The following is a 72,089-nucleotide window of genomic DNA, read 5'->3' as shown; positions in this document are numbered from 1 at the left end:
GAATGCGTGTCGCACTTGAGGAGGCTCCCACCCAAAGAGCCATAGAGGAAGAAGAGAAGCATTTGGAGATGTTCTACCCCGCTCAACCCGATCCGAGTATCGATGCCGAGGTTGGTGAGGTGAACTCTCTGCGTTGGCCGAGCAGCTCTGGGGGTGATCTTTGGAATATCCCGGATGATCGCCGACGGAGCTCGGGGAGCTATGGCGGCCGAGGATATGCTGGTGCGTGCACGAAATGAGTGGTCGAGCGGAGGAGGTACAGAGGTGGAGGTCATTAATGTGACCGATAATTAAGTTTTTATGTTTTGATAAACTTTTTGCGTCCCCGCCCGAGGTGGCGGAGACTTTGTAAGTTTAAAACTTGTTCTTGTGTTTGCTCCGCCAGGGTGGCGGTTAAACTTGGAGCTGTATTTTGGCCATATTTTGAATGCCCCTTGTCATAGTTTGGCAAGGCTTTTACATATCGTGTGCTTGTTTGTTTATTCTCCCTGTTTTAGGAAGTTTATGACGTGTCAGCCTGTTTGACTGATTTAGGCGAGTCCTGTCATCCTGAAAAGGATAATGTTCGACTCACTAGGCTGCCGTGTCACCGATGGCGATTTAGGCGTATCCGCAATGTAAGGAGGAGTGGCCGTGTCAACCAGTGGGGTGATTTAGACCACCTGGTCACTAAAAAGACTGATCCACACCAAGCTAGCTGCCGTGTCAGCCGGATGGCTGATTTAGGCGTGTGCCGCAGTTTTTGGACTACTTAACCTTGTTCATGACGCAAGGTGTGTTCGTCTCGTTTTATGCCAGCAGGTGGCGTCATTGAGGCAAGTTTATCGTCATTCTAGGACCAAATGGAGACGCTGCAAGATTCTGGTAGCGCAGATATCCCGCTCCACGTTCCATGTTCGTTTTGCATGCGTCTTTGGGGCCCCGATTAAGTGCGATTAGTGCGAGCTACGTCCAGGGGGTGGTATCGGGGGTAGCTGGATATGCGTATTCAGTTGTCGTCGAGGCTCCCTTTCGTATGTTCCACAGTCACTTTGGTGAGGGTGCTCCTTGTGGAGAAAATAGGTTAGGCATGTTGGAGTGCCATGTGCCTTGTCACCCGCGTTGGCGGTTGATGATCTGCTAGACATCCTTTCAAAGTACCATAGATACCGAGAATTCAAAGTGATGTACCTAGAGAAGCACGAAAATAAGAAAATCTATCGAGAATGATGTGAAGTACTGTCGCCATCTCATGGGGTACCGGAGCAATTGTGGTCCCAGGATCTTGCCAGACCACACCATCCAATAGTAGTTTAAAGTTTTAAAACAACTAAAGACACCAGAAATAAGAGTGGCGGCAAGTATGCCTACTACCGGATTTTTATTTTATCTTTAAAAATGATTTGGCTTCTCATAGTACATTATTCTGAAAGCTAGAGTCTACTTATTATCAAAAGTAATATCTCTTCAGGTGAAGTATGTTCCATGGGCGTTGTATGATTTGACCGTCCATAGTCATCAGTCTGTATGCACCATGGCCAACAACTCCTTCTACCTGGTATGGTCCTTCCCATTTGTAGGCGAATTTGCCTGCTTTTCGATTCTTGGTGTTTTGGAACACCTCTCGGAGAACCAGGTCTCCTACCTCCAGGAGCCCGACTTTTACATTCTTGTTGTAACTCCGGCCACAGATGTTTGTAGGCGCCGGACGGATTTTTGCGCTTGCTCGCAGCTCGTCAGTTGTGTCCAGGCTTCTGGTCATCTCTGAATTGTTCAGTTCCCTCGTCATATTTTCATATTTGTGAATGGGAACTAGAACTTCTGATGGAATGACCGCTTCTGTGCCAAACACCAGGCTGAAGGGTGTTTGACCTGTTGCTATCTTTGGTGTCGTTCTGTCTGACCATAGCACTAGTGGCAATTCATCTGCCCACTTTCCTCCTAACTCCTGTAGCCTCCTTCTTAGATTGTCCATGATGATTTCAATGCTGGATTCAGCTTGTCCATTGGACTTTGGAGTCCTAGGTGCTGATTTTTTTAAGGTGATGTTCCACCTGGCACAGTATCCTTCGGTATCGTTTGAGATGAATTGTGAGCCATTGTCACATATGATTTCTGATGGGATACCAAATCTGTAGACGATGTTTCGTTTTATGAAGGAGATGACCTGTTTGTCCTTTACTTCCGTGAATGCTTCTGCCTCTATCCACTTGGAGAAGTAATCTGTCATTGCTACCATCCAGGTTCTGTTTCCCGTGGCCCTTGGTAGGGGGCCTACTATGTCCATGCCCCATGCCATGAATGGCCAGGGAGAAATAATAGGGTGCAAAGGCTCTGCTGGTTGATGAATCATTGGTGCTGAGCGCTAGCAGGCGTCACATTTTCGTGCGTACTCTGCTGCATCTGCTTTCATTGAAGGCCAATAATATCCCTGTCTGAGTGCTTTATTTGCCAGACTCCTGCCCCCTGCATGGTTTCCACATTCGCCACTGTGGAGGGCATGCAACACAGTCTATGCTTCTTCCTTGTCCAGGCACCGTAGGTAGGGACCTGCTAGCGATTTTCTGAACAATATATCATCAATGAGTATGAATCTGGAAGCCTTTATTCTGAAAGCTCTCACTTCCTTCTTATCGTCGGTAGCTTGTTGTGGGCGCCGATCTAGGTAAGGTGTGCGCCGATCGTCTGTTTGGATCGGCTTCACGGTCGGGGCGTCACTGTGTGACCGAGAGCTCTCACCTTCCTCTGTAGCTGCTTGGATGTCCTTTTCGCCTTGCGGATCTTCCAGTTCACCCCTGTCTATTTCGTCTGCCTTCTGGATAGAAGGCTCTAGCATATGTGCTATTGGTATGCTGGATAGCTCTGTTGGCTTGAATGTTGCCCCTAGGGTTGCTAGGGCGTCTGCCTCCACGTTCTGATCTCTGGGGACCTGTTTAAGCTTGCAAGTTTCGAATTTTTGTTTTAATTCCTTTACTACTTTCAGGTATGCAATCATCTTGAATCTCGGCTATAAACTCATCATTCACGTGGTTAACTATTACAGAGAGTCACCGGATATGAGCGGTGTCGACTCGATTCCGAGCTAGCTTCATTCCAGTATCAAGGCCTCGTATTCTGTTTCATTGTTGGTTGCCTTGAATTCGCATCTTACTGACTTGTGCTATCGGGTCTCCTTGTGGTGATCGCAGGATTAATCCTACACCCGCCCCCTTTGGTTGGAGGCTCCGTCGATATGCATCCGCCACGACGTCGTCGCTTGCTTCTTTTAGAGTGAGGACTTACGTATCGCCGGATTCTGGATGGCCGGATCAAGTCGACACAAAATCGGCTTGATGCTTGCGATTTGATTCTTTGTCCTAGGGTCGTCTTGGATGTCGTATCCACTGAGGTGTACGGACCATTTAGACATTTTTCCTGATAGTTCAGGCTTCCTCATGATAGCTTTTAGCGGGTAGTTTGTCACAACATGTATGATGTGTGACTCAAAATAGGGACGCAGTTTGCGGGATGCTACTACCAATGCTAGTACTAATTTTTCAAGGGATGTGTACCTGGTCTCTGCCGGCAGCAGAGACTTGCTCACGTAGTATACTGGCTTCTGCTCCTTTTCTTGCTCTCTAACCAGGACAGCGCTTACTGCCACCTTTGTGACGGCTAGGTATAGGAATAATGGTTCTCCTGGGTTCGGCTTTGATAACGATGGCGGGTCTTTGAGATAATGCTTGACTCTACGAAGGCTTGCTCGTGCTCAGGGGTCCACTCAAACTTCTGGCTTTTCCTTAGCACGTCGTAAAATAGCCTGCATTTGTCTGAAGATCTTGAAATGAAGCTGTTCAGGGCTGCTATCTTTCCAGCTAGTCTTTGAACATCCTTAGGTTTCTCTGGTGATTTCAGCTGTAAGACAGCTTTGATCTGCTCGATGCTGGCTTCTATCCCTCTTTGAGTCACGATATAGCCCAAGAACTTGCCAGAAGATACCCCGAAGGTGCATTTAGATGGGTTTAGTTTCATCTTGTATTCCCTGAGGGTGCTGAATGTTTCTGCTAGATGCCGCATATGATCTTTAGCTTTTTCTGACTTCACCACCATGTCATCAATGTACACCTTCATGGTTTTTCCTATTTGCTCTTTGAACATGCGGTTAACCAGCCTTTGATATGTGGAGCCTGCGTTCTTTAGGCCGAATGGCATGACGTTGTAGCAATATATTCCTCTCTCGGACATAAATGCGGTCTTCTCTTGATCTGCAGGATCCATCTTGATCTGATTGTATCCACTCCATGCATCCAGAAATGTTAGCATCTCGTGTCCAGCTGTTGCATCTACCATTGCATCAATATGAGGCAGCGGGAATGGATCTTTGGGACACGCTTTGTTGAGATCAGTGAAGTCCACACATACTCTCCACTTCCAATTATTTTTAGGCACCACCACTACATTAGACAACCATTCTAGGTATTTCACTTCTCTTATCTTCTTTCTTTGCCAAGTGAGTGTCTACTTCCTGGTTGATTACCTTATTTCTTTTCTCACGCAAACTTTCTCCTTCTCTGCTGGATGGGTTTACACTTTGGGTCCATGCTAAGCTTGTGTGTTATGATGGATGGATCTATTCCTATCATATCATTGTGTGACCATGCAAAGCAATCCATGTTATCTTGCAAGAACTTGACTAGATGCTGTCGTAAGCTTCCTGTACATCCTGCTCCAATGAGCACGGTTCTTTCCGGGTGCAGCCTGTCCAGGTTGATCTGATCCAGTTCTTCTGCAGGGGGTTCTACGTATTCGTCCTGGATAGACTGCTTCTGTAATTGCTATGCGGGGGGGCTGGTAGTGCACTTGAGTGCCTTCTTATAGCAACCTCTAGCTTCCTCCTGATCTCCTCTTATCGTTTCTACTCCCCACGGGGTGGGGAATTTTATGCACTGGTGGTACGTTGAGGGGACTGCCTTCATTTGGTGCAACCATGGTCTTCCTAAGATGACATTATAAGTAGAAGGGCCATCTATAACCAGGTACCTGACTTGCTTGTTGACTCCCCCCACATAGGTTGGGATGATTATCTCACCTAGTGAGTCGGTCATTTCTCCCCTTTGAAGCCTACTAGCGGAATAGACTTCTTCTACAAATCCTTCTCATTTGAATCCCATGTTCTCTATAGTTTTCAGCATGATTAAGTTGACCGAGCTTCCTGTATCTACCAAGACCTTTCTGACTGTGCAATTGGCCATTGATAAGGTGATAATTAGTGCGTCATGATGCTCTCGCGCATCGTATGCATCTCCTTCATCAAAGCTGACCATTTGGAAGGTCACCGTGAGAAATTCTCGCACGAATTGGTGGCCTGTCTCCTTTGGTCTCTCGTAGCGTGTCTCTTGGCTGCTGAATATGTCAATCCGCTTAAGTCCGAGCCACTTTGTTATCACGTTTATGATTTTGGTGCATGTGGGTGGGTCTACAGGCTTGGCGGAGCCTACCTTATCCTGCCGCTTGCCCCCACGTGGTAATAGGTGGCTCAGCTTTCCTTGTTCGTACAGGCGCTTGATCTCTCTTCTTAATGTGTAGCAATCCTCAGTGTTGTGCCCAATATCAAGGTGAAATTCACACTTCTTCTTGCTATCCTTTCTCCAGGCTTGCTCTCCTTGCGGTGGATTGGGCCACCCGACTCCATCTCCCATCTCCTTAGTGCCTTCAAGATTCCTCTCGACACCGTAGTGAATCCATTATTACGCCAGGGTGGGGAGTATCCGGTTTTCCTCGATTCTCGTTGACTCCCCTCCCATATGGTCCGTATCTCTCGTCCTTCTTCTTTGGTGGTTTGCTTTCTTCCGATTTCTCCACGGCTGAAGTACTAGAAATATTGGGTGTGCTCTGTAAGCTGGCTCTGGCTAGAATATCTTCCTCCAGTCTGATCGCGGTAGCTGCCTTTTCCTGTACTGCTTCGAAACTATGACAGGGATGCATAGTCAGCTGCTTGTATAGGTCGAAGTCGTGGTGGAGGCCTCTTCTGAAGGCTTCTACTGCCGTTGAGACATCACACTCTCGTACTGCTACCTTCTCATTGTTAAATCTCGTATTGTATTCTCCAATGCTCTCTCCTGCCCCCTGGACGATTCTGTATAAGTCTCCTGCGTGCTTCTGTGGCTTTATGCTGCTTGCGAACTGTTGAGTAAATACGTTCACTAACTCAGCAAATGTAGATATCGACCTGTTAGGCAGGCTCACAAACCATCGAAGTGCTGGTCCCGTTAAGGTGGACCCGAACCCTTTGCCCATGCAAGCCTCCTTGACCTGCCCTATAGCTGTTACCGTCATCATTTTTTGCTTGTATTGGCTGACATGATCAAAGGGATCTGTTGTGCCGTCAAAGAGAGGCATGTTTGGATTTGTGAATCCCTTTGGCATGGCTGTGATGGATATGGTGTCCACGAATGGTGAGTCGGCATAGCTGTCTAGAGCTGCCTTCTCGAGTGGGGGTGGTAGCCCTGGAACTCTGCTCAGCATCTCCTTTTGCTCCAATCGCGATTAGTTATATTGGTGAACTGGGGTCCGCCTTTGTCGCCTATCGCATATGTCCTCCCGATCGGGTTCTTGAAGATTCGATAAGTTCCAACAGCCGGGGGGTTATGGTAACGATTGTCCCCTCCGCCGTTCACTTTTTGGTTTGACTCGGATCCGCTACAGTGTCGATCGATTCTTTGCAGGATGGCGTGGGGAGGCCACTGTTTGTATCTCTACGTGACTAGGCCGCTGCCACTATCGGTGTGAGGTATCCTAATCCTCGTGGGGTTATTCTTCCATCTGACGGTATCGTAGCTAAATCCAATCTTGTAATTATTTCAGCTGGTATCTGCCTGATGCTCCTTGTGTCAGATCTACTAAGGGAGATCTTCCTTCACTGTCTGTTCATTTGGGGTGTTGACTCTTTGCTTTAGGAGATCAATTTGTGCCCAGAGCTCTCTGTCTCTCCTCCATACCTCAGCATCCGCTCTCCTTTGGTCTTCTCTCATGTTTTCCATAGCTTTCTGAAGATTTTCCACGCCGGCGAGCAGGATCTGTGTGGGACTGGGTGGCGGAGTGACGCCTGAGCTTGATGTTCCTTTGTCTGATCTGGACTGCGCTGAGACAGCAGGGGTCTTAGGAGGTAAGGTAGCTTTTGTTGTTGGTATGACTCTTGAGGTATGTCCGGGAGCCTACGTGGCCACTGTTGATGTTGGATTTTGAGTAGATGGTGGTGGTGGCGATGGATACCTGCTCCCTGACATGGCTTCAGATGCTTGCTTTTCCATTGTATATCTAGGATATCAACGATTGACAACCACAATGCCCCACGGTGGGCGTCAAACTGTTTAGGTCTTTTTTACCTAAGTCGATTTAGGGTCAATGTAGTCTATATTCGTTGGTTGGTTGTATGGTGATTCGTATGTTGATAAGTAAACGGAAAATAAAGTGCGTAATGTAAATTGACACGTGAGATTTTGGTGACGCGGAAAACCCAATGTGGGAACAACCGCGGGAGGGACGGTACCCTGCCAAGTATTGCACTATATGAATAGGAGGATGATTACAATTATGGTACGAAGCTAATCCTGCTGGCCCTGGGTGTCAGGCCTACAAGATCAAGAATGAACGTGTATTATTTGCCGAGATGTGATCTTGAATGTTGATGTACGAATGCGGGTGTTTTATGTCTTGAATATGATGTTGAATGAACGGATGAGTGAATGAATGTCCTTCTTGATTTTCTTCCTTTGCTATTTATAGGGTAAGAACCCTAGATATACTCTACCTCGAATATGGAAAGAGAATATTATTTCCATAAAGACATCTTTCCAAACCCGGACTCTTTCGCCAATTCTCCCCGATCTCCCTAACTTCTCCCTAACTTCTCCCTGACACTTCTTTCCTTAACACGGGCACTTTCTATGATGGGCTCTTGATCCTTCTCAAGCCCATTCCCCCTCCTCCTGACCGCGGGCTCCCTTCCTCCTCACCTCTTCTTTATAATCTTTATTTTATTAAGTGGGCTTTCTTTATTACGCTATTTTTAGCCCAAACAACAGGTTCCGGTAGGGATTCCGGGGTCCCGGAATAAAATTCTCCGGAAATCACATAGAAAGTTACTCTGGTCAGATAAAGCGGCCACGCAAAGTTTAAGCACCAACGGAAGACATTTGGGGGTGCCGGTGTGCCACAAACCAGCATTCGCCGAAATTCGGATTATCGTGAAAAATATGTTAAAGCTCGTTATTTGAGGCTGAAATCGAACAGGTTGATTCCTGAAATCGAACAGGTTGATTCCTGAAATGAGCTCGGACGCGTGATTGAAAAATAGGGAGAAAAAGAAACAGGTTCCGGTACGACCTTCCGAACTGCTGAAATTGAAGTGTATAATACACGGTTTTTCGGGATTCCGGGGTCTTGGAATAAAATTCCCCGAAAATCACATAGAAAGTTTCTCGGGTCAGATAAAGCGGCCACGCAAAGATTGAGCACCAACGGAAAACATTTGGGGGTGCCGGTGTGCCACAAACCAGCATTCGCCGAAACTCGGATTATCGTGAAAAATGTGTTAAAGCTCGTTATTTGAGGCTGAAATCGAACAAGTTGAATCCTGAAATCGAAAAAGTTGATTCCTAAAATGAGCTCGGACGCGTGATTGAAAAACAGGGAGAAAAAGAAACGGGTTCTGGTACGACCTTCCGAACTGCTGAAATTGAAGTGTATAATACACGGTTTTTCGGAATTCCGGGATCCCGGAATAAAATTCTTCAGAAATCACATAGAAAGTTCTTCTGGTCAGATAAAGCGGCCACGCAAAGTTTGATCACCAACGGAATACATTTGGGGGTGCCGGTGTGCCACAAACCAGCATTCACCGAAACTCGGATTATCGTGAAAAATATGTTAAAGCTCGTTATTTGAGGCTGAAATCGAACAGGTTGATTCCTGAAATCGAACAGGTTGATTCCTGAAATCAGCTCGAAAGCGTGATTGAAAAACAGGGAGAAAAAGAAACAGGTTCCGGTACGACCTACCGAACGGCTGAAATTGAAGTGTATAATACACGGTTTTTCGGGATTCCGGGGTCCCAGAATAAAATTCTCCGGAAATGACATAGAAAGTTCCTCGGGTCATATGAAGCAGACACGCAAAGTTTAAGCACCAACGGAAGACATTTGGGGGTGCCGGTGTGCCAGAAACCAGCATTCGCCGAAACCCGTATTATCGTGAAAAATGTGTTAAAACCTCGTTATTTGGGGCTGAAATCGAACAAGTTGATTCCTGAAATCGAACAGGTTTTTTCCTGAAATGAGCTCGAACGCGTGATTGAAAAAAGGGAGAAAAAGAAACATGTTCCAGTACGACCTTCCGAACGGCTGAAATTGTAGTGTATAATACACGGTTTTTCGGGATTCCGGGGTCCTGGAATAAAATTCTCCGGAAATCACATAGAAAGTTCCTCGGGTCAGATAAAGCGGCCACGAAAAGTTTGAGCACCAACGGAAGACATTTAGGGGTGCCGGTGTGCCAGAAACCAGCATTCACCGAAACTCGGATTATCGTGAAAAATGTGTTAAAGCTCGTTATTTGAGGCTGAAATCGAACAGGTTGATTCCTGAAATCGAAAAGTTCGATTCCTGAAATGAGCTCGGACGCGTGATTGAAAAACAGGGAGAAAAAGAAACAGGTTCCGGTACGACCTACCGAACGGCTGAAATTGAAGTGTATATAATACACGGTTTTTCGGGATTCCGGGGTCCCAGAATAAAATTCTCCGGAAATGACATAGAAAGTTCCTCGGGTCAGATGAAGCAGACACGCAAAGTTTAAGCACCAACGGAAGACATTTGGGGGTGCCGGTGTGCCAGAAACCAGCATTCGTCGAAACTCGGATTATCGTGAAAAATGTGTTAAAACCTCGTTAATTGAGGCTGAAATCGAACAGGTTGATTCCTGAAATCGAACAGGTTTTTTCCTGAAATGAGCTCGGAAGCGTGATTGAAAAACACGGAGAAAAAGAAACAGCTTCCGGTACGACCTTCCGAACGGTTGAAATTGAAGTGTATAATACACGGTTTTTCGGGATCCGGGATACCGGAATAAAATTCTCCGGAAATCACATAGAAAGTTCCTCGGGTCAGATAAAGCGGCCACGCAAAGTTTGAGCACCAACGGAAGACATTTGGGGGTGCCGGTGTGCCACAAACCAGCATTCGCCGAAACTCGGATTATCGTGAAAAATATGTTAAAGCTCGTTATTTGAGGCTGAAATCGAACAGGTTGAGTCCTGAAATCGAACAGGTTGATTCCTGAAATGAGCTCGGACGCGTGATTGAAAAATAGGAAGAAAAAGAAACAGGGTCCGGTACGACCTTCCGAACGGCTGAAATTGAAGTGTATAATACACAGTTTTTCGGGATTCCGGGGTCCCGGAAATAAATTCTCCGGAAATCACATAGAAAGTTCCTCGGGTCAGATGAAGCAGACACGCAAAGTTTAAGCACCAACGGAAGACATTTTGGGGTGCCGGTGTGCCAGAAACCAGCATTCGCCGAAACCCGGATTATCGTGAAAAATGTGTTAAAACCTCGTTATTTGGGGCTGAAATCGAACAGGTTGATTCCTGAAATCGAGTAGGTTTTTTCCTGAAATGAGCTCGAACGCGTGATTGAAAAAAGGGAGAAAAAGAAACAGGTTCCAGTACGACCTTCCGAACGGCTGAAATTGTAGTGTATAATACACGGTTTTTCGGGATTCCGGGGTCCTGGAATAAAATTCTCCGGAAATCACATAGAAAGTTCTTCGGGTCAGATAAAGCGGCCACAAAAAGTTTGAGCACCAACGGAAGACATTTAGGGGTGCCGGTGTGCCAGAAACCAGCATTCGCCGAAACTCGGATTATCGTGAAAAATGTGTTAAAGCTCGTTATTTGAGGCTGAAATCGAACAGGTTGATTCCTGAAATCGAAAAGTTCGATTCCTGAAATGAGCTCGGACGCGTGATTGAAAAACAGGGAGAAAAAGAAACAGGTTCCGGTACGACCTTCCGAACGGCTGAAATTGAAGTGTATAATACACGGTTTTTCGGGATTCCGGGGTCCCAGAATAAAATTCTCCGGAAATGACATATAAAGTTCCTCGAGTCAGATGAAGCAGCCACGCAAAGTTTAAGCACCAACGGAAGACATTTGGGGGTGCCGGTGTGCCACAAACCAGCATTCGCCGAAACTCGGATTATCGTGAAAAATATGTTAAAGCTCGTTATTTGAGGCTAAAATCGAACAGGTTGATTCCTGAAATCGAACAGGTTTTCTCCTGAAATGAGCTCGAACGTGTGATTGAAAAACAGGGAGAAAAAGAAACAGGTTCCGGTACGACCTTCCGAACGGCTGAAATTGTAGTGTATAATAAACGGTTTTTCTGGATTCCGGGGTCCCGGAATAAAATTCTCCGGAAATCACATAGAAAGTTCCTCGGGTCAGATAAAGCGGCCACGCAAAGTTTGAGCACCAACGGAAGACATTTGGGGGTGCAGGTGTGCCACAAACCAGCATTCGCCGAAACTCGGATTATCGTGAAAAATGTGTTAAAGCTCGTTATTTGAGGCTGAAATCGAATAGGTTGATTCCTGAAATCGAACAGGTTGATTCCTGAAATGAGCTCGAAAGCATGATTGAAAAACAGGGACAAAAAGAAACAGGTTCCGGTACGACCTTTCGAACTGCTGAAATTGAAGTGTATAATACACGGTTTTTCGGGATTCCGGGGTCCCGGAATAAAATTCTCCGGAAATCACTTAGAAAGTTCCTCTGGTCAGATAAAGCGGCCACGCAAAGTTTGAGCACCAACGGAAGACATTTTGGGGTGCAGGTGTGCCACAAACCAGGATTCGCCGAAACTCGGATTATCGTGAAAAATGTGTTAAAGCTCGTTAATTGAGGCTGAAATCGAATAGGTTGATTCCTGAAATCAAACAGGTTGATTCCTGAAATGAGCTCGGAAGCGTGATTGAAAAACACGGAGAAAAAGAAACAGCTTCTGGTACGACCTTCCGAACGGTTGAAATTGAAGTGTATAATACACGGTTTTTCGGGATCCGGGGTACCGGAATAAAATTCTCCGGAAATCATATAGAAAGTTCCTCGGGTCAGATAAAGCGGCCACGCAAAGTTTGAGCACCAACGGAAGACATTTGGGGGTGCCGGTGTGCCACAAACCAGCATTCGCCGAAACTCAGATTATCGTGAAAAATATGTTAAAGCTCGTTATTTGAGGCTGAAATCGAACAGGTTGAGTCCTGAAATCGAACAGGTTGATTCTTGAAATGAGCTCGGACGCGTGATTGAAAAATAGGAAGAAAAAGAAACAGGGTCCGGTACGACCTTCCGAACAGCTGAAATTGAAGTGTATAATACACAGTTTTTCGGGATTCCGGGGTCCCGGAAATAAATTCTCCGGAAATCACATAGAAAGTTCCTCAGGTCAGATAAACCGGCCACGCAAAGTTTGAGCACCAACGGAAGACATTTGGGGGTCTCGGTGTGCCACAAACCAGCATTCGCCGATACTCGGATTATTGTGAAAAATGTGTTAAAGCTCGTTATTTGAGGCAGAAATCGAACAGGTTGATTCCTGAAATCGAACAGGTTGATTTCTGAAATGAGCTCGGACGTGTGATTGAAAAACAGGTAGAAAAAGAAACAGGGTCCGGTACGACCTTCCAAACGGCTGAAATTGAAGTGTATAATACACGGTTTTTCGGGATTCCGGGGTCACGGAACAAAATTCTCCGGAAATCACATAGAAAGTTCCTCGGGTCAGATAAAGCGGCCACGCAAAGTTTGAGCACCAACGGAAGACATTTGGGGCTGACGGTGTGCCACAAACCAGCATTCGCCGAAACTCGGATTATCGTGAAAAATGTGTTAAAGCTCGTTATTTGAGGCTGAAATCGAACAGGTTGATTCCTGAAATCGAACAGGTTTTTTCCTGAAATGAGCTCGGACGCGTGATTGAAAAACAGGGAGAAAAAGAAACAGTTCCGCACGACCTTCCGAATTTGAAATTGAAGTGTATAATACACGGTTTTTCGGGATTCCGGGGTCCCGGAATAAAATTCTCCGGAAATCACATAGAAAGTTCCTCGGGTCAGATAAAGCAGCCACGCAAAGTTTAAGCGCCAACGGAAGACATTTGGGGGTGCAGGTGTGCCACAAACCAGCATTCGCCGAAACTCGGATTATCGTGAAAAATGTGTTAAAGCTCGTTATTTGAGGCTGAAATCGAATAGGTTGATTCCTGAAATCGAACAGGTTGATTCCTGAAATGAGCTCGAAAGCGTGATTGAAAAACACGGAGAAAAAGAAACAGCTTCCGGTACGACCTTCCGTACGGTTGAAATTGAAGTGTATAATATACGGTTTTTAGGGATCCGGGGTACCGGAATAAAATTCTCCGGAAATCACATAGAAAGTTCCTCGGGTCAGATAAAGCGGCCACGCAAAGTTTGAGCACCAACGGAAGACATTTGGGGGTGCCGGTGTGCCACAAACCACTATTCGTCGAAACTCGGATTATCGTGAAAAATGTGTTAAAGCTCGTTACTTTAGGCTGAAATCGAACAGCTTGATTCCTGAAATCGAACAGGTTATCGAACAGGTTGATTCCTGAAATGAACTCGGACGCGTGATTGAAAAACAGGGAGAAAAAGAAACAGGGTCCGGTACGACCTTCCGAACGGCTGAAATTGAAGTGTATAATACACGGTTTTTCGGGATTCCGGGGTCACGGAACAAAATTCTCCGGAAATCACATAGAAAGTTTCTCGGGTCAGATAAAGCGGCCACGCAAAGTTTGAGAACCAACGGAAGACATTTGGGGGTGACGGTGTGCCACAAACCAGCATTCGTCGAAACTCGGATTATCGTGAAAAATGTATTAAAGCTCGTTATTTGAGGCTGAAATCGAACAGATTAATTCCTGAAATCGAACAGGTTGATATATGGAATCAGCTCAGACACGTGTTTTAAAATCAGGTAGAAAAAGAAACAGGGTCCGGTACGACCATCCGAACGGCTGAAATTGAAGTGTATAATACACGGTTTTTCGGGATTCCGGGATCCCGGAATAAAATTCTCCGGAAATCACATAGAAAGTTCCTCGGGTCAGATAAAGCAGCCACGCAAAGTTTAAGCGCCAACGGAAGACATTTGGGGGTGCAGGTGTGCCAAACCAAAGATTCGCCGAAACTCGGATTATCGTGAAAAATGTGTTAAAGCTCGTTATTTGAGGTGAAATCGAACAGGTTGATTCCTGAAATCGAACAGGTTGATTCTGAAATGAGCTCGGACGCGTGATTGAAAAACAGGGAAAAAAGAAACAGGTTAAAGTCTGACAACCATCCGAACAATTTGAAATTGAAGTGTATAATACACGGTTTTTCGGGATTCCGGGGTCCGAAATAAAATTCTCCGCAAATCACATAGAAAGTTCCTCGGGTCAGATAAAGCGGCCACGCAAAGTTTGAGCACCAACGGAAGACATTTGGGGGTGCCGGTGTGCCATAAACCAGCATTCGCCGAAACTCGGATTATCGTGAAAAATGTGTTAAAGCTCGTTATTTGAGGCTGAAATCGAACAGGTTGATTCCTGAAATCGAACAGGTTGATTCCTGGAATGAGCTCGGACGCGTGTTTGAAAATCAGGTAGAAAAAGAAACAGCGTCTGGTACGACCTTCCGAACGGCTGAAATTGAAGTCTATAATACACGGTTTTTTGGGATTCCGGGGTCCCGGAACAAAATACTCCGGAAATCACATAGAAAGTTCCTCGGGTCAGATAAAGCGGCCACGCAAAGTTTAAGCACCAACGGAAGACATTTGGGGGTGCCGGTGTGCCACAAACCAGCATTCGTCGAAACTCGGATTATCGTGAAAATGTGTTAAAGCTCGTTACTTGAGGTGAAATCGAAACGCCTTGATTCTGGAAATCGAACAGGTTATCAAACAGGTTGATTCCTGAAATGAACTCGGACGCGTGATTGAAAAACAGGGAGAAAAAGAAACAGGGTACGGTACGACCTTTCGAACGGCTGAAATTGAAGTGTATAATACACGGTTTTTCGGGATTCCGGGGTCACGGAACAAAATTCTCCGGAAATCACATAGAAAGTTCCTCGGGTCAGATAAAGCGACCACCCAAAGTTTTAGCACCAACGGAAGACATTTTGGGGTGCAGGTGTGCCACAAACCAGGATTCGCCGAAACTCGGATTATCGTGAAAAATGTGTTAAAGCTCGTTAATTGAGGCTGAAATCGAATAGGTTGATTCCTGAAATCGAACAGGTTGATTCCTGAAATGAGCTCGGAAGCGTGATTGAAAAACACAGAGAAAAAGAAACAGCTTCCAGTACGACCTTCCGAACGGTTGAAATTGAAGTGTATAATACACGGTTTTTCGGGATCCGGGGTACCGGAATAAAATTCTCCGGAAATCACATAGAAAGTTCCTCGGGTAAGATAAAGCGGCCACGCAAAGTTTGAGCACCAACGGAAGACATTTGGGGGTGCAGGTGTGCCACAAACCACTATTCGTCGAAACTCGGATTATCGTGAAAAATGTGTTAAAGCTCGTTACTTCAGGCTGAAATCGAACAGGTTGATTCCTGAAATCGAACAGGTTGATATATGGAATCAGCTCAGACACGTGTTTGAAAATCAGGTAGAAAAAGAAACAGGGTCCGGTACGACCATCCGAACGGCTGAAATTGAAGTGTATAATACACGGTTTTTCGGGATTCCGTGGTCCCGGAACAAAATACTCCGGAAATCACATAGAAAGTTCCTCGGGTCAGATAAAGCGGCCACGCAAAGTTTAAGCACCAACGGAAGACATTTGGGGGTGCAGGTGTGCCACAAACCAGCATTCGTCGAAACTCGGATTATCGTGAAAATGTGTTAAAGCTCGTTACTTGAGGCTGAAATCGAACAGCTTGATTCCTGAAATCGAACAGGTTATCGAACAGGTTGATTCCTGAAATGAACTCGGACGCGTGATTGAAAAACAAGGAGAAAAAGAAACAGGGTACGGTACGACCTTTCGAACGGCTGAAATTGAAGTGTATAATACACGGTTTTTCGGGATTCCGGGGTCACGGAACAAAATTCTCCGGAAATCACATAGAAAGTTCCTCGGGTCAGATAAAGCGGCCACGCAAAGTTTGAGCACCAACGGAAGACATTTGGGGGTGACGGTGTGCCACAAACCAGCATTCGCCGAAACTCGAATTATCGTGAAAAATGTGTTAAAAGCTCGTTATTTGAGGTTGAAATCGAACAGGTTGATTCCTGAAATTGAACAGGTTTTTTCCTGAAATGAGCTCGGACGCGTGATTGAAAAACAGGGCGAAAAAGAAACAGGTTCCGGTACGACCTTCCGAACGGCTGAAATTGAAGTGTAATAAACGGTTTTTTGTGATTCCGGGGTCCCGGAATAAAATTCTCCGGAAATCACATAGAAAGTTCCTCGGGTCAGATAAAGCAGCCACGCAAAGTTTGAGCGCCAACGGAAGACATTTGGGGGTGCAGGTGTGCCACAAACCAAAGATTCGCCGAAACTCGGATTATCGTGAAAAATGTGTTAAAGCTCGTTATTTGAGGCTGAAATCGAACAGGTTGATTCCTGAAATCGAACAGGTTTTTTCCTGAAATGAGCTCGGACGCGTGATTGAAAAACGGGGAGAAAAAGAAACAGGTTCCGGTACGACCTTCCGAACGGCTGAAATTGAAATGTATAATACACGGTTTTTCGGGATTCCGGGGTCCCGGAATTAAATTCTCCGGAAATCACATAGAAAGTTCCTCGGGTCAGATAAAGCGGCCACGCAGAGTTTGAGCGCCAACGGAAGACATTTGGGGGTGCAGGTGTGCCACAAACCAGCATTCTCGGATTATCGTGAAAAATGTGTTAAAGCTCGTTATTTGAGGCTGAAATCAAATAGGTTGATTCCTGGAATCGAACAGGTTGATTCCTGAAATGAGCTCGGAAGCGTGATTGAAAAACAGAGAGAAAAAGAAACTGGTTCCGGTACGACCTTCCGAACGGCTGAAATTGAAGTGTATAATACACGGTTTTTCGTGATTCCAGGGTCCGAAATAAAATTCTCCAGAAATCACATAGAAAGTTCCTCTGGTCAGATAAAGCAGTCACGCAAAGTTTAAGCACCAACGGAAGACATTTGGGGGTGCCGTTGTGCCACAAACCAGCATTCGCCGAAACTAGGATTATCGTGAAAAATGTGTTAAAGCTCGTTATTTGAGGCTGAAATAGAACAGGTTGATTCCTGAAATAGAACAGGTTGATTCCTGAAATGAGCTCGGACGCGTGATTGAAAAACACGGAGAAAAAGAAAACGACTTCCGCATTACGACCTTCCGAACTATTTGAAATTGAAGTATATAATACACGGTTTTTCGGGATCTGGGGTACCGGAATAAAATTCTCCGGAAATCACATAGAAAGTTACTCGGGTCTGATAAAGCGGCAACGCAAAATTTGAGCCCCAACGAAAGACATTTGGGGGTGCCGGTGTGCCACAAACCAGCATTCGCCGAAACTCGGATTATCGTGAAAAATATGTTAAAGCTCGTTATTTGAGGCTGAAATCGAACAGGTTGATTCCTGAAATGAGCTCGGACGCGTGATTGAAAAACAGGGAGAAAAAGAAACAGGGTCCGGTACGACCTTCCGAACGGCTGAAATTGAAGTGTATAATACACGGTTTTTCAGGATTCCGGGGTCCCGGAACAAAATTCTTCGGAAATCACATAGAAAGTTCCTCGGGTCAGATAAAGCGGCCACGCAAAGTTTGAGCACCAACGAAAGACATTTGGGGGTGCCGGTGTGCCACAAACCAGCATTCGCCGAAACTCGGATTATCGTGAAAAATATGTTAAAGCTCGTTATTTGAGGCTGAAATCGAACAGGTTGATTCCTGAAATCGAACAGGTTGATTCCTGAAATGAGCTCGGACGCGTGATTGAAAAACAGGGAGAAAAAGAATCGTGGTCCGCACGACCTTCCGAACTATTTGAAATTGAAGTGTATAATACACGGTTTTTCGGGATTCCGGGGTCCCGGAACAAAATTCTTCGGAAATCACATAGAAAGTTCCTCGGGTCAGATAAAGCGGCCATGCAAAGTTTGAGCACCAACGGAAGACATTTGGGGGTGTCAGTGTTGCACAAACCAGCATTCGCCGAAACTCGGATTATCGTGAAAAATGTGTTAAAGCTCGTTATTTGAGGCTGAAATCGAACAGGTTGATTCCTGAAATCGAACAGGTTGATTCTTAAAATGAGCTTGGACGCGTGATTGAAAAATAAGGAGAAAATGAAATAGGTTCCGGTACGACCTTCCGAATGGCTGAAATTGTAGTGTATAATACACGGTTTTTCGGGATTCCGGGGTCACGGAACAAAATTCTCCGGAAATCACATTGAAAGTTCCTCGGGTCAGATTAAGCGGCCACGCAAAGTTTGAGCACCAACGGAAGACATTTGGGGGTGCCGGTGTGCCACAAACCAGCATTCTCCGAAACTCGGATTATCGTGAAAATGTGTTGAAGCTCGTTATTTGAGGCTGAAATCGAACAGGTTGATTCCTGAAATAGAACAGGTTGATTCCTGAAATGAGCTCGGACACGTGATTGAAAAACACGGAGAAAAAGAAACAGCTTCCGGTACGACCTTCCGAACGGCTGAAATTGAAGTGTATAATACACGGTTTTTCGGGATCCGGGGTACCGGAATAAAATTCTCCGGAAATCACATAGAAAGTTCCTCCGGTCAGATAAAGCGGCCACGCAATGTTTGAGCACCGACGGAAGACATTTGGGGGTGACGGTGTCTCACAAACCAGCATTCGCCGAAACTCGTATTATCGTGAAAAATGTGTTAAAGCTCGTTATTTGAGGCTGAAATCGAACAGGTTGATTCCTGAAATCGAACAGGTTGATTCCTGAAATGAGCTCGGACGCGTGATTGCAAAATAGGGAGAAAAAGAAACAAGGTCCGGTACGACCTTCCGAACGGCTGAAATTGAAGTGTATAATACACGGGTTTTCGGGATTCCGGGGTCCCGGAACAAAATTCTCCGGAAATCACATAAAAAGTTCCTCGGGTCAGATAAAACGGCCACGCAAAGTTTGAGCACCATTGGAAGACATTTGGGGGTGTCGGTGTGCCACAAACCAACATTCGCCGAAACTCGGATTATCGTGAAAAATGTGTTAAAACTCGTTATTTGAGGCTGAAATCGAACAGGTTGATTCCTGAAATCGAACAGGTTGATTTCTGAAATGAGCTCGGACGCGTGATTGAAAAACAGGTAGAAAAAGAAACAGGTCCAGACGACCTTCCGAACTATTTGAAATTGAAGTGTATAATACACGGTTTTTTGGGATTCCGGGGTCCCGGAACAAAATTCTCCGGAAATCACACAGAAAGTTCCTCGGGTCAGATAAAGCGGTCACGCAAAGTTTGAGCACCAACGGAAGACATTTGGGGGTGCCGGTGTGCCACAAACCAGCATTCGCCGAAACTCGAATTATCGTGAAAAATATGTTAAAGCTCGTTATTTGAGGCTGAAATCGAACAGGTTGATTCCTGAAATAGAACAGGTTGATTCCAGAAATGAGCTCGGACGCGTGATTGAAAAACACGGAGAAAAAGAAACAGCTTCCGGTACGACCTTCCGAACGGCTGAAATTGAAGTGTATAATACACGGTTTTTCGGGATCCGGAGTACCGGAATAAAATTCTCCGGAAATCACATAGAAAGTTCCTCCGGTCAGATAAAGCGGCCACGCAAAGTTTGAGCACCGACGAAAGACATTTGGGGGTGACGGTGTCTCACAAACCAGCATTCGCCGAAACTCGGATTATCGTGAAAAATGTGTTAAAGCTCGTTATTTGAGGCTGAAATCGAACAGGTTGATTCCTGAAATCGAACAGGTTGATTCCTGAAATGAGCTCGGACGCGTGATTGCAAAATAGGGAGAAAAAGAAACAGGGTCCGGTACGACCTTTCGAACGGCTGAAATTGAAGTCTATAATACACGGTTTTTCGGGATTCCGGGGTCCCGGAACAAAATTCTCCGGAAATCACATAGAAAGTTCCTCGGGTCAGATAAAGCGGCCACGCAAAGTTTGAGCACCAACGGAAGACATTTGGGGGTGCCGGTGAGCCACAAACCAGCATTTGTCGAAACTCGGATTATCGTGAAAAATGTGTTAAAGCTCGTTACTTGAGGCTGAAATCGAACAGCTTGATTCCTGAAATCGAACAGGTTATCGAACAGGTTGATTCCTGAAATGAACTCGGACGCGTGATTGAAAAACAGGGAGAAAAAGAACAGGTCCATTTACGACCTTCCAAACTAAATTGAAATTGAAGTGTATAATACACGGTTTTTCGGGATTCCGGGGTACCGGAACAAAATTCTCCGAAAATCACATAGAAAGTTCCTCGGGTTAGATAAAGCGGCCACGCAAAGTTTGAGCACCAACGGAAGATATTTGGGGGTGACGGTGTGCCACAAACCAGCATTCGCCGAAACTCGGATTATCGTGAAAAATGTGTTAAAGCTCGTTATTTGAGGCTGAAATCGAACAGGATGATTCCTGAAATCGAACAGGTTGATTCCTGGAATGAGCTCGGACGCGTGTTTGAAAATCAGGTAGAAAAAGAAGCAGGGTCCTGTACGACCTTCCGAACGGCTGAAATTGAAGTCTATAATACACGGTTTTTTCGGGATTCCGGGGTCCCAGAATAAAATTCTCCGGAAATGACATAGAAAGTTCCTCGGGTCAGATAAAGCGGCCATGCAAAGTTTGAGCACCAACGGAAGATATTTGGAGGTGACGGTGTGCCACAAACCAGCATTCGCCGAAACTCGGATTATCGTGAAAAATGTGTTAAAGCTCGTTATTTGAGGCTGAAATCGAACAGGTTGATTCCTGAAATCGAACAGGTTGATTCCTGGAATGAGCTCGGACGCGTGTTTGAAAATCAGGTAGAAAAAGAAGCAGGGTCCGGTACGACCTTCCGAACGGCTGAAATTGAAGTGTATAATACACGGTTTTTCGGAATTCCGGGGTCCCGGAATAAAATTCTCCGGAAATCACATAGAAAGTTGCTCGGGTCAAATAAAGCGGCCACGCAAAGTTTGAGCGCCAACGGAAGACATTTGGGGGTGCAGGTGTGCCACAAACCAGCATTCGCCGAAACTCGGATTATCGTGAAAAATGTGTTAAAGCTCGTTATTTGAGGTTGAAATCGAATAGGTTGATTCCTAAAATGAGCTCGGAAGCGTGATTGAAAAACAGGGAGAAAAAGAAACAGGTTCCGGTACGACCTTCCGAACGGCTGAAATTGAAGTGTATACACGGTTTTTCGGGATTCCGAGGTCCCGGAATAAAATTTTCCGGAAATCACATAGAAAGTTCCTCTGGTCAGATAAAGTGGCCACGCAAAGTTTGAGCACCAACGGAAGACATTTGGGGGTGCCGGTGTGCCACAAACCAGCATTCGCCGAAACTCGGATTATCGTGAAAAATGTGTTAAAGCTCGTTATTTGAGGCTGAAATCGAACAGGTTGATTCCTGAAATCGAACAGGTTGATTCCTGGAATGAGCTCGGACGCGTGTTTGAAAATCAGGTAGAAAAAGAAGCAGAGTCCGGTACGACCTTCAGAACGGTTGAAATTGAAGTCTATAATACACGGTTTTTTCGGGATTCCGGGGTCCCAGAATAAAATTCTCCGGAAATGACAGAGAAAGTTCCTCGGGTCAGATGTAGCGGCCACGCAAAGTTTGAGCACCAACGGAAGATATTTGGGGGTGATGGTGTGCCACAAACCAGCATTCGCCGAAACTCGGATTATCGTGAAAAATGTGTTAAAGCTCGTTATTTGAGGCTGAAATCGAACAGGTTGATTCCTGAAATCGAACTGGTTGATTCCTGGAATGAGCTCGGACGCGTGTTTGAAAATCAGGTAGAAAAAGAAGCAGGGTCCGGTACGACCTTCCGAACGGCTGAAATTGAAGTGTAATACACGGTTTTTCGGGATTCCGGGGTCCCGGAATAAAATACTCCGGAAATCACATAGAAAGTTCCTCGGGTCAGATAAAGCGGCCACGCAAAGTTTGCGCGCCAACGGAAGACATTTGGGGGTGCAGGTGTGCCACAAACGAGCATTCGCCGAAACTCGGATTATCGTGAAAAATGTGTTAAAGCTCGTTATTTGAGGCTGAAATCGAATAGGTTGATTCCTGAAATCGAACAGATTGATTCCTGAAATGAGCTCGGAAGAGTGATTGAAAAATAGGGAGAAAAAGAAACAGGTTCCGGTACGACCTTTCGAACGGCTGAAATTGAAGTGTATAATACACGGTTTTCCGGGATTCCGGGGTCCCGGAATAAAATTCTCCGGAAATCACAGAGAAAGTTCCTCTGGTCAGATAAAGCGGCCACGCAAAGTTTGAGCACCAATGGAAGACATTTGGGGGTGCCGGTGTGCCACAAACCAGCATTCGCCAAAACTCGGATTATCGTGAAAATATGTTAAAGCTCGTTATTTGAGGCTGAAATCGAACAGGTTGATTCCTGAAATAGAACAGGTTGATTCCTGAAATAGAATAGGTTGATTCCTGAAATGAGCTCGGACCCGTGATTGAAAAACACGGAGAAAAAGAAACAGCTTCCGGTACGACCTTCCGAACGGCTGAAATTGAAGTGTATAATACACGGTTTTTCGGGATCCGTGGTACCGGAATAAAATTCTCCGGAAATCACATGGAAAGTTCTTCCGGTCAGATAAAGCGGCCACGCAAAGTTTGAGCACCGACGGAAGATATTTGGGGGTGACGGTGTCTCACAAACCAGCATTCGCCGAAACTCGGATTATCGTGAAAAATATGTTAAAGCTCGTTATTTGAGGCTGAAATCGAACAGGTTGATTCCTAAAATCGAACAGGTTGATTCCTGAAATGAGCTCGGACGCGTGATTGCAAAATAGGGAGAAAAAGAAACAGAGTCCGGTACGACCTTCCGAACGGCTGAAATTGAAGTGTATAATACACGGTTTTTCGGGATTCCGGGGTCACGGAACAAAATTTTCCGAAAATCACATAAAAAGTTCCTCGGGTCAGATAAAGCGGCCACGCAAAGTTTGAGCACCAACGGAAAACATTTAGGGGTGTCGGTGTGCCACAAACCAGCATTCGCCGAAACTCGGATTATCGTGAAAAATGTGTTAAAACTCGTTATTTGAGGCTGAAATCGAACAGGTTGATTCCTGAAATCGAACAGGTTGATTTCTGAAATGAGCTCGGACGCGTGATTGAAAAACAGGTAGAAAAAGAAACAGGGTCCGGTACGACCTTCCGAACGGCTGAAATTGAAGTGTATAATACACGGTTTTTCGGGATTCCGGGGTGTCCCAGAACAAAATTCTCCGGAAATCACACAGAAAGTTCCTCGGGTCAGATAAAGCGGTCACGCAAAGTTTGAGCACCAACGGAAGACATTTGGGGGTGCCGGTGTGCCACAAACCAGCATTCGCCGAAACTCGGATTCTCGTGAAAAATGTGTTAAAGCTCGTTATTTGAGGCTGAAATCGAACAGGTTGATTCCTGAAATCGAACAGGTTGATTCCTGGAATGAGCTCGGACGCGTGTTTGAAAATCAGGTAGAAAAAGAAACAGGGTCCGGTACGACCTTCCGAACGGCTGAAATTGAATTCTATAATACACGGTTTTTCGGGATTCCGAGGTCCCGGAACAAAATTCTCCGGAAATCACATAGAAAGTTCCTCAGGTCCGATAAAGCGGCCACGCAAAGTTTGAGCACCAACAGAAGACATTTGGGGGTGCCGGTGTGCCACAAACCAGCATTCGTCGAAACTCGGATTATCGTGAAAAATGTGTTAAAGCTCGTTACTTGAGGCTGAAATCGAACACCTTGATTCCTGAAATCGAACAGGTTATCGAACAGGTTGATTCCTGAAATGAGCTCGGACGCGTGATTGAAAAACAGGGAGAAAAAGAAACAGGGTCCGGTACGACCTTCCGAACGGCTGAAATTGAAGTGTAATACACGGTTTTTCGGGATTCCGCGGTCACGGAATAAAATTCTCCGGAAATCACATATAAAGTTCCTCGGGTCAGATAAAGGGGCCACGCAAAGTTTGAGCACCAACGGAAGACATTTGGGGGTGACGGTGTGCCACAAACCAGCATTCGCCGAAACTCGGATTATCGTGAAAAATGTATTAAAGCTCGTTATTTAAGGCTGAAATCAAATAGGTTGATTCCTGAAATCGAACAGGTTGATTCCTGAAATGAGCTCGGAAGCGTGATTAAAAAACAGGGAGAAAAAGAAACAGGGTCCGGTACGACCTTCCGAACGGCTGAAATTGAAGTGTAATACACGGTTTTTCGGGATTCCGCGGTCACGGAATAAAATTCTCCGGAAATCGCATATAAAGTTCCTCGGTCAGATAAAGGGGCCACGCAAAGTTTGACCACCAACGGAAGACATTTGCGGGTGACGGTGTGCCACAAACCAGCATTCGCCGAAACTCGGATTATCGTAAAAAATGTGTTAAAGCTCGTTATTTGAGGCTGAAATCGAAAAGGTTGATTCCTGAAATCGAACAGGTTGATTTCTGAAATGAGCTCGGACGCGTGATTGAAAAACAGGTAGAAAAAGAAACAGGGTCCAGTACGACCTTCCGAACGGCTGAAATTGAAGTTCCTCGGGTCAGATAAAGCGGTCACGCAAAGTTTGAGCACCAACGGAAGATAATTGGGGGTGCCGGTGTGCCACAAACCAGCATTCGCTGAAACTCGGATTATCGTGAAAAATGTGTTAAAGCTCGTTATTTGAGGCTGAAATCGAACAGGTTGATTCCTGAAATCGAACAGGTTGATTCCTGAAATGAGCTCAGACGCGTGATTGAAAAACAGGTAGAAAAAGAAACAGGGTCCGGTACGACCTTCCGAACGGCTAAAATTGAAGTGTATAATACACGGTTTTTCGAGATTCCGGGGTGTCCCAGAACAAAATTCTCCGGAAATCACATAGAAAGTTCCTCGGGTCAGATAAAGCGGTCACGCAAAGTTTGAGCACCAACGGAAGACATTTGGGGGTGCCGGTGTGCCACAAACCAGCATTCGTCGAAACTCGGATTATCGTGAAAAATGTGTTAAAGCTTGTTACTTGAGGCTGAAATCGAACAGCTTGATTCCTGAAAGCGAACAGGTTATCGAACAGGTTGATTCCTGAAATGAGCTCGGACGCGTGATTGAAAAACAGGGAGAAAAAGAAACAGGGTCCGGTACGACCTTCCGAACGGCTGAAATTGAAGTGTATAATACACGTTTTTTCGGGATTCCGGAGTCACGGAACAAAATTCTCCGGAAATCACATTGAAACTTCCTCGGGTCAGATAAAGCGGCCACGCAAAGTTTGAGCACCAACGGAAAACATTTGGGGGTGACGGTGTGCCACAAACCAGCATTCGCCGAAACTCGGATTATCGTGAAAAATGTGTTAAAGCTCGTTATTTGAGGCTGAAATCGAACAGGTTGATTCCTGAAATCGAACAGATTAATTCCTGAAATGTGCTCGGACGCATGATTGAGAAACAGGGAGAAAAAGAAACAGGGTCCGGTACGACCTTCCGAACGGCTGAAATTGAAGTGTATAATACACGGTTTTTCGGGATTCCGGGGTCCCGGAACAAAATTCTTCGGAAATCGCATAGAAAGTTTCTCGGGTCAGATAAAGCGGCCACGCAAAGTTTGAGCACCAACAGAAGACATTTGGGGGTGCCGGTGTGCCACAAACCAGCATTCGCCGAAATTCAGATTATCGTGAAAAATGTGTTAAATCTCGTTATTTGATGCTGAAATCGAAAAGGTTGATTCCTGAAATCGAACAGGTTGATTTCTGAAATAACCTCGGACGCGTAATTGAAAAACAGGTAGAAAAAAAACAGGGTCCGGTACGACCTTCCGAACGGCTGAAATTGAAGTGTGTATATAATACACGGTTTTTGGGGATTCCGGGGTCACGGAAAAAAATTCTCCGGAAATCACATAGAAAGTTCCTCGGGTCGGATAAAGCGGCCACGCAAAGTTTGAGCACCAACGGAAGACATTTGGGGGTGCTGGTGTGCCACAAACCAGCATTCTTCGAAACTCGGATTATCGTGAAAAATGTGTTAAAGCTCGTTACTTGAGGCTGAAATCGAACAGCTTGATTCCTGAAATCGAACAGGTTGTCGAACAGTTTGATTCCTGAAATGAGATCGGACGCGTGATTGAAAAACAGGGATAAAAAGAAACAGGGTCCGGTACGACCTTCCGAACGGCTGAAATTGAAGTGTATAATACACGGTTTTTCGGGATTCCGGAGTCACGGAACAAAATTCTCCGGAAATCACATAGAAAGTTCCCCGGGTCAGATAAAGCGGCCACGCAAAGTTTGAGCACCAACGGAAGACATTTGGGGGTGACGGTGTGCCACAAACCAGCATTCGCCGAAACTCGGATTATCGTGAAAAATGTGTTAAAACTCGTTATTTGAGGCAGAAATCGAACAGGTTGATTCCTGGAATGAGCTCGGACGCGTGTTTGAAAAATTTTGCGTGGCCGCTTTATCTGACCAGAAGAACTTTCTATGTGATTTTTGGAGAATTTTGTTCCGGGACCCTGGAATCCCGAAAAACCGTGTATTATACACTTCAATTTGAGCCGTTCGGGAGGTCGTACCGGACCCTGTTTCCTTTTCTCCCGATTTTTCAATCACGCGTCCAAAGTCATTTCAGGAGTTAACCTATTCGATTCAGTCTCAAATAACGAGCATTAAACGGGCATTAATCCATTTTTCACGATTATCCGAGGTTCGACGAATGCTGGTTTATGGCATACCAGCACCCCAAATGTCTTCCGTTGCTACTCAAATTTTGCGTGGTTGCTTTATCTGACCCGAGGAACTTTCTATGTGATTTCCGGAGAATTTTGTTCCGGGACCCTGGAATTCCGAAAAAGCGTGTATTATACACTTCAATTTGAGCCGTTCGGGAGGTCGTATCGGACCCTGTTTCTTTTTCTCCCGGTTTTTCAATCACGTGTCCGAGATCATTTCATGAGTTAACCTATTTGATTCAGCCTCAAATAACGAGCATTAATCCATTTTTCACGATTATCCGAGGTTCGACGAATGCTGGTTTATGGCATACCGGCACCCCCAAATGTTTTTCGTTGCCACTCAAAGTTTGCATGGCCGCTTTATCTGACCCGAGGAACTTTCTATGTGATTTCCGAAGAATTTTGTTCCGGGACCCTGGAATCCCGAATTTGAGCCGTTCGGGAGGTCGTACCGGACCCTGTTTCTTTTTCGCTCGGTTTTTCAATCACGCGTCCGAGGTCATTTGAGGAGTTAACCTATTCGATTCAGCCTCAAATAACGAGCATTAATCCATTTTTTACGATTATCCCAGAATCGAAGAATGCTGGTTTATGGCATACCAGCACCCCCCAAATGTTTTTCTTTGCTACACAAATTTTGCGTGGCCGCTTTATCTGACCCGAGGAACTTTCTATGTGATTTCTGGACAATTTTGTTCCGGGACCCTTGAATCCCGAAAAACCGTGTATTAAACACTTCAATTTGAGCCGTTCGGGAGGTCGTAAGAGAACCTGTTTCTTTTTCTTTCGGTTTTTCAATCACGCGCCCGAGGTCATTTCAGGAGTTAACCTATTCAATTCAGCGTCAAATAACGAGCATTAATCCATTTTTCACGATTATCCGAGGTTCGACGAATGCTGGTTTATAGCATATCGACACCCACAAATGTATTTCGTTGCTACTCAAATTTTGTGTGGCCGCTTTATCTGACCCGAGGACTTTCTATGTGATTTCCGGAGAATTTTGTTCCGGGACCCTAGAATCCCGAAAAACAGTGTATTATATACACTTCTATTTGAGCCGTTCGGGAGGTCGTACCGGACCCTGTTTCTTTTTCTCCCGGTTTTTCAATCACGCGTCCGAGGTCATTTCAGAAGTTAACCTATTCGATTCAGCCTCAAATAACGAGCATTAAAAGAGAATTAAACGAGCATTAATCCATTTTTCAGGATTATCCGAGGTTCGACGAATGCTGGTTTATGGCATATCGGCACCCCCAAATGTGTTCCGTTGCTACTGAAATTTTGCGTGGCCGCTTTATCTGACCCGAGGACTTTCTATGTGATTTCCGGAGAATTTTGATCCGGGACCCTGGAATCCCGAAAAACCGTGTATTATACACTTCAATTTGAGCTGTTCGGGAGGTCGTACCGGACCCTGTTTATTTTTCTCCCGGTTTTTCAATCACGCGTCCGAGGTCATTTCAGAAGATAACCTATTCGATTCAGCCTCAAATAACGAGCATTAAACGAGCATTAATCCATTTTTCACGATTATCCGAGGTTCGATGAATGCTGGTTTATGGCATATCGGCACCCCCAAATGTCTTCCGTTGCTACTCAAATTTTGCGTGGCCACTTTATCTGACCCGAGGACTTTCTATGTGATTTCCGGAGAATTTCGTTCCGGGACTCTGGAATCCCGAAAAACCGTGTATTATACACTTCAATTTGAGCCGTTCAGGAGGTCGTACCGGACTCTGGTTCTTTTTCTCCATGTTTTTCAATCACGCGTCCGAGGTCATTACAGGAGTTAACCTATTCGATTCAGCCTCAATTAACGAGCATTAAACGAGCATTAAGTCATTTTCACGATTATCCGAGGTTCGACCAATGCTGGTTTATGGCATACCAGCACTCCCAAATGTCTTCCGTTGCTACTCAAATTTTGCGTGGCCGATTTATCTGACCCGAGGAACTTTCTATCTGATTTCCGAAGAATTTTGTTCCGGGACCCTGGAATCCCTTGTATTACACTTCAATTTGAACCGTTCGGGAGGTCGTACCGGACCCTGTTTCTTTTTGCCCGGGTTTTTCAATCACGCGTCCGAGGTTATTTCAAGAGTTAACCTATTCGATTCAGCCTCAAATAACGAGCATTAAACGAGCATTAATCCATTTTTCACGATTATCCGATGTTCGAAAAATGCTTGTTTATGGCATACTGACACCCCCAAATGTCTTTCGTTGCTACTCAAATTTTGCGTGGCCGCTTTATTTGACCCGATGAACTTTCTATGTGATTTCCGAACAATTTTGTTTCGGGACTCTGGAATCCTGAAAAACCGTGTATTATACACTTCAATTTGAGCCGTTCGGGAGGTCGTACCGGACTCTGTTTCTTTTTCTCACGATTCCCAAGGTTCGACGAGTGCTGGTTAATCGCATATTAGCATCCCGAAATGTCTTATGTTGCTCCTAAAATTTTGTGTGTCCGTTTTATCCAACCCGAGAAACCTTCTATGTGATTTCCGGAGAATTTTGATCCGGGACCCATGAATCTCGAAAACCGTGTATAATATACACTTCATTTTGAGCCGTTCAGAAGGTCATAACTACGACGTTTATTTTTATCCCGGTTTTCCATCCAAGTGTCTGAGGTCATTGCAGGAGTAAACCTATATGATTTCAGCTTCAAATAACGAGTATTAATCCATTTTTCACTATTATCCAAGGTTAGATAAATGCTGGTTTATCGCATACGGAACCCCCAAATGTCCTCCGTTAATCCTCAAATTTTGTCTGACCGCTTTGCCTGATCCGAGAAACCTTCTGTGTGATTTCCAGAGAATTTTTTTGCGAGACCCTTTAATCTCGAAAACCGTGTATTATACACTTCATTTTGAACCGTTTGGGAGGTCGTACCGAACCGCGTTTCTTTTTCTCAACGTTTTTCAACCACGTGTCCGAGGCCATTGCAGGAGTAAACTTATTCGATTTCAGGCCCAAATAACGAGTATTAATTTATTTTCAAGATTATTTGAGGTTCGACGAATGCTGGTTTATCGCATACCAGCACCCCAAATGTCTTTCGTTGCTTCTCAAACTTCGTATGACCATTTTTCTGAACCGAGAAACCTTTTTTTTGATTTCTAGAGAATTTTGTTACGGGACCCTTAAATCTCAAAAACCGTGTATTATACACTTCATTTTGAACCGTTCGGAAATCGTATCGGACCACGTTTCTTCTCCTCCCGGTTTCTCAACCACGTGTCTGGGGTCATTGCAGGAGTAAACCTATTCGATTTCAGCCTCAAATAACGAGTATTAATTTATTTTTCACGATTATCCGAGGTTCGACGAATGCTGGTTTATTGCATACCAGCACACCAAATGTCCTATGTAGCTTTTCAAATTTTGTATGGCCACTTTATCTGAACCACGAAACCTTTTGTGTGATTTCCAGGGAATTTTGTTCCGGGACCCCGGAATCTCGAAAACCGTGTATTATACACTTCATTTTGAGCCGTTCGGAAGGTTGTAACGAACCACGTTTCTTTTTCTCCCGGTTTTCCAACCAAGTGTCTGAGATCATTGCAGGAGTAAACCTATTCGATTTCAGCCTCAGATAACGAGTATTAATCCAATTTTCACTATTATCCGAGGTTCGACAAATGTTGGTTTATCGCATACGGAACCCCCAAATGTCTTCCGTTGATCCTCAAATTTTGTGTGGCGGCTTTGCCCAATCAAGAAACTTCTGTGGGATTTTCTGAGATTTTTTTCCAACATCCTATATCCTCGAAAACCGTGCCTTTATAAAACTTTTACCCAACATACCACTTACACACCACTCATTCATCTCTCAGTAAAAACACCCTAACTACCAAATTTCCCCCAAATTACCTTCGACTACTTAAAAATAAAAACCATGATTAATTGAAGTGATCATCAACAATAAAAATCAAGTTTTTGTCCATTGTTAAATAAATTCCTTCACTCTTTTCCATTTCTATTGAACTTAATTATTTTCGTGGAACATGAGAAGAAGACCTTGAGGAAGAATCTAACCAACTCATCGACATTTCCTCAAAAAGTCAATTTATACACCCAATTTTATGAACAATATTATATATTAACACCAACATTTAATATTACCAAAAACTAAATTAAAAACTGAAACAAAATATATAGAAATTGAAAGACTAGAATGAAGGAAACATAATTACATTAAGGAGAAGAAGATATAAAGGAAGAGGCTTGTAGTTGAAATGGCGAGAGATTGAGAATAAAATGAAGTTCGCAAATTCTCATTATAGATGGGAGATATCCGTCTATAGTTTATAGACGGGTCAAATATCCACCCACTTTAAGCATAATGCAAGCAACAAGTTGCATGGTGGGGCCCAAAAATGTCACCATTTTGAGCATATTTGACTCGTCTTTCACTTTAGACGGATATATCCGTCTATAGTGAAACTAATTGAATGAAGTTATAAGAGGTTTGTAGCTACAAGAGGGAGGGGAAGAGGTTGGAAATAACATAAGGGTATAATAGTGATAAAATATGGATTTTGGAGGGAAATTTAAAAAATGGTTGGAGTATTCCCTTTTTTTTTGCCAGAATGTGAAAGAAGTGCACACTAAGGTATTAAGTTTGGAATTTTTTTTGATAAGGTATTAATTAAACAGTGCTACATTAAATGGTGTTTTCCTCAATTGATCCTTATAAAAATGCCATTACATGTGGATTCTAAAAGGACATAACCAAGATCCATGGCTCACAGACGGTATTTTGTTAAAGCATAGGGCTTGGGGCCCCCAAGGAACATCGAACCCCGAACTTAAGGCTGCCAGACCGAACCTGTAACACCCCGGTTTATAAAAGAAGTCCTCGTCAAGACATTCTCTAATAAAACGGACTGTTACCATCTCGGTTTCCCGAGGTAGTGAATAACAAATTAAACTCCAAGGCAATTTATGTAATATTTTAGCTTAAGTATTACAAACCTCTTTTCAACTCGATTACAAGAACTGTCATAAATAAAAGTGAAAGTCTTCTATATGATGATCTAGCCACTAAGTCGTCTGATCCAATGTCTCTCGCCCATCAAGCTCCCGTCCTATCTCTTAAACCTGTCAAGTCTGCTCCCCATAAAACGGATCATCACAGGTGTTCACGAATACACAGGGTCAACCACGAGGTTGAGTAGGGAAAACAAAATAAGTACGACAACAAAATACATAACTCCATTTTCAATTCGTCACATACTCCACCTCTCCGTATCACAAACCCTGAATAACTCCCACACCATATCAGTAACTTCCACACCATATCAATAACTTCCACACCATATCAATAACTTCCACACCATGTCACAGACCCTGAATATCACAGACCCTGAATATCACAGACCCTGAATATCACAGCCCCTGAATATCACAGACCCTGAATAATCTCTGTTCCATATCACAGACCCTGAATAACCTCCACACCATCTCATATCACCACATGATAGGATATGCATAACATAACAAAATTAATGAACATTATAAATAATATCACATGCCGTTTACGAAGTGAAATATAAACCAGATCTCCTTATTCCCCGTCTCCAATGCATATGAACGCCCAAGAGATTTAATGCAATGCAATATGTAAATAAGTCACTGAACTGATAAATCATAAAGTCATGCCAGTTACCCGATGTTGTGAAATCTTACTCAATACGATCAAATCAGTCAATCACCTTTCCCAATATAAATGATAATATAAATCAACCACCACGAATTCAGCCAACACAATTCAACAATAACGATAATAGGACAAGTGTATTTCCCTACCTCAAGTGCCAGCAATTCCAATTAAGCAGTTAAGCAGTCCAGAAGGTAAAGCAATGAATTGATTATCGCTCCTTCACGAATCCGTCACCTAGCACCATTATAATATGTATAATTACTAACTACTAAATATAGACATCTCCCAAAATAGAGGTTTTCCCGAAATACATTCCCGACACCAACTTATGCCCAATTGATGGCCAAAATAACCCGATTAGCATTTGACTCAACTTCCCAAAATAGAAGTTATTAAAGTATAATTTCTTAAAATGGAAACCTTCCCGATATAGTAACTTTTCTCTTTTAACAAACCCGACTCAAAAATCCGACTTGAATTATTTAACCGGCTCGGGAATTAAATTGGATAACTAATATGATAATTAAATGAATTATATGATTTATAAATACCCGAATCAATTCCTTAAACAACTTAAACAATCCCGTCTCAAAACCCGTCTCCAATCATTTAACTATTATTAATTATTATTTTATTTTAGATACTCAGAAATTAAATCAATTGATAATTAAAGGATTAAACGGATTATTCGATTAAGAGAAACCCGAATTAATTATTTGAATAACTCAACAATACCAACTCAACCCGTCTTTAATTATTTAAGTACTCGGAAGTAATTAATTAAGAATAAGATCAAATAACGAATTTAACTTATGAAAACCCGTTTCAAGCAATTCGAATAACCCATCTCCACCTCTCACACTTCACTCACGACCACACCCATCACCTGCCGCCTAAACCACCGCGACAACCACCAGGCCCCACACCCACTTCAACCTGACCACCGACAAACACCCCCACGGGTCGCTGCCGCCGGCGAGGTGAACCACGGCCGTCATTTGGCCTGGTTCACCACCACGCATCACCAACACCCGCGTTTCTCCTCCTGCAACCACCGCGATTAATACCTAGACTCTGCCCAACAACCACCGCTGTATTCTCCGTCAAACAGTGCACCCCAGACACGTGGCACCACCGTCTCGACCTCCCCCTAGTCCACGGTGGCGCCACCTCAAGTTACCCCACTTAACTCGCCTGAAAACCCATAAACAAACTCGTTTGAAACCCCATATTCCTGCCGCGTTTTACTGTTACAAACACCACTAAGAACCACCCTAACCACCACCACGACACTCTTCACATACCCCCCATTACCACTACCCCGACACTAACCACTGTTAACACCTCTATAAGACACGAACAACCAACAATAACTCGACAACAAGATAAAAACAGTGAAGGGAGTTTAACTCCTTACCTTGCCGCCACCCTAACAGCCACCACGGCCACCCACAGCCGTCGACACCAGTCCCTTGCTCGTCCTTGCTGCACCGTCAACCCATAGCTCACTCTCTCTCTCTCTCTAATTTCGTGAAGGTTGAGTTTGGAGCTGCTGAAGAAGGGAGGCGTGAGGGAGGCGGGTTGAGTGATAGGATTAGGGTAGTGTTTAAGTTATAATTAGGTTTAGGGTTAGGGTTAATTAGGTTTAATGGGCTTAGGGTTAATTGGGCTGAAACGTTAATGGGCCAGCTCAATTGATCAGCTCACACTTCGAATTCTAAATAAAACCGTCTTCATTAACTTACAATAACTCAACGTCATTATCGACTCAATCAAATAACCCGATATAATTAGTAATATGAATTGTATATTAATTAATAATTAATAATATCTATTTAATTTATTATATAAAAATACGGGGTATTACAGTCTTCCCCCCTTAAAATGAACTTCGTCCCGAAGTTCGCTCCCATACTCAAACAACAGAAAGTATTGTATATCGTCCCTACGGACGTCACGCATTTCTAACACGGTTAACACACGCTTTTGACACCTTAATCAAACATAACAAATACGGAATGTTACATTCTGCCCTCCTAAAAATAAACTTCGTCCCGAAGTTTAACTCATCATTACTTAACCAACTAATTAAAATTAATAACTACCTGAGAACACAATTATATAACAACTAAATAATCATCTGAGAACACCGTCATCTTCCATCTAAATTCCGATCTCAAACTCAACATAAACTCATTAACCATGGTCGCACTGGACCGTAAACATAACTCCCGTCATCATCACTCGGCTCATAGGCCAACTCATAACTCATTACCAGTAGTTTAATCACACTCTCCTTTTTCACATCAACCAACTAACCGAAGTAGGAACAAAGCATATAGAACTCATTTGCATAGGTACCCCACAACTAAACATCAACTTGGTCAACTATAATCTACAAACAAGTGCAAATTAAGCATCAAGATTTTACAATCCTACCCAACTAAAAGCATGGTTACGTCCCCGTAACCTTCATTATTATAACAAAAGTTCTCAAGCTACTGTTATCGACTGCAAGAGAATAAAAGATTCACAACTCACGTTCAAGTTAACTAATCCTTACCCAAGACAACCAATATACCAACTCTCTCGAGGAAGCTACCGTTACCAGTACAATCATTAGTAATTATTTATCTCACCAATCATTGTAATCTCTTACTTTAGAAGCACAGGGAATCCATCAACATGCGAAAAGAATTATGGTCAACACTTTGATAACTCGATTATGAAAATTTATAACCTAATAGGTCCACTCTGACTTTCCTTTGCTTAATTGTACGGATTTAGGTCAAGACACAGAATCACCAATAGAAATGAAAACAACCAGCTTCGCAGCACTCACCATCCCAGAAATATTTTCAATCCTTATAACAATTAGGTTTGGTATTTTACAACTTATTGGTCGAGTCAAGCAGCGACTAAACAACGATATTGGAGAGTTATCATGCAAGACTATCACACATAAATTTCGTTCTTGGTATTAAGGGTATTTAAACTGCACACAACGCCATGACATAAAAGATTAAATATATTTAACTATACCAACTTTACAATTATCCCTTGCATATCCTGCTAATATCAACATACCTTGCTAACACATAACTCACTTAATCACCACATTACCTTTCCCGTTTTGACATTCGTAATTAACCACACCCACCAATTCGCTATACGAACGAACACGACTAAATTAACCCACTACTTGCGACTCCGTTCTAGTTTTATTCCTCCAGACTAGCAAAGATCATGTACCAAATAATCAGACACTGGCTGGAAATCTCATTCCGAATTTAGACTCATCCGATATAGTTTAACTTCGTTTTCAAACTTTTACTTTCATACTGGACAGTGATTAAATTTCTTAATACAATTCCTACAACAGAGCTGTCCATCAAATTCATTTACAACTTGCTACAAGACTCAAAATCAGATAAACTTAATTCAATTCCTTTAAACAAGACAAGTTTAGGTGTCGACTCACAAATCGTAGTTTACAGGTTCATCTTGTTTCTTTTTGTCCTATCTTTATTAATGAACGACTATTACTTCAATCATCAGGATTTTAGTTGCACTCCTTTACTCAATTATATTCATGGCTCAATTAAACGTACTTCAACGACTATCATTTTAACCAACGCATTTTACGTGAATCATCAAAGGGTTATCCCATTATATTTGCTAAAATAATTATCATAAACAGTCTTTATTAAAATATGATTGATAGTAATGACTCGGGAATATAGATATGCCAAATGTCGTATTATATCAAACAATTTCCTCTATATCATGCTCATAAAATTGCAAGAATCTCTTTAGCATTTTATGACGATCTAATGACGAACACATCCAATAAGAAATATCAACATTGTTCATTATCATGTTATAGGTTTAGGGTTAACCGAAATAATTTAATGAAATGAAAGCATTAAGTATAACTATAGGCACACCGACTCACAAAAAGGCATTAGAACACAGATGACATCCTACACGTGCGAACATTTAGACACGATCATTACTACCATCCATGTGTAAACATTTAAACATAATTATTATCATGGTCATGCGAGTATATTAGAACGATCCAATTGACTTTTAACGCCATTGACTTTACTACGATATGACACTGTAGTTTATATTTATATATTCGACCACTATGCAATTACGATGAACACACCAGGGATATTACAACATGCCAAACATATATAAAACATGTAACAACTGGACTCGTATAAGATATTTCACCCTCGATTATGAATCAAATTAATTTATTCGATTTTTACTCATACCATCACGCTAACAATTATCAACTACACTTCAATTTTTATCACTGGTTGAGATACGTAACTACTGAACGTGCCTGCTACTATCATCACATAAGGACATTATAAATTCATATTATTAAAGCTCGTGAATTAATCAAACACTGTATGAAGACTCAACCTAGAACACACATTTTACAAGTCATGATTCACGTTGTAACTTTCAAAGATCACGAATCAATAACCATTCGATTAAAACTGGATTCATATTATTTGATAAAACACAGAGAGTTAAAAACACAGCGGAAAAATAATTAGGTTTAAAGCACAAGATTTCCATTTTTAAAGAATTTTTTTTACAACTCAGTTGGTCCAACCAAACATGTGACAGCTATCAGTCCACAACTTGGGCCAGTTTGCAAAACTTATCATTTACTATTGAAACATCAAGATCTTTCGTGGCTTATCAATTTGAAAACATATGCGAATTTTATGATCGATGGAGTTGGAATTATGCGAGAATTATTAATGCAATTTAAATGTGGATTTTTACAACATCATTGGTCAAGCGTTACTGCACAGAACTTCCTAACCACAGCTCCCTAAAATAATTATTACTCCTAATGTGTATATCTTATAAGCATGAAATCAACGGTAAATGAACGCTAACTGACGAGGCTACCTTTCATAAAATTTTCATTGATAGGCAATAAACAGAAAAGAAATGGTAGTAAGGTCAATTAAAGGGTAACATCAACCAAAACACGTCTCATCACTAAGTCAATTCATTTTATATGTTCCAACTCTTTCAACCACACTATTGTTACTAACCCATACCAACTTAGATCTCACACTGTACTTACGTAAACATATACCCCATAGAACCCCTTCGCATCTCGATCTACTCATTACATCTACATTACGATTGTTATGACTAAAAACAGGCAATTCAACAGCGTTTCTTATTACTATCACATTATTATACTAGTATGGCTTCGGAATCACACAACCGCATATTACTTAGTCACATTAGTACTATCAGCACATCATTCAACATCCACCTAGGTAATTATCATCGACTCGTAATTATTTTCATGCTCACGACTAGCACAACACTTCATTGATTATTAACCTGAACTTGAAATTTATTTTTCATTTCCCAACATTATACGATCACGCCATCATTCATACAAAATACTTACCGTAGCGTTGTCCTGCAGAATGGTTAGGATACATAGGTCTCAAGGTATATATCAACTCGATTATGCAATAATCTATGCATCAATCAACACTTAGGCAACGATATAGGCATTTCAGGTTCAACCTTAGGCAACTTTTCTACCCTTTCTCTCATATACCCTCAGGGTTTTCCGAGTCAAACTGAGAGGGCCACTGGTTCGGTGTGAGGGGGCCCCTAACTCAAACCTTACCTCAGTGTGCTCCTAACAGTTCTATCCCGGTGTTCATTTTATTTAGACACATCCTAGGTTCATTGGGTTCATTGGTTTAGACCTGAGGATCGTTCGCTCTGATACCACTTTGTAACACCCCGGTTTATAAAAGAAGTCCTCGTCAAGACATTCTCTAATAAAACGGACTGTTACCATCTCGGTTTCCCGAGGTAGTGAATAACAAATTAAACTCCAAGGCAATTTATGTAATATTTTAGCTTAAGTATTACAAACCTCTTTTCAACTCGATTACAAGAACTGTCATAAATAAAAGTGAAAGTCTTCTATATGATGATCTAGCCACTAAGTCGTCTGATCCAATGTCTCTCGCCCATCAAGCTCCCGTCCTATCTCTTAAACCTGTCAAGTCTGCTCCCCATAAAACGGATCATCACAGGTGTTCACGAATACACAGGGTCAACCACGAGGTTGAGTAGGGAAAACAAAATAAGTACGACAACAAAATACATAACTCCATTTTCAATTCGTCACATACTCCACCTCTCCGTATCACAAACCCTGAATAACTCCCACACCATATCAGTAACTTCCACACCATATCAATAACTTCCACACCATATCAATAACTTCCACACCATGTCACGGACCCGAATATCACTGGACTCGAATATCACGGACCTCGAATATCACAACCCCCGAATATCACAGACTCGAATAATCTCTCGTTCCATATCACGGACCGAATAACCTCCACACCATCTCATATCACCACATGATAGGATATGCATAACATAACAAAATTAATGAACATTATAAATAATATCACATGCCGTTTACGAAGTGAAATATAAACCAGATCTCCTTATTCCCCGTCTCCAATGCATATGAACGCCCAAGAGATTTAATGCAATGCAATATGTAAATAAGTCACTGAACTGATAAATCATAAAGTCATGCCAGTTACCCGATGTTGTGAAATCTTACTCAATACGATCAAATCAGTCAATCACCTTTCCCAATATAAATGATAATATAAATCAACCACCACGAATTCAGCCAACACAATTCAACAATAACGATAATAGGACAAGTGTATTTCCCTACCTCAAGTGCCAGCAATTCCAATTAAGCAGTTAAGCAGTCCAGAAGGTAAAGCAATGAATTGATTATCGCTCCTTCACGAATCCGTCACCTAGCACCATTATAATATGTATAATTACTAACTACTAAATATAGACATCTCCCAAAATAGAGGTTTTCCCGAAATACATTCCCGACACCAACTTATGCCCAATTGATGGCCAAAATAACCCGATTAGCATTTGACTCAACTTCCCAAAATAGAAGTTATTAAAGTATAATTTCTTAAAATGGAAACCTTCCCGATATAGTAACTTTTCTCTTTTAACAAACCCGACTCAAAAATCCGACTTGAATTATTTAACCGGCTCGGGAATTAAATTGGATAACTAATATGATAATTAAATGAATTATATGATTTATAAATACCCGAATCAATTCCTTAAACAACTTAAACAATCCCGTCTCAAAACCCGTCTCCAATCATTTAACTATTATTAATTATTATTTTATTTTAGATACTCAGAAATTAAATCAATTGATAATTAAAGGATTAAACGGATTATTCGATTAAGAGAAACCCGAATTAATTATTTGAATAACTCAACAATACCAACTCAACCCGTCTTTAATTATTTAAGTACTCGGAAGTAATTAATTAAGAATAAGATCAAATAACGAATTTAACTTATGAAAACCCGTTTCAAGCAATTCGAATAACCCATCTCCACCTCTCACACTTCACTCACGACCACACCCATCACCTGCCGCCTAAACCACCGCGACAACCACCAGGCCCCACACCCACTTCAACCTGACCACCGACAAACACCCCCACTGGGGTCGCCTGCCGCCGGCGAGGTGAACCACGGCCGTCATTTGGCCTGGTTCACCACCACGCATCACCAACACCCGCGTTTCTCCTCCTGCAACCACCGCGATTAATACCTAGACTCTGCCCAACAACCACCGCTGTATTCTCCGTCAAACAGTGCACCCCAGACACGTGGCACCACCGTCTCGACCTCCCCCTAGTCCACGGTGGCGCCACCTCAAGTTACCCCACTTAACTCGCCTGAAAACCCATAAACAAACTCGTTTGAAACCCCATATTCCTGCCGCGTTTTACTGTTACAAACACCACTAAGAACCACCCTAACCACCACCACGACACTCTTCACATACCCCCCATTACCACTACCCCGACACTAACCACTGTTAACACCTCTATAAGACACGAACAACCAACAATAACTCGACAACAAGATAAAAACAGTGAAGGGAGTTTAACTCCTTACCTTGCCGCCACCCTAACAGCCACCACGGCCACCCACAGCCGTCGACACCAGTCCCTTGCTCGTCCTTGCTGCACCGTCAACCCATAGCTCACTCTCTCTCTCTCTCTAATTTCGTGAAGGTTGAGTTTGGAGCTGCTGAAGAAGGGAGGCGTGAGGGAGGCGGGTTGAGTGATAGGATTAGGGTAGTGTTTAAGTTATAATTAGGTTTAGGGTTAGGGTTAATTAGGTTTAATGGGCTTAGGGTTAATTGGGCTGAAACGTTAATGGGCCAGCTCAATTGATCAGCTCACACTTCGAATTCTAAATAAAACCGTCTTCATTAACTTACAATAACTCAACGTCATTATCGACTCAATCAAATAACCCGATATAATTAGTAATATGAATTGTATATTAATTAATAATTAATAATATCTATTTAATTTATTATATAAAAATACGGGGTATTACAGAACCCAAGACTGCCTGCCCAACCTACCGACTAACTACCCCGATTTGGCTTTGCTCGTCCGAACCAGACCCCTAAACCGGGCTTGACCTGACCTAGTCTGGCCTGCCCACCAAACAGCTCACTGAAGGCCCCAAGCTGCCCCGATACTGCTCCATGTCATTTTTGTTTCTCAAATCATATCTAGCATTTTTATTTCTTTTACCTTTATTTTGTTTCGTTTAATTTCGTCTTTATTCAAGACCTACCTTGGCATGACCTACACATTATGGTCTAACAATTAAGTAAGAAACAACTAGAGAAAGCAATGGACTGTGCTGTGTCGGCTCGGGTCCCGACAATTTTGGCCTGGCCCAGTCACGATAAATCTTGCGTTTGGGTCGTGCCGTGCCGACCCGCTTTTCCCACCCACCCACCGTGACCCGCCTCTTGGCCTGGCCAAAGTCGTGCCGGGCTGGTGCCGGACTCGCGCCACCCGTCGTGCCTCGCGCCGGGTCATGCCTAGGAACGTGTTTTTTGGAATTTCGGCACCGCGGCCCGCTCTTACCCGGTCGCGCCGGCCCCGAGCCACCTCGTTTTATTCACTGTATCGTGCCGGACTCGTGCCAAATTCGTGTCACCCGCCTTGGCCCGGCCCAAAATGCCTACTCTAGTAACAACATCAATGTACCTCCTGATTACCTAGTCCCTGGTTTCGATTCCCATCAAATCATAAATTCATAATAATTTTGCTAATATTTCTCCATTCAATTCAAAATCCCCAAATTTTCCTCCAAAATTCAATCAATTCAATGTACAACACCTCAACTACAAACCCTAGCGTCTCAATGCCGATCTCCGACGACGATTCCGACGAATATTCCGGCAGAATCAGACGACCTCGAGCTCGTAGAAAGCGTAACAAGTTCCGATCCAAAACCGAGTTGACTCGTCGACTCGTCCGGCAACTCGCCAAGTGGTGGCCCCTCATTGTCTTCCTCCTTGCCATGGCATTGCTCGTGTTCGAAGCTTCTCGACTCGGTCGACGGCCGAGTCGCGAGTCTAGTGATTTGAGTTCCGAGTTCACTCGGTCGAAGCCGGGTTTCGCCATTGTTAAGAACAGTAATCTTAATCGCCTTGATCATACGTATCATACCGTCGCCGGTGTTAAGGAACGTAAGTTGATCATCAAGTTAAATTTTGCAGAATTTTTGATGATTAGGTTTTGTATTTTACTATAATTTGAATTTTCGCCTAAAATTTCGTTGTTGAATGTGATGTGATTTGTATTATTTTGTTAAAATTGTGTGAATTAGAAGGCCGAATCAAAAAAAAAAAAATTGTAGGATTTGTTTGCTGCTTTGAGCTCTTGGTTGGCTGTGTTTTGTTGCTGAAGATAATGAAAGGAGGTTAATGAATGTGTACCGGCGTATTAGGCGCTTAAGGAGACGAGATAATGTGTGTTGTCGTTGATTAAAATAAGTATTGTTGTGGGGTGAGGTGGGGTATTGTTGTGGATAAGGTGATTAAAATAAGTATAAAATTTTACTAAATAAGGAAATAGGGAAGTTTACGTAGAATAGGAGGCAGTAGTTTTTAAAAAAGCGCCTTGGACATGCCTCTAGACGCCAGTATCATTGAGTCACTAGCTCAAACGCCTAGTGGTACCATTAGCTGCTAAATGAGACGAGGATAATTGTGTCGTCTTTCCAAACCTTAGTTTAAAAGATTGTGCCTTGGACACTCCTAGATGCGTCACTCCTAGATGCGTCTCCTGCGTTGGTTCTGAAAGATTGCTTTGGCCATGTGTATGAGTCACTAGCTCCAACGCGCAGTGGTGTATTTGGTGCTAAATGAGACGAGAATATTTATGTCGTTGTTTCAAGTTTTGGTTTAAAAATGCATCGTTGGGTTGTAACTTTTGAGACATTGCTAGGGAAATATTCTTGCTGGAAAGCCATTTTCTGATCATTTTCAAACAAATGTGTTTGCCGATGATGTTTTTATATATACATGTCAGGATTTTTTAGTGAGGAGATTTTACCTTGATGTTTTGCTTCCTACAGTTGCTTTTTTTTAATCCTTTCTCATTGTCTTTGTCAGGCTGCTTGCCGCTCCTGCCTCCTGAAGAGCTTGATCATCTAGATATCCCTGTGGAGAGGAGCCCAATAGGTCGTGTAAAGAATGTTGTATACATAACAGAAGATAACAATCCTTATTCAAGAGAGAATTCCTCCTTGTCCGAGCAAGAAAAAGGATCTGGGAGGTTTAATTTATTTACAGGGTATCAAACATTACAACAGAGGAAGAGAAGTTTCGAGGTCTGAGCTGCATCTCAATTTTACGCTTGTGCTGTGCTATTAGAAGTTAACTATAAGCCTTTGATTATTTGTGTAGTCGTTCTGTTTTGGCTTTTTGATTAACTTGCGGTCCTGAAGCAATTTCAAACTCACATTTTTAGATGGATTTTCTGCATGCTTTTGTGCCCTATCACGAGAATTCTTGTGGATGAATTCAGGAGCTTGATTTTCCGCAATATTCACACTGTGTGTTTCATATGCAGGTCATTGATACTCCTATGGTGCATTGTGGTTTCTATAGTGGAGGTGGAGGGTTTAAGATTTCGGATGAGGACAAGAAGTACATGCAAACCTGCAAGGCCGTCGTGTCTACTTGTGCGTTCGGTGGCGGAGATGATCTTTATCAGCCTATCGGGATGTCTAATGCTTCCCTTCAAAAGGTTAAATCCATTTTTTTGCAAGGCACTGATGTGTTAAATCACTATGAATCCCCCTCTCATTTGTTAACTATCTTCTTTCAGGTATGCTATGTCGCTTTCTGGGATGCAGTTACCCTTTCAACGCAAGAAACCCAAGGGAATAAAGTTGGGGAGAATCATTATATTGGCAAGTGGAGGGTTGTTATTGTGAACAACCTCCCTTTTGCAGATCAACGTCTGAATGGCAAAATCCCCAAGGTACTGCAACTTTCCGTTCTGGTTATGTTCAACAAAATCTGATGAAGTCTTTTGCAGCTCCATAAAATAATAATGAAATATACCTAGCACTCATTACATCCTTAAGTTTAAATCTTTTAAATCTCGAGTTTCTTATCATTGCTTACATGTATTTTTTTTTACGTTTTCTTCAAGTGCTTCAGGGTTTCTATGCGATAAAGATATGCCCCAAAGATTAAAGGGAAAATTTTATCGCACGGCAATTAGGCCGGCCCTACTTTACGGCTCCTAGTGTTGGGCCGTGAAACATTGTCACATTCAAAAGATGAGTGTGGCGGAGATGCGCATGTTGAGGTGGATGTGCGGACATACAAGGAAAGATCGGTTAAAGAATGAGGTGATTAGGGAAAAGGTAAAAGTGGCGCCAATAGAGGACAAGATGATGGAAAACCGACTAAGATGGTTTGACCATGTGAGAAGGAGACCTATGGACGCACCAGTTAGGAAGTTAGGAGGCTGGAGACTTGGAGAACAGAAAAGGTCCCTAGAAGCAGAGGAAGACCGAGACAGACATGGTTGAGAGTGATAGAGCACGATATGAGAGTTCTGGGGCTTGAGGAGAGTATGGTGACGGAGAGGGCACAATGGAGGGAAAGGATACATGTGGATTTTTAGTATTTGATGTTTTTTGACAGATTTAGTGTTTTTTTATTTATTTAATTTAAAGAAATTAATTTATTTATTTTTCTCTCCTTTATTACACACTTTTTCAACAACTACTTTCTTATAGATTTTACCTGGTTCATTCCGGATCCTTAACTCTATTTTCGGTTTTTAAAAATCGTTTTCATCTTTTCTCTCGATTTAAATTTTAAGTTTTTATAAAAGAAAGACGGAATTCGATTTTAAAACCCCTAAGTTCACCTTGACTTTCCATTACATTTTCGCTCTCCCTTTTTGTTTTTCATCTTCCCTTTTTTATTCGCATTTTGAGGCGTGCGTTCACCCATGGACGGTTCGAAAGGATGATTCATGTCAGCCGACCCCAAATCATTTTGGGATTAAGGCTCTGATGTTGTTGTTTGTTGTTGTTGTTTCTTCAAGTGCAACTTTAGGCACTTGACGAATGGAAATGGATGCTAGTGTCCTACACTCTAATAGTTCTACAGTTCTACACATCTATCCCCTCTGCCCCCACGAATGGAAATGGATGCTAGTCTTGAACTTTTACCTCCACTTGTATGTGCTTACATAAAAAGCCCATCGATATGTTAAACCTATACAAATTTGCAGGAAGGGGGAGGTATTTTGAGGTCTAATAACATATTGCCAAGATTTTTTTCCACTGTTGTTGATATGCTCAGAATTCAGAAATATCTAGTGGATTGGGTAAACTTGAATAGTGTTTCGTCACGATTATATTGATTCCAATTTGATAGGCAAGGCTTATTATCAATAAGAATATCTTAATTACTTAGTATTGAGGTGCTTACAGAGAGTATATATTTGGGACTTGCTGCTTAATGTTTAAAATCTCAAAAACAATTATTGATGAAAATACAAAAAGATCAATCAATCACATTTTTGGTGTGGATGTGACTTTGAATGCTCTTAAAATTCTAATTCAACTGTACTTTTCTTTTATTTGTGTGAGTTCTAGCAACGGATTGTGTGGAGCATGAATTTTGCTGTCAGCTTATAGTTCTAAGATATTAGATAAGTTTTTGTCATACTGTCCATTGATCTGAAAGTAAGTAACAAAGAAGTAGCTACAGGATAGTCGGAAGGGAATGAGAGTTGGAGATCTTTTGTATCTTGGTTAGCCTTTCTCTATTATAGTATCATTAAACCGTGGGTTTTGGTGCTATCTCCCTGCCTCCTATAGCTTCTGGTTCTGAAGTCTTTAGTCTACCATTCTGATACTTGAGTTCCTCTCAAATGTTGTGCTTTGCTGAACGATCTCTTCTGTATCTTGGTTAGTCTGTGACTCTATGATAGTTGAACCTTCTGTTTCTGTGCTTCATTTAACCTAATGCTTCATATTGCTTCCGGTTTTGAATTATTGTGAGTTGTGACTATCACATGCGATATTATCTCTCTCTTTCTTTTTCTCAATTCGTGGCGCTGTAATAAACAAAATCAGTTGTACCTTCTTTAATTTATTTTATGTAGAAATGAAGTTAACAACCCTTTTCTGCTTGTGATACCTGTAGATGTTGGCCCATCGCTTGTTCCCGAACGCACAATATTCTATATGGGTTGATTCAAAGTCGCAGTTTAGGAGGGATCCTTTAGGCGTTTTGGAAGCTCTATTGTGGCGGTCGAAGTCTGTTATTGCAATTTCACAACATGGCGCTCGCAGTAGTGTATATGATGAGGCCAAGGCTGTTGTCAAGAAAAACAAAGCGACCCCAGAAGAAGTAGAGGTTCAAATAACCCAATACCATCATGATGGGCTTCCTGAAGACAAGAGGTTTAATGGAAAAAAAGGTATACCCTTGCTTTGATCCTTCAGACTTCAGAGCTGGTAACATCTGACAATTTGAAATTCAAAAGTAATGTCTGTAGTAGTCATGCTCGTTAAATGTGTTGCAACGGATAGAAAGCCAAATAGTCATCTTACGGTCGTCTTAGGCTTCTATTGGAACTTCCTGTGCATGTTATTCCAAAATTCTGTTTTTAAGAGATCAGCTTTCATTACATATCAAAATCAGACAAGTACAGAATTAGCATGAACACTAAGCTGCAAATAATCTTTGTTTTTTTATATTTGTCTTTGAAGATGAATTTTTGATTGCTTACTAATCCATTTTTTTTTTTTTTTCTTGATTCAGCTCTAGCTGAAGCTTCTATCATTGTTAGGGAGCATACACCCTTGAGCAACATGTTCATGTGCCTATGGTTTAATGAAGTGGTTCGGTTTACATCCCGAGATCAGCTAAGCTTTCCTTATGTTCTTTGGCGACTGAAGATCGTGGATGACATTAATATGTTCCCAGTTTGTACACGGAAAGATCTTGTTAACAGTATGGGACACATACGCAAGGCCAAACCATTAGTAAAGTGAAGCCAACCTTTTAATCTGTCAAGCATTCAAGCTTTTTCTGAAGCCTCATAGAACTGTACGGGTTTTCCAGTAGCAGCAAGCATGAATCTGCAGTTTATTACTGACGAGGGTTCAACATTCTCTCTGGCCCTTACCGACATATGCCTTGCACTTGCTCCTTGCTACTATCCTTCAGCCTTTTTAACTATCACAGAAAATACGGGAGAAGGGCAAGGAATCAGAAGAGCTGTAAAGATTATTTGAAGTATATACAAATTTATTTATTCTTTTAGATAGTGACTTGGGTTAGAGTCCCCTTTGAGATTAGTTTAGTTGTCACGGACTGATGGCAGTTAGGTGGTAACTCAATGCTTATGGAGTTTTTGTGGATCAATGTATTGAGGGATACATGTAACATTGGAAGAAATGCATTATTCTGCCTTTCTTTAGCTTCTTTTAAATTATACTCGTATATTTTTTCGATGTTGACTTCCAAATTGTATAACTTCCATGTTTTGACTCTATGCCATATGTCAGCCGTTGCATTGTTGTACGTTCTTGTTCTGTGTTTAACATCTTAATTGTTTGTCACTCTATTTTTGTATATCTTTGAATGATTTTTCATCTTCAGTCTACTGATCTCAATTTGTAAGCTATCATTAATCATTTCCGTTGTTCCTTCCAGAGATTTATTGTGGGATGAATCGAGCTCTTGCTAGATGTGGACGATAGCTTGCTTCCTAAAGTTATCTATGCGTTTGAGCTGACGGATCTCCATTTGTTTGAGGTGTGTTTTGATAATTCAGCTCTTTATTACGATGTTCTTGACTTCTTGCAATCTGCGTTGAATTTTTGTTCGGACTAAAATGTTTTTCTTAGTTGGTGAAATCTTGATGTCATTGCAATTTTGCAAGGTCCTGGTCACTACTTTCTTCTCTGTTTTAATTTCTTTCTGCATGTTTTGACTCCTGATTCTTTCCGCCTTTGTCTTATCATACATTTCATGTGTTGACAATTGCGGCTTTGGGATTAATAAGTCGCTATGTTTACACGTTCTACGGAATCCTTGAAAATAATATTTCACTCTAGCATTGTAGTGATGATGAGCAATAATAGGGGCTTAGAGGCTTGAGTGCTGGCCAGGCCAAGGGTGCTATGGCCAGCGCAGGCGTGCTTAGACAAGCCTAAGCATGCCCTAACAGGCCAAGCGTGCCATGCCTGATGTGTTGACGGCATTTGACACCATTTAAGCTCAAGTTCTAATTTTATATCACAAGATAGCCGTCTAAGAAACTCCGACATGCATTCATTTGAAACCAGTTAGTCGAGTCTGAGTATCATAGCTTCCACGTCCACCACCAAATAATCCTAAGAAATTAGGCTACCCGAGATTTCACCCTTCTTTCCCAAACTTCAATTTTCTTGAAAAACTGATAATCGTATTTGCCAATCCAACGGACTGTTAATTGATAGGCTTAACGTTCCTCTATCTCGTGCTAGTTACAGCATGCTATGAATTTCTTTCTTCTTAGGATTTGTAAGGGTACGCAAGTTTGGCATCATTTCCTAAAATAAATTCTTTTTATTCTAATTTTCTGTTTATTTTTTTTATCTTTCTTTCGGGTGATATGTCCACAAACTCCTTGTTGAAAAATGACAGAGTAACCTCTTGTTTTGAATTCTTAAGACGCCGAAAGGCGAGAACTGAGAGGGATCGAGTTTACTTAAGCAGTTAAGTTAAGCACGAATGGCTCAAAAGAGGTCTGGAGCCTGGCCACGATGAGGCCGTAGCTTCTAATTTTGTAAGTTATAACCTGAAAGCTTTGTAGTGGCTAGTAGGCTATACTATAGCATTTGAACCTCATCTCCCTCTATTTTTATTTCACTTCAAACCGTCATTTAGTTTGTGTTTCACTGTTTCTTGCCTTAATTTGTCATTTCATTCTAACAAACTTTTAATAACTTTTAGGGAAAATGCACGTGGTGCCCTTGAAGTTTCGATTTTTGCCCGAAATACCCAATTTTATGTTCCGGAAATCTTTGAGAGGCTATAATTCGTGTCTACGAATTCAGAAAATGATAATTTTTTTTTCAAATCGATTATCTTTTCGAGAATTACGATTTGAAAAAAAAAATTATCGTATTTGGATCCCGTGGCTAGGAGTTTTTGTACGTCAAAGTTTTTTTTAATGAACAAACTTAAAGTGACCATATCTCTCGCTCACGAATTCCAAACTCGACAATTTTTTTTTTCAAGTCGTAGTTCTCGAAATGATAATCAATTTGAAAAAAAAATCGTCACTTTCTGAGTTCGTAAACACGAGTTATAGTCTCTTAATGTTCTCTAGATCAAAAAATTGGGTATTTCGGGCAAAACATCAAAGTTGAAGGGCACCGCGTGCATTTTCCCTAACTTTTATATTAGAAATAGAAACTAATATCACAACAACTAACAATGTTTGTCTGTGTTCCTTTTGTAGTTTGTACACCCCTTATTTTGTAGTTGAAGGGTCTTACAAGTTACAACCGGTATTAATAACAACCAGATTATTTTTGTTTATTTTTGTTTCAGTTAGTCTTCCTTGAGATGGATAGCTATCTTATGAGTAGAACTGTCAAATACTAACTCATATAGGTAGCTGAGAGAGAGAGTTTGTCATTCCCTAGTCCCTACGCATTATGCTTTTCGTCTGATCTACCTATTTGGCCTGTTTTACGTTTAGACTGATATGTCCGTTTAACAAGAATTTGTTTAGCAAAATTACTGAGTCGGATTTTGAGTTAGCCAAGTTACTTTCTAAACGAGCTCGATTCTTTTTACAAAATTAACTTGCAAACGAGTTCAGTAACTTTCACGTCGTTGTAATTACAAGTTTACAACAGACTTAGGACCTTTCGACCCTTTTTCTGCGCTACTGCAAGCATAACAATCACTCCTATAAACAAGCAGGGAGGGAGGCTGCTGTACACTGTCGCAGTTGAACAGTTGCACGTTTGTGTCGTGCATTCAAGGTTCAGTGTACAGAACTGTTAGGATTGATTATTAGATTCAGTAATTATTGGGTGAGACGAGACGGTTTTATATCGTTAGATGGTCCCATTCTGTGAAAAAAGAACTCATTTTTAGCAATAAATGATTAGTTTTTCTACAAAATGGACCGTCTCACGGGGATATGGATCCTCTCCATTTCCTTTCTCTCCATTTCCTCTCACAATCTTTTTAAATAATAATTTCCCCTTTCACCCTCATTTTCCTTTATATTTATGCGTAAATTTAAAACCATTAGATTGTTGTTAAAATGCGATCCGAACCATTGATAGGAACTTCCCTCTCCATTTCTCTTTAGGAAATGGAGAGAAAATGGACTCGTCTCACGGTATAAGACCGTCTTATTATATATGAGTAATTTGTGATTTGTGTATTAGATTAAGTTGATATATTGGCCCACATAATGGAATCCACGCTTGAAAACACTGAAGAGTGCTGAATTAAAGAAACAATAAGCATGTGAAATTTAAATCCACATCACAAGGTAAGAAAGAGCACATGCCTAAACTGCTCATTTTCAGCATCTGTTCAACTCTGGTGCTTGTCTCTGTCCTTTGTGTTGTTTCTATGCTACAGCCTACAGCAAAGTAAAATGGGGAGTACCAACATATCGTGAACTGTGCCTATTCTTGTTGGCTCAAATACCGTCCCGGTCATTTCTTTACGTTATCCTTATTTGGATGTTTTGGATGTTTTAGGTATTTTCGTGCGTTATTCTTATTTGGATGTTTTAGTTATTCTCTTGCGTTTTTGTTTTAGATATGTTAAATTACTTTCAATCCAAATTGTTTTTGACCGTCTTCAGCTTGTGACCTCTCACAACCCCTCTCCCAACCCCCACTTGCCTTCACGCTTGCTCTTTGTAAAAGGTCTCTTTGAAGATGCGGATTTTATCCGTCTTCAATGAGAATTTGTGAATTACTTTTCAATCTCATGTGCATGCTATTTTTTATACTTTAAGCACTCCTTGAAGAGATTTTTCTTTCTTTGGTATTTATGTCAAAAGTAAACGAAAATTAAATATCCGTGGTAGAAGAATAACAGTGATTGATGGAAAAAGATTATTACGGTTAACACGTATTTGTGATATGTAAAGTTACGTTTCAATTTCATGTGCATGCTACGGAGTATTTTTTTATACTTTAAGCATTTCTTAAAAATTTTTCTTCCTTCTTTGGTATTTATGTCAAAAGTAAACGAAAAATAAATATCCTTGGTAGAAGAAGTAACAGTGATTGATGGAAAAAGATGATTACGGTTAACACGTATTTGTGATAGATAAAACATGTCGAGGGTTTGTGATTAAGTAGGTTGTGTATTCGAATTCTCTTCCTTGTTATTCAATTAATCTTGTGCTTTATTTTTCTAACTAAAATTGGTTAGGAATTAATGAATTATGACTGAAATTAGTAGCCAAATTACAAAATTAGGAATTTTTGAGAGAACAATCCAATCCAATTTCGATGGACCGAAAATTTGCGTAATTAATTTGAATACACTATTTAATAAAAGTCACAATCCTGGAGCTTTCAGTACTTATTAACATTAATGTTCTTTTGATTGAGCCTATTAACAGATTAGCTATTGACAGTAATATTATTAATTTCATCTAGGGTTTTGAAAGATATTTTTCACAGAAAATCTCTTTTGTTGTCGATAATAGTAGAATTAATCTTTCTTTTTCAAAAGAAGCGAGTTACAATCGTTATTTCCGTGAGGCTAAAAAACCTCCGGCTTTTTGATAAACACTTATGTCTCTCTCTTTCGAGAGAGGTTAAGGGTTACTTATTTTCACTCTTGGTTTTCATTTGGAAAGATAAATAAGTACGTCATATTCTAATTAACCTATTTTATTTTCTTATTTAATGACATTAGTCTGGTCCAGAATATATAGGGTGATCATAATACCACTCGAAAATATACACACACTTAAAAACAACTTATTAAAGTTATAATTAATATTAAATAATGCTCTCACATAACGAGTGATATAAATTACCGACTTTATGATAAACACTTGTTCCTACCTCTTTTGTGATAGGTTAAAAGTCATAATGTTCACTCCTTACTTTCATCTAATAGGATGACATAAGTTTACCAAATAAATCAATCTTATTTCATTTCTTATAAAAAGACATTACGCAATAATGACATAGGTTCATATAATAATCGACATCACACATTTTTTTTTTATTTGATGCAAAGAGATCCAACAAGGCGACATGTATGTTAATGGGGTTTAAACTCAGGCTATAAAAACCACCTTTTATAACTTCACCAATTAAACTAATTAACATCTGTTGATGTTAATATGTTATCGTTTCCCGGTATTTTTTTTTTTTTGTGTAAACCATCCGGTTTAATCCGGATTTGAGCCGGGTAGGACCACTAGGGCGATAAAGTTTTCCTTCATGAGTTTTAAACTGCTGCGTTTTCAGGGCTCGAACACGAGATCTCTGTTTAAGTTAAAACAACCCCTTACCAGTTGATCTAAGTGCTCATGAATATCGTTTTCCGATACGTAAGGTGGCTAAATTTGTGATAGTTGGAAGTTGGAACTTGGACGGAGATTGACTAGACTTTGATGTTTCAAGACTTTGAACACAACTCTACCAACTTTAAAACAAACAAGGCAACACGAGCCATGTTTGATTCATTGCGGCCTTGGACGGCAATCATATACTCGTGTGTACGGACACCAATCCCTTTGACTTTTCTTTTTAAGAAAATCCGTTTTGGCAATTTTATATACTACCTCCCGGTCCGTCAATTATTATCTATTTCCTTTTTGAGGTATCAGTCAATTGTTATCTATTTCTATTTTTGGTATATTTACACAAGACCTTAGAAGCAGGTAAGTGTTTTCTCTCTTTTTTGTCATTTCTTTATCTTTGTGTCAAAACGAATAGATAACAAATGAATGAGATGGAGGGAGTACTTCAAATATGTCCTACACTACTATCTTAGAGCATCCGCAAAGCTGGGAACTTACCTCCCCAAATGCCATCTCTCTCATCAAATGGGGATCCTCACCATTGCACATACCTCTCCATAATATGAGGTTCCACCGTTTTTAGGGGAGGTCTCCAAAGAAAAAGTAAGGTTAATTTGTATACTTTTTGAGAGGTTTCCAAATTTTTAGGTGTAAATTAATATTGTTGGGGAGCCCCATTGTTGCATAGATGTAGATTTAAATTAGGGAGGGTAGATAGAAAAGTTAGTAGAAAATGAGATGGACGAATAAGAGAAAGAGAGAGAAAATATGGGGCACCTCACCTTTGCAGATGCTCTTATTAGTTAGTACGGAGTATTACACAATCACGGGTACTCTTCAATAGTACACGTACTAATTTTAGGGTCCTCACTCCTCCCTAGTCCCTACCCCTAGTCCTTATGTTTGATGGTACGAAAATTAAATGCCCTTATTCGGATCGAAGTTATATGAGCTGAATAGAATTTATTTATAGGATTATTGAATTAAATTTATAGAAACTGAATTAAAACAAAATGAAAAGTAAAAATGAACTAAAGTGAATTTAATTTAATTTATTGGGGCCTGAACTCAACCAAAGTGCACTGAAAAAGACGAGGCTAACAGGCTAAATCGAGGTTCAAAGGTTGTAGTTGAGGGATTTGCAAGGATTTAAGGCATTGCGTTTTAGTTCAGAAGTTTAGGCGATAATAAACATATATATGTTCATTGTTTATGTAAATGAAACACACTTTGATACTCCTATTAGTTAATTAGTTACACGAGGAGTTTAAACTCGTATGTTTATAAATGGGAAAATATTTTACAATGACAAAACTACATGATTTTGAAAATTTGTCGCATAAGACCGGTTTGAGAGATTTGGGATTCTCATATTTAAGCTAATTTAATGAGAGACTGTCTCCACTAATTTAGTAAGAGATATAATAGGGAAAAAATAATTCAGTGGGTCTCTCATCCCATCTTATGCAACAAGGATCCTCTCCATTTCTTTTCTCTCCATTTCCTCTCACAAACCCATTTAATAATATTATCTCATCTAACTCTATTAACCCTTTATTTTTATGTATAAATCGTGAACCGTTCGATGTTGATACGATACAATCTTAGCCGTTGATAGGTAATGGCCTCTCCATTTCTTTTTAGGAAATGGAGAGAATTTTGGCTCCATCTTATGTGGGGTCTTTCAATAACGCTATTGAGAGACCGTCTCTCTGATGTTTTTGTGTTTAAACTTGCAGTAATTAATTCATCGAGCTTTGTTATCTGTGAGAAGACTGTCTCAAATTTTCTTCTCAGTCAAAATTAAAACTGGTGGTTCTGCCTTAATCAATGATTTGTTTATTTTAGTAACGTTATTACGCCCTTTGTCTCAAGCTTTGGCTAGATCAATGATCATTTACTTGTTCGCAAGGCTAGATTTTAGTGGTTAATATTTGGGTAAAATTTTCAAAAGGACTCAAGTTAAAGTCTCTCTAAAAGTAATTTTGTGAAAGTTTATGGCCTGCGGTTATGCCTTCTAAATTTCGATCTTATCACTCTTAAGGTGACTTTCCTAGTATACGTGGTGTGCAGGCTATTACGTATATCCGGAGGTTACCCAATGCGCGCCAAAGGTAGCAACTGCGGATCCCCTTGTCATATAAAAATGATTATTTACTTTGTATTTACATCAATACCTCCATTGTATGCTCTTAAAATACCTACTGAAATACGGAAGTTAGATTGAATGATAATCTACAAGACTTATAAAGTTAAATCAACTTTATTAAAGCAATTTAATTGAATTAGAGTTTTGGTCATTCTTACTTCAATCTTATCTCAACTACAACAAAATTCTTTCTAATTTTCATATAACAATAAAAATTCCACAAAGTTTAGAGAAGAGTATAAACTATAAACTTATCAAACTTCACAAAAAAACATGAATTTCTTACTTAAATTTTAGTCAATATATCACATTCCAACCTCCTTCCTCATAATCCCAATAGTAACTCTCTTTATTCACAATGTTAAACTCGACATGAATCTGCTAAATTTGAAATTGACCCAACCTGAACTCGATTCCGTTGATCCGTTTGCCAGATGTAAACCAAATGCAATACTCCCTCTATTTTTTATATATGACTTTCTCACATTTCGAGATACTCCCTTCTCTCTTCAATATCTCTTAAAATATAAGACTAATTATTATGATATATATACTCATACTCCCTCCATTATTTTATATATGACGTTTTCGTTTTACGAGGTAAGTCTTTGACTTTGATTTTTATGAAAAAATATTCTAGAAAAAATTATAAAAATCATATAGTTAGATTCGTCATGAAATTTGTTTTCATAAGAGTATACATTTCATATTATTAGTTCATATATTTTGAGAGATATTGAAGAGAGAAGTGACTGTCTCGAAATGTGAGAATGACATATATAAAAAACTGGAGGGAGTATGAAATAGTTTTTCGTAAGGAATTTAATGGTAACATTTTTATAATTTTTGAACAAATATATTTATCTAAATATTAAAGTCAAAGGCTTACCTCATAAATGTAAAACGTCATATATTAAAAAATGGAGAAAGTATTATTTAACTCGTTTTAATTGTAAGACAGATACAACCGTCTTAAAACAACGAACCGAGACTTACGAAGTTACCTACTTCACAAAAAAACATGAATTTCTTACTTAAATTTGAGTCAATAATACATTCCAACCTCCTTCCTCGTTGAAAAGAGCATTACACCAACAACAACATATCCGTCCACCTTTATACTAATCAAAAATCCAAAAAATCATACTCTAAATTTTACACACATTTGACCACTATTTTATCAAATTTTGTTGCCTATTTATTATGTGTTTCATTTTCAACACTTCCCTCATTCCCCATTATTCATTTATTCTTTCTTTCATTCATTTCATTCATTACTCTTTTTCATACACCGTCCGGCCGTTTTCTCCTTCCACTCATTTCTTTTGCCATTAACATTAAAGCACGAGTCACTACTTTCATATCTCTATATATATCTCCACTTTCAAACCCACTTACACAAAATCGTACATCATATCATATCGTATCATATCATATACTGGTTGTCATACCAAACAAAAAAATAAAAAAATAAATGGCTTTTGTTTCTCATTTAATCACAACTTCGTCATCACTAGGCATTCAAAACCCAGTGTTACAGCATGTGAGTGTTCCACATCGACGACAAAGGGTATTCGCTACGGTAGCGATTCCGTCAAGTACGGAATCGGCCGAGTCGAAACACCTTCCAATTAGGAAGATCCCGGGTGACCGGGGTCTTCCTATTGTCGGTCCAATACTGGACCGACAAGACTATTTTTACAAACAAGGAAGGGAAGAGTTTTTCAAATCAAGGATACAAAAATACAAGTCAACAGTTTTCAGAGTCAACATGCCACCTGGACCAACCATATCAAAGGAATCAAACGTCGTCGTTTTACTCGATGGTAAGAGTTTCCCAACTCTTTTTGACATTTCTAAGGTTGAAAAAAAAGACCTATTTACGGGTACATTTATGCCGTCCGTTGAATTAACGGGCGGATACCGAGTACTATCGTACCTCGACCCGTCCGAACCAAATCACGAAAAATTAAAACAACTTATGTTCACTTTATTAAAATCAACCCGACAACGGGTTCTCCCAGAATTCGAGTCGAGTTATTCCGAGTTTTTTGACCAATTGGAAAATGAATTATCGACCCACGGTAAAGCCAAATTTAATGATGCTAATGATCAAGCCGCATTTAATTTTTTAGCTCGGGCTTGGTTCGGAGCTAATCCACTCGACTCGGAACTCGGGTCGAGTGGGCCTGGGATTATTTCTAAATGGGTTTTATTCCAATTAGGCCCATTACTCAATCTTGGGCTACCCAAATGCATTCAAGAGCTCACAATTCATAGTTTTCGTTTACCACCAAAATTAATAAAAAAAGATTACCAAAAACTGTACAATTTTTTTTACCAAAATAGTCCCGGTTTATTAGAAGAGGCCGCTAAACTCGGAATATCACGTGACGAAGCATGTCACAACTTATTGTTCGCCACGTGTTTTAATTCTTTTGGTGGGATGAAAATATTTTTTCCTAATATGATCAAACAAATCGGTCGGGCCGGGGTGAAATTACATCGCCGGCTCGCTGAAGAAGTCCGGTCCGTGGTCCGGTCCAATGGTGGAAAAGTTACTATGATGGGTACAGAGCAAATGCCGTTATTAAAATCAGTTGTTTACGAGGCGCTTCGGATTGAGCCACCTGTCAGTTCGCAATACGGTCGAGTTAAGAATGATATGATTATTGAGTCGCATGACGCGGCTTTCGAGGTTAAAAAGGGTGAATTATTATACGGGTTCCAGCCGTTTGCGACTAGGGACCCGAAAATATTTGAGAAGGGGGATGAATTTGTTCCGGACCGGTTTATTGGTGAGGAAGGGGAAAAATTATTGAAACATGTGTTGTGGTCCAATGGACCGGAAAATGAAAGCCCAACGGTTCATAATAAACAATGCGTTGGAAAAGACTTTGTCGTGTTGGTTGCCAGGTTATTGTTGGTTGAGTTATTTATGAGGTACGATTCATTTGAGATCGATGTTAAAAATTCGCCTTTGGGTTCGAATGTTACTGTTACGTCTCTTAAACGTGCTACATTTTAAGGCGATTTTATTGATATTATTATTTGAGTAAATAATGTTCTCGGTAGGGTAATAATTCTTTTAAAAGCGAGATGGTGACGTTTTTTTTTTTTTTTGGTGTGATAATTAATGTAGTGGGATTATTTTTGAGAAACTTGTAAGTCTTGTTTTTATGCTGTTGGACATGGCCCTGCCCAAATGCAACTAAGTTTTTAGCAACAATAGTAATGCATTTCACTATCGTGGGGTTTAGTCTCAACTATAATAATTGTCTTTTTGTCGGTTTTTTTTTGTAGCGTTCATTTTTTTTTTGTGGCGATTTATGTACAGTCTATCAAATACGAATTTCTATTTTACTGTGTTCTTCCCACTTCACGAATACATGAATGAATACTTGTAAAACGGAAAAAAACGTGAAAAAACGAAGATTTGACACCGGGGGTTGGGTTGAAGATGGTCCCGATAACCAAGCATCGTCCCAAAACCGTATGCTATGTGCATTAGACATTTATAATTTAGACCATTACCGACACATTATTTCAGCCCTCGAACCCATGAACTTGCGCTAACTACCCCTAGACAATCTTACGCCGATCCTGATCGTGTTTCTTATTTTAAATCGCGATTTTAACTACTATAGAGTAGTATAATTCACAACATAGATACAATCTTACAAGTACGCGTCTTATTCTTTTGTATGTTAGTAAAACGCAGTCCCGGTTCATTCAAGCAAGAGTCGGATTATTTCACCGATCATCTAAAAGGCTATAATATATTTTCACTAAGATATTATATTTCACAAATTCTTATATAAGACGACTGAAAATATAGCACGTCAAAACCAGCTCCATTTTGTGTTTTTGTTAACAAGGATAAGCCCTTTGGAAGAGCATGTACCCTGGCATTATGTCTTGTAGTTGTAGGCTAGGTCCATATATCATGGGCCTCAAAAATTGAAAGTCATGCATTTCAACACGTGCTTGAGAGGAGCAGCCAGTAGTCAAGGACATAATAGCCACAATGGAGAGGACCAGTGGCAGAATCAAGATTTGGACTTAAAAGGAACATACGGTTAATTATATAAGATATAGTCGAAGAAATTTCAGAAGAATTTAGCTAAAAATCCCAAAAATCTTGTCCGACAGAGGGGGCAAGGCCGTAAGGCCTTTGAGGGTAGAAAAATCAATTGAAGACTTAAAATTATAACTGCTCTCATAATTATGGGTGATATCTATCCACCCTAAATTATATGGACATGATAAAGTGACAAAATTTAGCCAAAGTGACTAGTTAAGATATTAGCCTAATAGTTAAGACGAAAGTATACAGGTTCAATCCTTCTTCCACATATACTTGTACTGTGATTTGTGCCTCTTTAAAACTAAAAAAAAAAAGAAAAAAAAAAAACAGTCGGCCTAAATTATTAAAAGAAAAAGTGAAAAAGAAAAAGAGTTAATCATGATTTATGGGCATGTTTCAAGCCACATATTGGGTCAAATTTGCATAGTAGTTCACCTCAGGTGAGAGCCCAACCTTTAAATGAGAGAGCATGATCAAGGTCGGTCCCATGCCGACGATAACATTATAATCACAAACAATAAGTCTCCTTATGAGTTGTGACGTATATATATATATCCGCACAAAATCTCATTGAAGACGGCGATATTCGTCACAAGCTTGTGACAGATATTATTTTCTCTCACAAAATACCCATAAGAGGTGAGTGGGGAAGCACATGGGGGTGCCCCACCTTGTCCCCTCTCCCTTTTTGTGAGAGGTCTCCCTTTTTGTGAGAGGTCTTCAGCTTGTGACGGGATTAGCCTGTCATAAGCAAGACGCTTTGATCTATCCCTCACAAATTTGTAACAGGTTATATATTATCCACTTGGGTAGATAAAACATAAATTAAAGTACCTAAAAAATCACAAAAAAATGTGTTTCTATTTATCTATGGAAGTAATATTTGACTCGTTATAAGCTTGTGATGGTCTGATGGATAGTACTGTCTTCCACGAAAATTTGTGAATCACAAAATATCTTCTTATTGAAACTTCACATTCTCAAATCTCAACTTATCATAAACATTTACACTACTTTGAGATGAAAACAACCCTACATGTAAGTACACTTGGTCTAATAAAGAAGATTTCTTAAAACTTTTGGAGTATTTGTATCAAATTAAATCTCTTAAAAAACACAAATATTTATATAAAACAATCTTAACAAGTATATCGTGAACAGATTTAACATTTACATGTCATGTTTTATGCAGTTACCATCCATTTTACGTAATATTAATGTAAAATCGTGTTACAAAATATTACATATCATATCATATACGAGTATGTTCTAATTGTTCTACATGCATATTAATTTATCCATGTATAAGGTGGAACCGTATCAACCGATTACTATCAAAATATACAAGATACTTCGCATATGATATGTCTAATTCAAAAGACTAACTAAAAAAAGCGTGCAAAGCATGAAGCTAATTAAGATACCCTCAACAATATCAGTGACTTCATCAACAACAACAATACGACCAAAATACCTATCACCCATGATCTCTTACTCATCATATTTTATCACTAAAAAATGACAAATTTCTGTTTAAGACGGGTTATCTGTTTTAAGTTTAAAACGGATTAAATAAGTCAAAAACAGAATGCATAGGCAAAAATAAAAGAATTGTTTTAAATGTTCAAATAGGTTAATATTTAATTCATTTTATTGTTAAAATAGCTGTAAAGAGACCGTAACCAACAAAAAAGATATTCTACATGATACACTTATATTTTTTTGGTTTTCTAAGGGATATCCCTCCTTTTCTTCTAAAAAACTTTGACTACGTATAATTCATGGTCATGAATTCGCAACGCGACAAATTTTTTTTTCAAAAAGATGTATTTTCGAGATCTTCGATTTGAGAAAAAAAATTGTCACTTTATGAATTTGTCGCAAGAGTTATAGTTGGTCAAACGTTTTTAACCAAATAAACTTTGACCGACTATATCTCATGGATACGAGTACATAAAGTAACAATTTTTTTTTTTTTTTCAAAATTGATCTAATTTACGAGATATTTTATATTTAGTTTGAAAAAAAATTTGTCGTTTTTGGAGTTCGTAACAAGGACAGCCAAAGAATTTTAACCCAACAAAAATTACCACCTAGACTAGAATATGAAAAACAAGGGTACCAGGTATAATATCAAAAAAAAAAAAAAAAAAAAAAAAAAAAAAAATGAAGAGACAAACGCGTCCTACCCGTATTCTACGGGCAACAGAAAACTACATAAAAAATACGTGAGTTCACGTATATGCATGTCAGAATAATTCTCTTGACCGTCCTTTGTTCTTCATTCCTATTTTTAAACAATACTCTGTTCTACCTTCCCGCCTTTCATTCTTAGACCAACAATTCCACCAAAAATACCGTAATTCTCATCAAAATCGCAATTTTCGTAAAAGAAAATATGTTTGATTCACACAACAGATCAAAATACACAAACATGACCCATTCCGACCCAAACATTTCTCCAATTCCAGACGAAACAGCATCAGATTATGATAATCGACAAAGCAGTTTTTCAGTTTCGGGTATGGGAAACTCGTTTATCGATGATCAACAGAGACTAAGTACGGAGACGTCTCCTATGATGATGTCACCTTGGAATCAGGTGACGCCATTTACAAAGGCACAATGGTCTCAGCAATCTGAGATGATGCCTTCCATGACTGACGATGATCAATCGGTACAAAATCCGTTAATCGGGTCGTTGGTTCGAGAGGAAGGTCATATTTATTCTCTGGCTACCAAAGGTGATCTGTTGTATACAGGTTCTGATAGTAAGAATATTAGGGTTTGGAAGAATTTGAAGGAGTTTTCCGGGTTTAAATCTACCTCGGGTTTGGTTAAGGCGATTGTTATCTCGGGTGAGAAGATATTTACGGGTCATCAGGATGGGAAAATCCGGGTTTGGAAAGTATCGCCTAAAAACCCGAGTGTACATAAGAGATCAGGGTCTTTACCGACTCTGAAGGACATTTTTAAGGCGTCCATAAAACCTAGCAATTATGTTGAGGTTAAAAAGCATAGGAGTTCGCTATGGATTAAGCATTCCGATGCTATCTCGTGTCTTAGCCTTACCGATGACCAAGTGTTGTTGTACTCTGCATCATGGGATCGGACTTTTAAGGTATGGAGGATTTCTGACTCGAAATGTCTCGAGTCTGTTCCGGCTCATGATGATGCTGTTAACTCCGTTGTGGCCAGCACTGAAGGCATCATTTTTAGTGGTAAGGATCCTACACGCAAATTCTCATTTCAGACTGGCCTTTTCCGTCTAAAATTTAGACGGAGAAAATGTCGCCTATTTGTATTAAAATTTGACCATTAATGCTGCAGCTAAAGTTACAACAACTTTTTATCAAAAAATGGTCACATTTTTCTCAAGGAGACTTGCTGGTTGGTAGAGATGTTTTGAATATGAAAACTAATTAATTTTTTTTTTTTTTTGAAAAAAAATGTAGATAGTTTTCTTTAAAATAATTTGAGTAAAATCGATTATAAAGAGATATCCGTACGACACTAAAAAAAAAATATGCACAAAATTTTCACAGGGTCAGCAGACGGAACAGTAAAGGTATGGCGAAGGGAGATGCACGGAAAAGGAACAAAACATTTCTTTGTGCAAACCCTTCTAAAGCAGGAATGTGCGATAACAGCACTCGCTGTGGACTCAACGGGCATGATTGTGTACAGTGGGTCGAGTGATGGGATGGTCAACTTTTGGGAGAGGGACAAGAACTTAGCCCATGGAGGAGTCCTAAAGGGTCACAAGCTGGCTGTCCTGTGCATGGCGGCTAAGTCTATGCTCGTATTTACTGGGTCTGCTGATAAGAACATCTGTGTGTGGCGGAGGGATGGGACATTACATACTTGCCTGATGGTTTTAACGGGCCATAACGGACCCGTTAAGTGCTTGGCTGTGGAAGATGATAAGGAAGCTAAAGATCAGAAGTATGTTCTTTACAGTGGTAGCCTCGATAAGTCGGTTAAGGTGTGGAGCATTTCGGATCAGGAGATGATGAGCTCGGGTATGAATATGCAGCAGCAACATGTGATGGAGATGGAATCTACACCTGATTCTTTGCGATCAGATCGAAGCTACTAGAATTTTCAATTCTTCATCATATGACAGAAAATTTAAGCATTCTATTGCAGGAAAAATGAAAACAGATGAGGAAAAAAAGAGGTTCACCTAGTTGTCTTGAGTGTATGTATCAATGTTTGTAATGATCATTCTTTTTCATCCGCTGTAACCGGAACGAATTTAACAGCACTTTTCATGAAGTTAATTAACCTATACAAATTGGCTGATTTTCCTATGCATTTTATCATTACTTACTCAGTAGGTCTCCTGAGAGACCGTCTCCCACTAAATTAGTGGGAGACATAACATGGAAAAAAAAAAAAAAAAAAAAAAAACCCCCCCCCCCCCCTCTATCATGTGAGAGGTCTCTCAATAACGCTATTGAGAGACCGCCTCTCTAAAGTTTTTGTGTTACTAATTACAGGAATGTTGTAGTATTATACCACCAGTACACCACAATGTTCTGTATTACTGTCAGTGGTTTTCTAGTTCAGGATTTTAACTTCCAAAAATATGTTTTTTTGGGTAAAGGGCGCCACAAGCGTTTTTTTCACACATAAATCATGAGTACCACTTCTCAATGATTTTGCATTAGGATTCATGATGAAACTAAAAAAACTTTCATATGCTTTGAATGCATAAAAGCAAAAATGAACATTTGCTGCAAAATTTACTGGTAATCCTTGTGACAAGGGTGAAATATAGACCCGAAACTTGGTAAAAGATCATGTATAGTTATTTTCACCCTTCATTATTAGTCTCTGTCCCGAAAAATCTTTTTAAGCAGTAGTGCAGGTTTCACAAGCAAGTCTGTAACTCTGTATGTTATCATAGTTCTAAAATGGGATTGGAAGAACATGGGGAACAATAGAAGAGCTTCTATTTAGCAAATCGTAGCGTGGTAGACTAACAGATACTCCGAGACATAAGTGTGAGATATTGGTAGACAAGCACACAATACATGACACTGAAACAACTGATACAAAATCATAAGAAAACTCTGTGGTTCATTTGAAACCAAGATAAATGTGGCTATACTGAAATACCTGTTTCAGTGATCACTTGAAGCAGGCAAATCGCTGATCCTCTATTCACAGTGTTTATCTACTCATTGGGAAAGCTTGCGAGAGTGACAGTTCCTCAATTCTGAATATCTACGTGGCCGTAGTCCTTGCAAATGTCCACTTTGGCTACCAACTGAATTCAAGTCCAAACCTAGTGGCATTGGAGTATTTCCACCTTCTAATATTCTTAGCACCTGTTAAATTTTGAAAACATACTGCATATCAGTGCGAAAACAACAATATAGCATAGTTTCAAAGGCGCTGCTTGGCTGCCTGCAATGACACAAGAAGGGTTGGATATACACAGCTTTAGCACTGTGTTGGTAAAGTAGACATGTGACACATTAACAATATTCCACCTGTGACTCTAAGTCTCCTCCCTACAACAAAATAAGTGGGGTCGGATGTTCACAACCTTAATGTTGGGTTATCAAAATAGTCAAGTTGACAATATTACAGCGGAGCGTCAAAGGCTTCTGCCTACCACGACATAATTGGGGTCAGATGTACACAACCTTGCCGATGTGTGTAATATAGACAGAGAGTTTCAATATGAGCCAAGTAGGAAATTCAGTATACAGCACGCAAATTAAATGAAGATAAACAAGAAGTGAGAAAGACCTTTGACATAGTGGGTCTACATTCAGGATTTCTGCGAAGACACATGCAGGCAGCATGACCCATGACCTCTATTTCGTAGGGCATATCTTGAGCATCCTTAGACGAGTACCCTGGCTTCAGATTCAGGTTACCTTGTAATGTATCTAAGGGATCAAAGATTTGAGTCATAGAGGATAGCTCCTTGTCTTGTTGCAGATCTTTAATCCTCTTTCCAGTGATTAGTTCCATCAACACTACCCCGAAAGAATATACATCAACTTTTTCAGTAATGGTTCCTCCATCAATATATTCCGGGGCAATGTAGCTGATCATTCCAACAGAGGATTAACATAACATTTTTTATGGCATTTGAAAGATAAAAAGGAGAGACAGAATGCAGGATTACCCTGAAGCACCAATGACTTGCTGCTCAATCCCAATGTTCCACTCAGAATGCAACCTAGCCAGCCCAAAATCGCCAACCTAAATAGATTATAAACCTTGAGTATAAGGGAATCAAACACTTCGTCTTTTTATGGAAGTGACATGAAGGAAATATGTTGATGCACTTTCAAATTACCAGAGGTTCAAAATTATGTGTTAAGAGGATATTGTTAGGCCTCATATCTCTGTGGATAATGCACCCTACTCTGCAATCTTCATGGAGATATCTTAAGCCTCTTGCAACTCCAAGAGCTATCTTCAAGCGTAATTTTGGATCTAGAGAAGCAGAATGCTTTGCTGTGAAAGAGATCAAATGCACTGTTGAGAAACTTCGTTTTTATACTTGGATTTTTAGTAGGGGCTACACATGGTACTAGACACCGGCTGTTAACTAATATATTTTCGGATTAGCTCAGAATTTTTTTCCTCATAGCCGATTCTTGACTGTTATGGCCGATACATGATTCATAATTTCACACAGTCTATACTAGTCTCAGCGACTTATACTCCGTATGATTTACTTTGTTCTCTACATACATTCGGAGAAATCAATGGTCAAAGTTGACATTGGTCGATCACCATAGTCAAATGGGGAGAACATATTCTGGATGAATGTAGTACCATGGTGATAGATCATATGTGCATAAAAATCGAACCCAAATGTGAATCTCAAACTAAAAAGAAAAAAACAGTAACTCATATAGTCCTATATAGAAAGGGAAATCTTACAGTGTAAGTGGAAGTCCAGAGAGCTATTGCAGATAAACTCATAGACCAAAACTCTGTGCTGATCTTCAAGACAAAAGCCAATAAGCAAAACAACATTCCTGTGTTGTGCACAGCTCAAAACCCGAACTTCCCTGCAAAAATCTACATCTCCTTGATAATCTACAAACTTCAATTGTTTTACCGCAACCATTTGGCCATCGGTTAGGACCCCCCTATGCACAATCCCAAAACCACCTTCAGCCAAGAGATTAGAATCTGAAAATCCGCTTGTAGCTGACTCCAACTCCTCATAACTAAAACGTCTTGGAGGTTTTCCAAATGATGGTGTTTTGTGCTGGCATATCGAACATAGTGGAGGAGGTGCAGATGAAGTTCTTGAAATGGAGACAGAATCTCTAATACTTGGCTTATTGACTTCACCTACTTCGTGATATTTGTCGATGTTTAGTATACCACTTCTTGCATCACACTCTTGTTTAAAAAGATTATCAACCACGAGCTTAGAAGCCGGAGATCTAGATTCATGGGAGTACCGGCCGCTTGTAGGTATTAAAGCTCTTTTGTTGTGATTTTGGAGTTCTAGGTCCCCCAATGCATCATATCTGTTGCTCCTAGAGGTTGTTATTAGCTTTTCCCTCCCGATTTCAAGACTGTTAACTGGAGAGTAAATGGGTGTTTCTTTTTCTTTGTTCGGCCGTTCAAACAGGGGATTTTGCTCATACAAAAGGAAAGGGGAAGGAGGCAAATCAAAGGTTCCCAATGAAGTATCCCCAGTTGTTCTTGAGAAAGAGCTACTAGGGTATTCAGGGCTGCTTATAGGTGTAGAATGCTTCATCCTGAAGCTCTCCAGTCTGCTGCTATCTAAAGCAGGAGAAGAGGTAGCCGAATAGAAAGGAGTTGGGGGTTCATCTGAGTATCCTAAGTTAAGTCTAAGAACTTGTGGTTGAGAACCCTTCATCACAACTATGCTGCACGTAAGTTTCTCGATGCAATGTTTTTGTTCTTCCTTGAGTTTTCTGCACGAAAACAGACATCAGATCGTATCTTGAGCTAAACTTTTAACACTATTACAAACCTGGGAAACAAAGATAAAAAACCTTTTTCAGACATAATGAAGAACACAACAATGATGATTATATAGAGTGGATGAAAATCACTACAGGTTATTTTGCTGTACACTAGTTTGCAGTGAAGACTTTCATAGCTCAATGAACATTCTGAAGTTAGCAGCCATGTGAAAAATTGAGACAAATTATTTTATTTTTCCTTAACAGTTTTACAATAAGGTTGATAGAAATGCCATTGTAAGTAACATAAATTTGGGATTAGTTAAGTGCATTATGAATCAGATGAACCAGAGTACTCGTAATTTTCTGTTGACAGTGTCGGTGCTCTGCTCCTCAAATCTGCAATAACCTCACTATTACAAGGGAAATGTTCCATACATCTGATCTCCCTTAGCTCATCATAGACGAGAGTCACTAAGGTCTGAGGCACTCGGATAATGTTATTGTTCTCGTCTTATAAGTTCTCTTAACTTGACCATGTCATATCAAAAAGTACTACCATCATCAACTTAAAGAGCATCAACTAAAGCAATAATGTTCATATAAACCATTGGTCAGTAGTCAATGTTCCAATCGGAAGTGCCCAGGTCTCACTAATTGAAGCCGGATATTTTCACGGGTCTCAGCCTCTCAGGTATAACATTGGGAGTTACAGCAACACAAAACCTTAAGTTACCGAAAAAGAAACAAGAAATAATACTTTTATGTAGAATTACTTGTCCAATATGACCCAGTTGGCTCCGTTTCTCTTTGCTTCAGCTGCCACTTCTCCAGCGGGCAAGCCTAGTATAACCTTAACTCTCACTTTCACCTATACAATATACACATTGAATGTAAATAAGTCCTTACTCTCTATCAACACACAAAAACACATTTACAAACAAAACCTGAGACCCTAGGAATTACAGCCATGTATTACATACTACCCCCTTGCGGATGGGAAGTGAAATAATTTATCTAGTCTAACTGTGAAAAAATTAGCTGCGTTCTTAGACGGCCTTTAAAATTTACTCTGTATCATGAAATATAGTTCTAACAAGTCCACTTAATCCCAGAATTAATTGGTCCATAATCTCCAACATTCAGTAATAAGAGACAATTTTCCAAATGATTACATTCTTTTCAGTTTTCACTGTCATAAAAGCATTACTTTCATTAGACACAGTAACTGAGTCAGAAAAAGCAGATGGTGAAAAGAGTCTTGACTTCTGCATTTAAAAAAGGCCAGTTATTTCTTCCCACCACAAACATTCAAACTAAAGTATGAAAGATGAAGAAAAAGACTGAAACCCAAAAAAAAGTGTTGGAGAAAAAGTGTTAAAAGATGAAAAATGTAACATGTGTAGGTCAAAAATGGTGTAAAAAAAGTGAAAGTTTGCAGACAGGAATGCAGTACTTTTATTACTTTCTAGTTTATGCAACTAATAAAGGAGTATGACTTATTTGATGACCACTTATTTACCCAAAAGTAAAGCAACTCTGCTGGTCCTGCTATATGAGGTCCAGTACTAGGCAAGGCAACAATCATTTTCACAATTTATGTCATGATGTAAACACTGATACTGTAAAAGTTTCAGTTTTCACAGTACATGTTCCTTTACTACTTTAGCAAAATCACTAAGACCATAACCATCATTTTCTACAGCCAAATAATAACCCTTCAATTATAAGTAAATGGTTGCTTTCCAATGCGTGTCCGTGTGTCACGACACCTGATTACACATGTTTGTTATGGATCTGAAGGTCATCCCAACAACATTTTGATGCGATATCAGTTACAAAATGCGTGCAAATTTTAGTAATACCACCTCGTGATACAGTCTCATTTTCAATACAGAAACTACGCAATATGGGGGCCGGCCCATAGCCGAACTCTAAATGTTTGGTTTTTCACACTCATTATGAGGCACAAAAATGTTTACATCATGGTAGATGGCTAACACTTGCAACCGATACTGTCTACATTTGTGGAATTTAATGCAATGTAGATCAGCTGTCAGTTGATACTTAGATGCCAAAAAAATTGAATGTGACGAAAGAGACATGGAATGAGACCAGGGAAAAATCACATGATGACCCATTCATTCATACTAGAAACCATAATTGTACTGATTATTAGTTGGGGGCATTTGATATCATAATATGAAGCTCTGACATGAAGAATATTCTGACAAAACCACACAACTCACATAACTCCAGGCCTCATATACATTAATTATCGCTTAAATTTATACCATAGTTGATCGGTATGATTGTTAAGGGCTCTCATCTCTTAACAAGCGGTTATAAGGATTCTAGTCCCAACTGTCGCTAAGATATACTCTTGATTCACCCAAATAAATCAGCGCTTAAATTCATTTTGTAGCATTTCAAGCCCAAGTTTCAATTTACGAGTTTCATCGAGTTGAAACTAGCTAGGAGAAGCTCTATCTGAGGTTAAGACCGTCTTTAGCGAGGCTAACTGATCTCATGATAAGACGATCTATACTTGATTATATTAATTTCTGCAATGATATCTATTGGAATATTATAATGACATCTACTGAACAGCCTAATCCTGCCAATCTAATGACAAAAACAAGCAAAAAAACACAAAACACTAAAGAATAGATTAGGAAACAAACCTAAACATTAAATATGGGATTAAAACCTAATAAAGACAAAAATCACACTACCACACATAACTTTTAGGTGAACTCTTTCCTAACTATAATCTGGCCAACAAACATTCATCCTCCATTTGAGGTCTACAAATTTACAGAACATACCACTTAAAATCGACAACACAAAGTATAGAATAAAACGGTCTTACACTGTGAAACGGCTCACTTATAAAACAAAACATTCATCTAATTGCTTGTAATAAGTGAGATTTTGACAAATAAATGAACCGTCTCACACTGTAGAAACGTTTTATGCTATATAATCTGGCCAACAAACATTTATCAGTTCTACAAATTTACAGAACATACCACTAAAAATCGACAACACAAAGTGTAGAATAAAACGGTCTTATAGTGTGAGACGGCTCACTTATAAAACAAAACATTCATCTATTGCTAGTAATAAGTGAGCTTTTGACAAATAAATGGACCGTCTCACACTGTAAAAACGTTTATGCTATAATCTGGCCAACAAACATTGATAAGGTCTACAAATTTTCAGAACATACCAGAGAAACTATAACAATTACTCGTATTGTTTGAAACCGTATTACATTGTGAGACGGTCCATTTGTATATATAAAAGCACGCATTTATTGAAAGTAATCAATCACGGAGTAGTGTTTAACCAATTAAAAGACCGTTCTATTCTATATTGCGGAAAAACTAAACAATCGCTCTAAAATCAACAAATTATTTACTAAACCTAAATTAACAATCAACAAATACAATAACGAATACTTAATTATTTACTAAACCTAAACTAACAATCAACAAATACTAATAATTACGAATACTTAATTGTTTACTAAACCTAAATTAACAATCAACAAATACTAATAATTACGAATACTTAATTGTTTACTAAACCTAAATTAACAATCAACAAATACTAATAATTACGAATACTTAATTAATTACTGATTGAAATCGATTAAATTACCTGAATTTGATTATTGAATTGAAGAGCCATCTGAGAACACAACTCCGAAATCTCGCTAATCCTCTCTGGTAAGTTTCCGCCATCGATTCCGGCACAATTTCCAGTTAACCGAGGAAAACTCCACAATCTCCTACCTACAATATCAATCACATTCATCAAATTTTTTACTTAATAATTACAACAGTTGTTGTAAAACCGTGTTAATTCGTCTCAATTATTTGTTTATTACTATTATATTCTTTGTGAGACGTATTTTAACTAGGTAACGTAAAAATACCTGAAGGACGATCAGGAAAGACGGCGAGGAGAGAAATGCAGTCGCCAGGGCGAACGACGTGAGAGAGGGCCCACTTTAAGGCGTCTTTAGAGACGGTTCTTTCGGCTTTGACAGCGACTATTACAGCGGCTTGAGCCGCCGTAATGTCGCCGGGATTGAGCCTTCGGCTTGAGCCGAATTCTGATGGCTGCATTTTTTTTAAATGAAAAATTAATGGTTTTGTGTGAGGTGGTTTAAATGGCGGGGGAATTTTTAAAGTGTTGACTCGCGGGGATGGAGTGTGAAGAAAAGGAGGGAGTAAAGGAGGTAATGAAAGAAGTGGAGTTGGAGTGACTACGTTATTAGTTGCATTTATGAGGTTGTGTGTGGGTTTAATTTGTTGTTTAAATGGTTTTGCGTGATGAGTAATCGGTTTTCAGATAGTCTTATTCACTTGCGGAGCCATGATTTATATTTAGGGGTGAAAAATTTTAAGGGGGCAAATGATTGATTTCATAAGTTACACTTGAAATTTTTTTCGAAAAATTTAACTAAATTTCTATTTAAAAAAAACTAAATTAAAAGTTAATCAAAACCGAAAAGCTCACTAAAACCGAAAAAGCCAACAAACCCGAAAAAGATAAGCGATAAGATGAATCGAAAATTAGGAGTGATAAGGAATCGATTATAAAGTAAGGCTCAGTTTTGCAAAGATTTCAGTCACTGATTTGGTCAAAGTAGCTTATTTGACCAAAATTTCAGGTACCTTATTTTTTTGTAGGCGTTTGCCGAATAGCTTATTTAACTAAATAAGCTACCTGGAATGAAATGCTATCTAGAGTAGCATTTGAGATTTCAGGTGCCTGATTTGGTTTGATTTTCCGTTTTTACCCTTTAAAACTATACGTTTAAATAATTATCATATCCTTTTACGTCATTTCATCAAAATCAGTTACCTTTTCGTTAGTTTGCCAAACATTTTTTTATATAATCACTACCTAATCGCGATTCCTAATTTTTCAGCTACCTTATCGTTACCTTTTCAGTTTCGATTAGTTTTTCGGTTTTTTTACTATTTTTCGGGTTTCACCTACCTTTTCAATTAATTTTACCAAACGAGCCTAAGGCTCTGCGTTTGGCAAAACGTTTTGAAAAAGGTAGTCGAAACCCGAAAAGGTACTGAAATCGAAAAGCTACCCGAAATCGAAAAAAATGATAAGGAATCGAAAAATTAGAGAGTGATAAGGTGATTGATTATATAAAAAAATCGTTTGGCAAACTAACTGAAAAAGTAACTTATTTTGGTAAAATGACGTAAAAGGATATAATAATTA

At 40.4% G+C, this 72,089-nt stretch overlaps 4 protein-coding genes and 2 long non-coding RNA genes across 6 annotated transcripts; 3 read left to right on the top strand and 3 right to left on the bottom strand.

Moving 5' to 3' along the window:
* Window positions 1–31,887: 31,887 nt before the first annotated feature.
* LOC141607026 (uncharacterized) lies at window positions 31,888–34,411 on the bottom strand. The gene is made up of 3 exons (XR_012526868.1): window positions 34,072–34,411; window positions 32,801–32,888; window positions 31,888–32,101 (listed from the first exon to the last, which is right to left on the bottom strand). It is a non-coding gene; the product is annotated as an uncharacterized LOC141607026 (long non-coding RNA).
* A 2,758-nt stretch (window positions 34,412–37,169) lies between these two features.
* Window positions 37,170–41,043, bottom strand: LOC141604715 (uncharacterized). Its single transcript, XR_012526204.1, has 3 exons — window positions 40,704–41,043; window positions 39,430–39,517; window positions 37,170–38,733 (listed from the first exon to the last, which is right to left on the bottom strand). It is a non-coding gene; the product is annotated as an uncharacterized LOC141604715 (long non-coding RNA).
* Window positions 41,044–41,840: 797 nt separating this feature from the next.
* Window positions 41,841–47,684, top strand: LOC141604714 (putative hexosyltransferase MUCI70). The gene is made up of 6 exons (XM_074423180.1): window positions 41,841–42,306; window positions 43,234–43,451; window positions 43,694–43,870; window positions 43,952–44,107; window positions 46,300–46,576; window positions 46,921–47,684. The coding sequence occupies exons 1-6, from the start codon at window positions 41,943–41,945 to the stop codon at window positions 47,151–47,153; spliced, it is 1,425 nt and encodes a 474-aa protein (XP_074279281.1). The 5' UTR covers window positions 41,841–41,942; the 3' UTR covers window positions 47,154–47,684.
* Window positions 47,685–55,902: 8,218 nt separating this feature from the next.
* On the top strand, window positions 55,903–58,090 carry LOC141604713 (allene oxide synthase 1, chloroplastic). The gene has a single exon (XM_074423179.1). It carries the CDS (start codon window positions 56,299–56,301, stop codon window positions 57,850–57,852), a length of 1,554 nt encoding a protein of 517 aa, XP_074279280.1. The 5' UTR covers window positions 55,903–56,298; the 3' UTR covers window positions 57,853–58,090.
* A 3,219-nt stretch (window positions 58,091–61,309) lies between these two features.
* Window positions 61,310–63,214, top strand: LOC141604712 (protein JINGUBANG-like). Its single transcript, XM_074423178.1, has 2 exons — window positions 61,310–62,132; window positions 62,457–63,214. The coding sequence occupies exons 1-2, from the start codon at window positions 61,310–61,312 to the stop codon at window positions 63,008–63,010; spliced, it is 1,377 nt and encodes a 458-aa protein (XP_074279279.1). The 3' UTR covers window positions 63,011–63,214.
* A 584-nt stretch (window positions 63,215–63,798) lies between these two features.
* On the bottom strand, window positions 63,799–71,184 carry LOC141604711 (inactive protein kinase SELMODRAFT_444075-like). The gene is made up of 8 exons (XM_074423176.1): window positions 70,777–71,184; window positions 70,500–70,633; window positions 67,610–67,704; window positions 65,827–66,842; window positions 65,234–65,394; window positions 65,060–65,136; window positions 64,675–64,978; window positions 63,799–64,247 (listed from the first exon to the last, which is right to left on the bottom strand). Exons 1-8 carry the CDS (start codon window positions 70,967–70,969, stop codon window positions 64,098–64,100), a joined length of 2,130 nt encoding a protein of 709 aa, XP_074279277.1. The 5' UTR covers window positions 70,970–71,184; the 3' UTR covers window positions 63,799–64,097.
* Window positions 71,185–72,089: the final 905 nt, after the last annotated feature.

The sequence above is a fragment of the Silene latifolia genome, chromosome 10 (assembly GCF_048544455.1).
Source record: "Silene latifolia isolate original U9 population chromosome 10, ASM4854445v1, whole genome shotgun sequence".
NCBI lineage: Eukaryota > Viridiplantae > Streptophyta > Magnoliopsida > Caryophyllales > Caryophyllaceae > Silene > Silene latifolia.
Note: the sequence above shows the minus strand (reverse complement) of the source record. Positions and strands in the feature narration are given on the sequence as shown.

Bases quoted from the DNA above. Each gene is read 5' to 3' on its own strand.
- LOC141604713 (XM_074423179.1), top strand. From the start codon at position 56,299: ATGGCTTTTGTTTCTCATTTAATCACAACTTCGTCATCACTAGGCATT.
- LOC141604712 (XM_074423178.1), top strand. From the start codon at position 61,310: ATGTTTGATTCACACAACAGATCAAAATACACAAACATGACCCATTCC. The intron at 62,133-62,456 runs GTAAGGATCCTA...AAATTTTCACAG, and splicing joins TGAAGGCATCATTTTTAGTG to GGTCAGCAGACGGAACAGTA.
- LOC141604714 (XM_074423180.1), top strand. From the start codon at position 41,943: ATGTACAACACCTCAACTACAAACCCTAGCGTCTCAATGCCGATCTCC. The intron at 42,307-43,233 runs GTAAGTTGATCA...TGTCTTTGTCAG, and splicing joins CGTCGCCGGTGTTAAGGAAC to GCTGCTTGCCGCTCCTGCCT. The intron at 46,577-46,920 runs GTATACCCTTGC...TTCTTGATTCAG, and splicing joins GAGGTTTAATGGAAAAAAAG to CTCTAGCTGAAGCTTCTATC.
- LOC141604711 (XM_074423176.1), bottom strand. From the start codon at position 70,969: ATGCAGCCATCAGAATTCGGCTCAAGCCGAAGGCTCAATCCCGGCGAC. The intron at 65,137-65,233 runs GTAATTTGAAAG...TAATCTATTTAG, and splicing joins CACATAATTTTGAACCTCTG to GTTGGCGATTTTGGGCTGGC. The intron at 64,248-64,674 runs GTCTTTCTCACT...AAAATTTAACAG, and splicing joins GTAGACCCACTATGTCAAAG to GTGCTAAGAATATTAGAAGG.